At 38.9% G+C, this 72089-nt stretch overlaps 3 protein-coding genes across 3 annotated transcripts; 2 read left to right on the forward strand and 1 right to left on the reverse strand.

Annotated features, from left to right (window-relative positions):
• Positions 1–6892: 6892 nt before the first annotated feature.
• Positions 6893–11079, forward strand: LOC127659276 (E3 ubiquitin-protein ligase RNF126-like). Its single transcript, XM_052149054.1, has 4 exons — positions 6893–6961; positions 8049–8173; positions 9538–9650; positions 10221–11079. Exons 2-4 carry the CDS (start codon positions 8056–8058, stop codon positions 10245–10247), a joined length of 258 nt encoding a protein of 85 aa, XP_052005014.1. The 5' UTR covers positions 6893–6961; positions 8049–8055; the 3' UTR covers positions 10248–11079.
• Positions 11080–24170: 13091 nt separating this feature from the next.
• On the reverse strand, positions 24171–55650 carry nsmaf (neutral sphingomyelinase (N-SMase) activation associated factor). The gene is made up of 31 exons (XM_052146103.1): positions 55585–55650; positions 53844–53933; positions 53496–53574; positions 53322–53386; positions 53144–53180; positions 52992–53042; positions 52465–52536; positions 52342–52389; positions 52198–52250; positions 51877–52006; positions 51716–51787; positions 51475–51583; positions 48772–48948; positions 48377–48456; positions 48132–48222; positions 46234–46297; positions 46103–46154; positions 45794–45914; positions 43182–43313; positions 42856–42898; positions 42564–42724; positions 42119–42227; positions 41956–42014; positions 33508–33572; positions 33336–33403; positions 33110–33233; positions 30124–30207; positions 29780–29930; positions 29580–29682; positions 26477–26586; positions 24171–25753 (listed from the first exon to the last, which is right to left on the reverse strand). Exons 1-31 carry the CDS (start codon positions 55620–55622, stop codon positions 25659–25661), a joined length of 2733 nt encoding a protein of 910 aa, XP_052002063.1. The 5' UTR covers positions 55623–55650; the 3' UTR covers positions 24171–25658.
• Positions 55651–61334: 5684 nt separating this feature from the next.
• Positions 61335–72009, forward strand: ggh (gamma-glutamyl hydrolase (conjugase, folylpolygammaglutamyl hydrolase)). Its single transcript, XM_052147949.1, has 9 exons — positions 61335–61497; positions 61624–61732; positions 67386–67436; positions 67519–67603; positions 68209–68347; positions 69418–69524; positions 70654–70744; positions 70870–71004; positions 71871–72009. The coding sequence occupies exons 1-9, from the start codon at positions 61401–61403 to the stop codon at positions 71990–71992; spliced, it is 936 nt and encodes a 311-aa protein (XP_052003909.1). The 5' UTR covers positions 61335–61400; the 3' UTR covers positions 71993–72009.
• The last annotated feature ends 80 nt before the right edge of the window (positions 72010–72089 follow it).

Here is a 72089-nt window from a genome sequence, read left to right on the forward strand (position 1 = left end):
AGAGAGAGAGAGAGAGAGAGAGAGAGAGATTTTGCTTCGGTCTAAATTGTGAGGACAGAATTTCCCAAAAGAATAGTAAAACCTCAAATCATCTACATTGGGAAAAGCACCCAATGGTCCACGTGAGATAAATGGCTTAAATTCACACTAAACAATGTTTTAAATAATTTATAAAAATGCAAAAACACTTCTGTGAGAGTTACAATAGGTTTAGAGGAAGGAATAGGAAATATATATATATATATATAAATTTTTTTTTTATTATTTATTTTTTAAATAAATAAATAAATACACGCATTAAAAAAAAAATAATAAAAAAAAATATATATATATATATATTATACACACACACACACCATATTTGTAAGATTTATGCATTTCAAATTAATAACAAAACTCCATCAAATTGAATGGAGTAATATTTAATATATTTAAATGATTACAATGTAATAATTAATAATTTTATTAAAGATTACTCAATTAATTTTGATGGAATTTTGTTATTAATTTGAAATGTGTAAATCTTAAAAATAAGCTAAAAATTTGTTTTGTGTTCAATAATAATTTGACCAGCCAGCACTATGACAGAAAAACACGTGTTTTTGTATTTGTGCCACAAGAGGGCAGCACTGCTTTATCTAGCATATATCGAAGGTATTACAAATGTGTTGTGATCTTGTTCAGAGATAAGCAGCTCGTTTAAGACATTTGGTGAAATTGATGGCACACGTTTTTGGGAAATGAGAATCGTCACATTAAATTCAATAGATTCAAACTGTTTTCTTGAACAGTGTACAAATAAACAAGTCAAAATCACATTGATGAGCCAGTAGAGAAAGGGTAGCAGATGTATAACATAAGGAGGTTGAATATAATCATTTCGGCTGCAGCATTCAGAATGAACTTTGATTTTACTCTCTTAATTCTTTCCACTATTCAGTTCATATATTTGCACATCTTGGTCTATTATAACAGCCCTAGTGATCCAGTAATACTGATGCCTCCATTTGGTATCCTGCCAACAATGACATAAACGTATTATATCATCTTAACTCACTATAGATGCATGACAGCACTGACCAAAAGGACACGGACAAACCATGAAACTCAAATTGAAGCTCCATTAACATCCATATCCAGTATCAGGCAGGATGGTCCTTCAATATGCAGGATGTAGACAAGTGGATTATGGTGGCAACTGAACGCCTATGATGTTCACATAAGAATCACACATCTTATGCCCACATGTTCAAATATTCTCTGGCATCTCCTTTTGCATTCTGTTAAAGGAATAAAGGTTATAAAGGTCATACAGGTTTGGGACAACATGTGGGCCAACTATCCCTTTAATTTACATCCAAGCAGAGCTGGACTGCCAACCTGGCATACCGGACATTTTCCCGGTGGGCCGACACACTCTGGGGCTGATCAGGGGAGGACTGGCCAGCAGGTGAACCGAGCGAACAACTTTTGGGCCAGTTGCCCTGTAAAATCCTGGGCCGATTTCTCTTCCCAGTCCAGCCCCGCCTCCAAGAGGCACATTTGGAATATCTATGCTTCCTTCTACCCATCAGGGTGTTGGGATCGGCTCAACTTAATGCTTGCCATATACATTTGGAGTGCCAGATGTCCTACAGATTCCTGGCATGCATTGGCAGCTAAAACTGACAGCACTTCATGAACCTGTATCTAACATGCGAATGTGCATGTGTGCGCACGTGTGTGTGTGTGTGTGTGTGTGTGTGTGTGCAAGTGTGCATGTGTGCGCACGTGTGTGTGTGTGTGTGTGTGTGTGTGTGTGTGTGTGTGTGTGTGTGTGTGTGTGTGTGTGTGCAAGTGTGCATGTGTGTGCACGTGTGTGTTTGCGCACGTGTGGGTGAGTGTGTATGTGTGTGCACGTGTATGGAACGCCAGGCAGGTCAAATATACGCGAATTTTAACACGTAGACAACGCGTAGACAACACGTCAACAACACGTTGTTTGCACGTTGTCAACGTGTTGTCTACGCGTTGTCTACGTGTTAACTTTTCACGCGTTGTTTACGTGTTGTTAACGTGTTGTTTACGTGTTGTTAACGCGTCGACAACGTGTTGTTAACGCGTTGACAACGCGTTAACAACACGTAAACAACGTGTCGATTTCATGTGATTCTGAGCCATTTGGCCACTTGTCCAGTTTGAAGGGGTGAGTGTTGCACATTTCCATTGGCTGCTGAGTAGTAGGGTTAAACCATTTCTGTAAGCCTGGGGGGTTTGCCTGCCACTATTTAACATACTAAGGATCCTCTAATTTCTTGGTCCTTTTCTTCCTTTTGTGTGTAGCCTCTACAAATGTAATATTTGGATTGCAGTTTTAGGACTTAAAATAAATTATTATTATTATTTTCATCAAGATAAATTGCCACTTTTGCTCCTTTACTGCCTATTTTGTTAAACAAACACATTAGAGGGAATTCATGCTTTTTACACCATTCAGCAACTTTAGTTTTTTATCTTAAAAATCATTAACAGTTGTGCGGGGAAAAACTAACAGCAGTGGTACTCATTTAATGTTGGTGTAGGATACAGACCATTGTAATAAATACTGTATATGTCTTTTGAAAACAACATGAACCTTTTTCAGCATTTTAATTTAATGTAGGGCTTTGACCAGCAGAGTGCACAATGTGACTAATTATGGGGCTTGTTAAAACCTAAACGGACCTCTTTTTGTTTAGACCAGGGGTGACCAACCCTGGTCCTGGAGAGCTACCTTCCTGCAGAGTTTATATCCAACCCTAATCAAACACACCTGAACCAGTTTATCAAGGTCTTTAGGATTACTTGAAAATGACAGGCAGGTGTGTTGGAGCTAAACTCAGCAGGAAGGTAGCTTTCCAGGAGCAGGGTTGGTCTCCCTGGTTTAGATATTAAGCACTCAGACATATGTACACAGGTGATATTACCCATTTTGATGAAATGTACAGCCTTCCAAAGACTGTCAGGATTAGAATGAAAGTTTGTAATTAGGTCAGATAGTAACTGATTTGACTTTCCTGACAGCAGATGTACACTACTGTGCCAAACTCCTAGGTCATCCTTAAAATTCTTATTAAAGCCTAAAACCTTATTAAAGCCAGTTTATTATTCCCATATTTTAGTGGAGCTAAAATATTCTGTTTAGAACCTGCCTTAATGTTAGCCCTGCACCAGCTTGTTGCATAAGTTAGGACCTCTTCTATAGACAAAGAGGGAAGATCATTAAAATGCTGGGTATGCTAATGCTTATGCCGGATCAGAGGCCAAAATAGGCCAGTGTTTAAGAATAGTGTTCTGACAGAGTAATTTTTACCCTATTTGACACTTTTTTGTAAAAGATCAAACTAGAATTTAAATGCACCTTGGTAAGCCTCATCAACACACTGTAAAGAGGAGGCTCTGTCCCAAAAGCTTTATTTTTCATTGCAGCAGCTTTATCAATTAGTTCCTCATTAGAATGACATCTGAGCTCTTGGGTAAACCATATTCCAGAGCTCGATGAGCACTGCTGGCTAGGCAGATTGTAGTGTTATCTGTTTATGCCACTGCATAATTCGATTCACATATCCAAAAAAGACAAACGTTTATGATCATATTCAACTGAGAACGTAAGGTCAGGAGGTGTCTGTTAGTGTTAAAAACATAACTGTGTAAAATAGTTATTCTATGAAACGGCTGCCATTTGTGTCCATAGCGTTTGATGAGATGCATAAGGCACAAAAAATGTCCCAAAGTGTGTTTCCAAAGCTTAAAATTATTAAATGATGTGTTCTTGTTAACATGATATATGATAAAATACTATTCTTAAAGAGTAACATACTATTTTTAATCATTTTTCATTCGTACATGTCCAATTTCACATGTCCGTGTTGACCAACATGACATTTGCATCTAAAATATCACCAAATAAGTTATACATTTTTTTCAAACATTTATTATTTTCAGGATTTTATGTGTGTCCCTGTATATATAAGATATATTCAAAATAAATCGTATTTTTGGGTAAATATTTTATGATTTGTGTCCGTCCCTCAGTTTGACTTACCACCTGTCACACTAATTTGTTTTATCTATAAATAATGTACTGTTGCTTTAAATGACATCACAAAGTGGAAATTACATAATTTGAGCCTTATAGCCACCATGAACAAAAGCAGGCAAGTACTGACATTCTTTTACTTTGTTTATTTGTTGCTTTTTCATGTTAGGCAGGGTCCCTCAAGCTCAAACCAACCACCCCGTCATGCAAAATAGATAGGGAAAACTGTTTTTTATTACATTTTTTACATTATTAATGCAAAAGAAAATTATAATATTTCAGATTGAATGCATTTATTCTATGTGAGGAATTTGACCACATGTGAGATCTGCAGCCATTTTGGGATGAAATGTACCACCCCATCACATGTTTTATTGTGACGTGGTGGTAAGGGATGTGATGGGGTGGTTCTGCTTCCTGTCTTGGTTCACTCACTCACTTACTATCACTTACTATCTCTTTCAGTCACTCATCACTCACTCACTCACTCTCTCACTATATCTTTCAGTCAGTCAGTCAGTCAGTCACTCATCACTCACTATATCTTTCAGTCAGTCACTCACTCACTCACTCACTCACTATATCTTTCAGTCAGTCAGTCACTCACTCACTCACTCACTCACTCTCTCACTATATCTTTCAGTCAGTCAGTCAGTCACTCACTCACTCACTCTCTCACTCACTCACTATATCTTTCAGTCACTCAGTCACTCACTCACTCACTATATCTTTCAGTCAGTCAGTCAGTCACTTACTCACTCACTCACTCACTCACTCACTCATCCTCACTCATCACTCACTCACTATATCTTTCAGTCAGTCACTCACTCACTCACTCACTCACTATATATCTTTCAGTCACTCACTCACTCACTCACTCACTCACTATATCTTTCAGTCACTCTCTCACTCACTCACTCTCTCACTATCTCTTTCACTGACTCATCATTTATATTTTTTATTTATTGTACAACTTCCTTTTATACAGTTGAATGCAAAAAGTATTGTGATGTATATGAACAAAGTCTAGAAAATGTTCTTCATTATTACAAGGAATAAATTGTTCAAAAATTGTTTGTTCATAATTTTTTTGTAAAATGTTCAAAATATCATTGGTTCTAAAGTTTGCATCCCCATTTCTGAATGTAATAGCAATGTTCTCTAATAATATCTTTGTATCTTTATCCATCCAACCTCTTTGGGTACTCTTTGAGCAGCTTTTTTTGTAGTTTAGAGGGATGTGTGGATGCGACTCTCACATTCACCATTATGATGCTCTTTTCAGGTATTCAGAGCATGACCAACGTTTTCCATTACATCTCCAATTTTAATGTTTCCCATCCCCCAGTTTTATAAAGGTTAAAACCAGCAGTTCATATAGAGAAACACATTGTCCATACCACCCTGTAACAGTGAACCACCCCGCCACATCAGTTACCGCCCCGTCACAGGGGCATTTTGTTAAAATTTTATGGAAAGGAAATGAAATGTTACAGAAATGAATGTTGAATGATGTTCTTGTTGTGTGGACTAATCAGATAAATGTAACTTTATTTGTATTTTTTAAGTGAATTTGTTTTTCAGTACAAACAATGAGGCCATTGAAGTGTCAAATTCATATTTTAAGATTAAAAATCTAAGAATACATTTTTTTTATTAAATTACAGACTTTCTATTGATGGTTTCCAAAAAGGACATTTTACTATTAGGAAAACATTAGATTTTAAAAATCTATTTCTTGTATTACTACTCTAACGGGGTGGTACAAGAAAGGCTCCCTTGCCTGAATAAAAAGGATAATATTAATAAGGATTTTGTGCCTGAGGTGGAAAAATATTTGTTTTTTGGAGGATTAACATATCTTTCAACTTGTAGGTTTAAAAAAAAATTTGTTCTTCATGAAAAATTAGTGGAAATGGCACCCGTTTGGTAAAAACAAAAACATATAAATTATCATATTCCAGTGCAAAAGTAGAACCCATTAATGTTCCTTTACATTGTAGGAAGAAAACTTAAATGAAGGAGAAGTAGTTCAGTTTAAGGACCAAATCAGCTCACAAATAAAGGTACAGGGTTGTAGTGCTTCCTCAGTGCAGTCTTAAATAATACTCAAGAGCCTCAAGACCTCTTACAAGGAAGATATTTGTGTAGAGGCTTTCCACATCTAAGGTGGCCAGAATAACATCATTGGGTAACTTTTTTAATGTTGATATCTTGTTGAATAAATCAATCTTTAATATATGATGGAAGCCTCTGAACAGATGGTTTAAGAAAATGATCAAAATAGTTAATTAATAGATAATGTCTCTAGTAGACAATCATTGATGGCTACAATAGGCTGGCCTTTGGGTTTAACCAACCAAGTAGAGCAACTGTTGCAGGCAGCATGATATAATTGTTAAACTGTGGCCTATCACTCATTGCCTAGATTATATCTGCTCATATTTGGCTGCTTCAACTCAGTTTTGATTATACTGAATTCTCAGTAAATTATTATAATTACACAATTTGTGATTATGTCTTACATTTAACTAACTGTGCATCAGGACACTTATTATAAATTAGGTAGCCTATATTCCAATTATTTTTAACTACCTAAAATCAGTGCATATAACCTTAAACATTTGGAGCTTCTGGTTTCTAGTGTTGTAATACAAGTGCAAGTGTTACAGGCTGCTTAATTGCTTGTTAAGCTGCAGCCAATCACAACACTGCCTCCCTCCTCCACTCATTTGCAGCCTCTTTGATCTGTGCGTGAGACCTGCGCGGCTTGCTTCAGTCCGGTTGTTTGGATGCGGACGGTGCAGTATGCTGAATCGCGAAGATTACGTGAGTAACAGATATAATTGAACGAATTCAGAACAGACAGGAGCAGCCGAGTTCTTCTGAGAGTCTTGTAGAAAGGTGAGTACTTTGAATTAGCTGGGAAATATCTGTAAAGGACCCCAATTCACCGTGTTTCAAAATGTTTAACGTGAAGTTTGCGTTCCTCATGCAACTTTATTAATGTTATTGGAGTCTCCTCTTAACCATAATAAACATTTGACGGAGTAATTTAAGTAAAGTAATGTAATGTTAAAGTGGTGTTAATAATATATTCTGCGTCTCGGTGAATTTCATTGGGGTTGAAGTGTGTGTTGTAGTGTTTGCCAACATTAGCCTAACTACGTAGCAAGCTAACTTAGCAAAAATGCAATGCGTGGAAATGGCACCTTTTGATAGAAACATTACTGCAGTTAAAGGTTTTAATAAATGGAGGACTGCACTAACGCCGAATGTTTCAGCAGCTCAGTTTAAAATATTTATTGATGGCAGTGGAATTATGGTCTGTCAGTAACGTTATCTAACTTTCATCCTGCCTTCGAGTAACATGTCATATTATTGATTGTTTAATCTTTGAATGTAGCATTCTTTGTCAAGTGAACGCAAGATCTCTGTATAAGACATGACACCTTGTTGACATCACCATTTCCATGCTTTGGGAAAGGATCGCCCCCCTGGCCAGGCCCCCAACTGTGAACAGGTCGGTGTGACTGTAGCTGTATGGTGGTCATTCTGTCGTTTGTCACCCATCAGTTGTAGTAGATCTATTTGGTCTATTTGGTCAAATTTGTGTGTTGCAATCATGTTTAGATGTCAGTTGACTGGTTTAGTTATCCTTTGTCAGGCAGCCATTTGTGGGGCAAGGAGCTGGATTTTCCATATACATCAGATTTATGAGATGCTTTACATGGCTTTTGTATTCAGCCAAAATTCTGCCTCACTGCATACAAGCGCCATCTAAGTTTAACATAGTACATCTTATGATTAAAGCAGCCGAGGATGTCCTAAAATGACCACTTTGCGTGTATAATATTTAATAGGCCTATTTTAACATCAACTAACCACTTGCCATTAGTTATGGATATGTTATGTATGTTTTTCTGGACATTGTCTATATAGGCTTTTGGCTTTGCATTTCCCGGTCTCACATTTTCTGTCACTTTTTCAGGCTGAGGATGTTCAGACAAAATACTCCCATTAGAGGACCAAAGCGACGGGGGCAAACAAGACTTGCAACTTTCAGAGTTGGTCTCTTCCTCCATCCTGCTATGGAAACATTCCACCCACATAAAGGTATGTTTAATTACGTATGCATTGTAGTGTTTCGCTGTGGCACATAGATGGGAACCACAAGCTCATCAGGTATATGCAGATGATAAATTAGTTCCAGTGCGACTAAACACTCAACTAACAGAATAATTAACAGGGCTCTACGGTGCAAGCATTTCATTCACTTTTATGAGTGAATATTCTGCATGCAAATATGAATTTGTTTTTGCCGTACAGGTGTGCATGACTTGTGGATCTGATTAAGTATGATGACATCAGTATAAACAAGCACAGATCCTGAACAGATGCATGTTGTTGGGACACAAGTTAATATTAAGGTTTTTTGTAAAGTTTTTCCTAGTCTATTGAACTGTCAACAGGTTTTTATAAATTGAGGTGTCCTTTTGTTATGTTACTTAATTCCGAGATGTTTTCTGTGTGTCTGTTTTGTATTATAATATTTGATGCACTGACGTTACATTAGTGTTTCCCATACATTGATTTATTTGTGGCGGTCCGCCACAATATCGTGTGTTGCGCGCAGTGCATATATTCGCTCAGCACCTCTATGGAACGCTCGCTAACCCCCCCCCCCCCCATCTCACACAAACACATTGACAACTGACCCGTCTGTAAACGGCCCCTCTTTGTGCAGTCTGAATCAAAACATGATCATGCACTGGAGGAAGGATTTTTGCCGGCTTTTCCGCGCAGAGAAGATTAGTGAATCACTCCGAAGTTGAATGGTTAACGTTAGTATCATGAACACCGCTGCGCAAATCTGTTCAACACAATGCTGTCAATTTCTGAGACCCACTTTCAATTAAATTAGTAAGCATGTACGGAGCCTAGTTAATAAGGATAGATATGTTAAGAATAGCCTACAGCTGGGTGGCCGAGGTTAGCACTATGTACATAGCTACTAGTCAATATCAATTGCCACCTACCCCCGGGCCGTGCGCCACAGTTAGCCATTTTGTTTAAAACACTGCATTACGTACAAAATTGCACATATGTGTAATGAATGTTACCGTGCTCACACGGTGTGCGAGTGAAAATCATTAGTTGCTTTTATATACAGTCTGTTTGTTGCACTTGATAATGATAACCCTGTGAAATTTTTGTAGAGGCAGTCATAATTCAGGAGCAGCGACGTGCCGAATAGGGGAACACTGGTTTATGTGCACACCACCAACTGTCTGGCGCTGCACTTCCAAGTTCTGCCTCTTTTGTTCTGTCGACATTAAGTTACCAATTAACATTTAGGGAATCCATTCGGAATCCTCCACTTCCGCATCGCAATGCATCAAAGTATTGATTTATTTACTTATTTCCCCCACCCCTTCTAACCACAGTGGTATTGATAAACATTTATTTTTCTCCTGTAGACTGCTGTATGGAATGTCCAGTGCATAGAGAGAACTTCGCAGTGGGAGAGCCAGTCAGACAGCTACCCTGTAACCACTTTCATTCAGAATGTATTGTACCATGGCTGGAAATGGTGAGTCGTCATAACAAAGAGAGTTGTGCTTTTGTAAAATAAACAAACAAAACAGATCCTTAATGACATTTAGTACTTTATATGATATTCACACTGCTCAATTCAGGTATTAGGACCTAAAGGAATTTAGAACATGCTTTGGCTACCTGGTAGAAACATTTATATGGGGTCGACTCAAACATTTCCTATTGTTTATTGTAATGAAGGAACAGAGTGTTGCCCAGTGCAAATATGTGGCTAATTAATGTGTTAATAGTTTGGAGAGGAATGGAGGTTAATGGCACAGAACAATAAGCTCTTATATAGAATTTTGCCAGCTTTACCTTTAGAATTGCCTTAAAGGAATGTCAAATTACAATCAACTATACATTATTAGATGCTAAATTAATCACCAATGCTGAAGTTGCCCTACTATACCAGTCATTTAACATTAGCAGTGGAGGATTTTGCTGAGGTATATTTGACTTGCCAGACAATGGTCAAAGAACAGCATGAGCATTGTGTGAAATAGGACTAAAATAAAACTGCCCAAATCTAATGTAAACTATATTCTGTTCTATGGCCACACAGCATGTCCAGTGTGCAGGAAGAGTTTAAACGGAGAAGACGGCAGCAGCCAGACCCCATCAGAATATCTGCCCTCTCCATGGATGCCGCAAACAGGAGAGATTGTCCTTCTGAGACACCAGTCATCCCTCGGTTCTCCTCGCCTACATCAAACACGCCGAGAAGACAAAGCGCTTGTCACGTTCTCTTTGCTATCTGTTGCAGTCATAATCATCTCAGTCTGATATTCCTTTGTATTTCTTTGTATTTGTTTAATTTATTTAATGCCTTTCTGCACCATGTAAACTGTTACCAATACAGGCTTCCTAACAGTCGGTTGAGTTCAAGCCCATGTCTTCACCTCTCAAGCAACTCCATCTTTCTTGACATGCACTGCGGCAATATGCTATTATGGGGAAATGCCAGACTTTATATCATACCATGTCCTCTTTACACATCAGCAAATTTGCTAATCCTGCAACTTGAGCACTACATTTACATTTATGCATTTGGCAGACGCTTTTGTCCAAAGCGACTTAGAGTGCACTTATTACAGGGACAATCCCCCAGAGCAACCTGGAGTTAAGTGCCTTACTCAAGGACACAATGGTGGTGACTGGGGCTCGAACCAGTGATCTTCTGATTACCAGTTTACCAGTTATGTGGTGTAGACCGAACAATATGAACACAATATTGCCCTGAAATAAATGATATGTTTGTGAAGGATATAATATATTTTTGAGATTTTGTCAGGAAGATCTTGATTGATCTCTGGTTACTTATTCTGGTGGTGTTTTATTGGATTGCATTATAAAACCATGGGCCAATGACTGGGTGATGGGCAATCGATGGGGTATCTTTAAAATGTTATGTTTGTGAAATAAAAAAAAACCTTTCTCATGATTGTCTAGCTCTGTGGGTGTTTTTGATGGAGTCAGATGCAGATTGTAACCTTTTCTGTCTATGAAATGAAGTAGGCATCTTCAGCAGTATTCACACTGTGCTTGCTTGATATATAAATTAAGACTTGTCATCTTAAATGTGTTAACAGTGTTTCCCACCCAAAGCACCTGGTTAAATCATGTCATGACATTGTCATTATTTTACCATTTCATCGGGATATAAGGTTATGCCCCCCTCCATGGGTCATAACCTACATTCTATAAAAATGTTCAAAGATTAAAGTTACATGTTTTCCAAATACATATTTATTACAATGGACTGTATCCTAAACCAACATTTAATGAGTACCACTGTTGTAACTTTGCAGCCACACAATTGTTGATGTAATGAGAAAACTAAAGATTGATGAATGGTGTAAAAAGCATGAATTCCCTCTAATGGGTTTGTTTACCAAAATAGGCAGTATTGGAGCAAAAGGAGGCAAATTATCTTTTTGAAAATGGGTTTATAACTTTACAATTTATTTTAAGTCTTAACTGCAATCCAAATATTAAATTTTTATAGGCTACACACAAAAGAAAAGGACCAAGAAATTAGAGGATCCTTAGTATGTTAAATAGTGGCAGGCAAACCCCCAGGCTTACAGAAATGGTTTAACCCTACTACTCAGCAGCCAATGGAAATGTGCAACACTCACCCCTTCAAACTGGACAAGTGGCCAAATGGCTCAGAATCACATGAAATCGACACGTTATTTACGTGTTGTTAACGCGTTGACTACGCGTTAACAACACGTTGTCAACACGTAAACAACACGTTAACAACACGTAAACAACGCGTGAAAAGTTAACACGTAGACAACGCGTAGACAACACGTTGACAACGTGCAAACAACGTGTTGTTGACGTGTTGTCTACGCGTTGTCTACGTGTTAAAATTCGCGTATATTTGAACTGCCTGGCGTTCCATACACGTGTGTATGTGTGTGTGTGAGCGCACGAGTGGGTGAATGTGTGCGTGTGTGTGTGTACGCACTTGTGTGTGTGTGCGGATGAGTGTGTTTGTGCGGATGTGTGTGTGTGTATTTGTGCGCAAGTCTTTACTACACGTCATTAGCTGAGTTCAAAATGAGTGTGTTCATGTTTCGTTGCTGAAAAGGAATTTAGTCCAAAGGCTTGCCTGACCCGAATAAGAGCGCCACACACATACACAAATAAACATTAGAATTATACACAAGCGTCATTTGAACTCCAGCTACACCTGAACACAAATTCTGTCATGCTAAAATCCTTTCCAGAACAACAAAGGCGTTCATCTTTACTTACAGAAAATATCTGAGTTCTGGAAACGACCATATGTTGCTCTCATAACATTTGTGTTGTCATTCTAGAATCAGGGTATTTGAGAATCATTTAGCCAAGCAGATATTTGTCTAGTGTCTCATTTTTTACGCATTAGAAAAACTATGCGCCAGTGAACGTCTGTTTCTAATAATCCTGAATATGACGTCCATTCAGTGATCCGAACAAGAATTACAAAGAATTTCAAAATAAATAAACATTCAACAAGACACAGTAAGAAAAATCATATCCGCGCAGTTCATATTCTGACGCTCATACTCCTGGACATCTAGGCTGATTATGTCTTAAGAAATGGAGAGAGACAGAGCAAAGATTTGACAGATATGAAAGAAAAGTGTGTGTGTGTGTGTGTGTGTGTGTGTGTGTGTGTGTGTGTGTGTGTGTGTGCGCGTGTGTGCGCGTGTAATGAACACATGGTTTTCATTTTCTAATTCTTCGAAGGTGGAAAAACTTCTCTGAAAATCTCTGCATGCTGAAATAATGATGTTATGCTTTCATAGTTTGGCAACACCACTGGACTAGAAAGTGATCTTTAGACGATGTACTGAATGAAACTGAATAACAAGTGAACAACAACTCTTTCATGGACACAATTCCAATGTCTTATAAAAGCATCTACATATGTATTAATCATTCATTTGTAACAAATCAAACATCAAGCATAGAGCTGGATAAGAAAGTGATCTTTAAACGATGTACTGAATGAAACTGAATCAGGTTAGGAGTGAACAACAACTCTTTCATGGACACAATTCCAATGTCTTATAAAAGCACCTACAAATGTATTAATCATTAATTTGTAACAAATCAAGCATCAAGCATAGAGCTGGACCAGTATTGGCCATTGGAAGAAATGGTGGGTCGGCCGCGAAATGTGCCGAATGGGCCACGACAAGCAAAAATGAGCCGCCACGTTATGCAGAATGGACCAAATGCCAACTTTTGGATTGCCTGCCATTGGGAGCAACTTGGGGTTCAGTGTATTGCCCAAGGACACTTCGGCATGTGGAGTCGTGTGGGCCGGGAATTAGTGGTCGTGTGGACCACTAATCGCCAACCCTGCAATTAGTGGCTGACCCGCTCTACCACCTGTGCCACAGCCGCCCACTTTACAGAGTCAAGATGACCATTTTCATTGACAGTGTCTCACCAGAGTGTGTAGATAACATGACGCGATGGTCCGAGGTGAATTACATTCTCCGTTAATTACAACTGTCAGGTATCTCTGCCCCTACCCCTAGATAGGAAAGGCCACGACCGCTAAGTACATGAAGTGTCCAACATTCCACACTCTGTTATTTCGGCTAAAGCAGTTCATCATCCGGGTACATGTAGCACACTTCTGTTCGTTGCATTTTCAGTGTGCACATACTACACGCACAACTTACACTGAAAAGTGTGTGCGATTTGGGATGCACCTATAGACAGGCTGATGAATAGGCAGACCGACGGTGTTTCTGACACAAGATTGGCTACATTTTTAAAGGACCACCAAAATGACTCGACATAGGAGGATATGGGAAATGCAGAAAGATGGGAGGCAAAACAACATCCTGCATTCAACCTTGACAAAGTGAATGAATGAATGGTGACTGCTGGAATTCCTGTAGGGCAGCAGATAAGAGCCTCTTAAATTAGCCACTTCCCTTTAACAATCATACTAGGACTGTCTGCTGTAAACAAACAGGACTATGAAAAAGATAACTATGGCCCTAATAAAGTGCCTAACGTGGTCTTCTGCTGTTGTAACCCATCTCCTTCAAGTTTCGACATTATTGTGCATTCTGAGATGCTTTTCTGCTCACTACAATTGTACAGAGTGGTTATCTGAGTTACCGTAAACTTTCTGTCAGCTCAAACCAGTCTGGACATTCTTGGTTGACCTCTCTCATCAACAAGACATTTCCATCTGCAGAACTGTCGCTCATTGGATGTGTTTTTGTTTTTGGCACCATTCTGAGTAAACTCTAGAGACTGTTGTGCATGAAAATCACAGGAGATCAGCAGTTACAGAAATACTCAAACCAGCCCGTCTGGCACCAACAATCATCCCACAGTCGAAATCACTGAGGTCAGGTTTTTTCCCCATTCTGATGGTTGATGTGAACATTAACCGAAGCTCCTGACTTGTATCTGCATGATTTTATGAATTGCACGATTGGCTGATTAGATAACTGCATGAATAAAAGATACACAGGAGTTTCTAATAAAGTGTTAAACAATTTAACCCTCCTGTTGTCTAAAGAAACTGCACCCTCATTTGTCCTTTGGGTTATTTTTGACCCGTATTGAAATCCATTCAAAATGCATAAACTCTTGATTATTGTACAATGTCACTAAAGACTCCTCTTTACACTTCATTGTGGTCCCGAAGTGAATATTAATGGAGTAACATAATTTTTCAAGGTTCAAAAACCTGGCAAACATTGGCCAATGATGTCTCAATTATCGAGTATTTCAATCACTTTTGGCATGTTATAATATCTCAACTATATTACAACATTTTATGACTGACATTTATATTTATGCATTTGGCAGACGCTTTTATCCAAAGCGACTTACAGAGCACTTATTACAGGGACAATCCCCCCGGAGCAACCTGGAGTTAAGTGCCTTGCTCAAGGACACAATGGTGGTGGCTGTGGGGATCAAACCAGCAACCTTCTGATTACCAGTTATGGTAGTCCTTACCATAATATAATAGTCCTTAATGCCATTTTGCAAGAAAGATGCAGTACCCAGTGGAGCAGATGGGGGAGCTAGAGAACAGTATGGGGCTAAATTTGAGAATTGTAAATATTTGTAGGTCAAATATGATTCATATATTTTCAAAAAACGATATGAAGCTGTAAAACATCCAGAAAGTCCAAAGTCCAAACGTCTCAACTGCTGCTTCCCATATGGGTTAAAATTGACCCATTAAAGCTGCGTTCACTCTGCATGTCACCAGTGGCTGGCGGTTAGGTCACTAGTGGTGTGTATGGAGAGTCTAAACAGCACTGTTTCTTTACTATTAATATTATTATTAAAATATTAGGATCACGTGAGCTCTACCATCTTCTCTAATAGTGGCTGTCGCTCCGAAAAGTCACTCTTCATTCGCATAAAGTTAAACATTTCTCAAATTTGTCGCATCGCTGGACACGGCCACATCCGGTCGCCAATGGTCGCTGTCGCTCATGTTGGTGGAAGTTGCCAGCTCTCATTGAAAACTAATGAGATGAGGTCGTTTTGTCGCTGCGTGTCGCTGGCAGTGTGAGCGCAGCTTAAGACAGTGGAAGACAGACACATTTTGTTTAAAATGATGCAGTATTGTTTTTATATATTCTTTACCTGTCCCGGGTCTAAAAATATCCCAAAGACAATAGGAGGGGTTTAGGACTATATGTGTACCCAAAGATATTGTACATGAAAAAACACTTTTTATATCAAGTGCACATGAATGAATCCCAACATGTGTCATTGGTTTCTATTAATTCTATTGTAAATTGAAACTAGATTTGCATTTCCTGGAGGAAATACCACCACAATATGCTTGTAAGCCAGCAAGAGACAAGGAAAGCCACATCAGAGCCACTTTGCCGCTGTCATGTTACTCTGCATGGCTTGTTGAGTTTCAGTTCAAAAAAACGAAATGGGTCATGCAAACCAGCTAAATCATGACCCCTTGGGTTAAAGGGACAGTTCACACAAAAATGAAAATTCTCTCACCATTTACTCACCCTCACACCATCCAAGACGTATATGACTTTCTGTCTTCCACTAAACACAAACGAAGATATTAAGAAGAATATCTCAGCTCTGTTGGTCCATACAATGCAAGTGAATGGTGACCAGAACTTAGAAGGTCCAAAAAGGACATAAAGGCATCTTATAGTAATCCATATGACTCCAGTGGTTTAATCCATGCCTTCAGAAGTGATCCCATTGGTTTTAGGTGGGAAAAGTCCAAAACGCAATTCAGTATACAAACACTACAATGACGCCACTGCTGTCAATATTCTCTTAAGCATCTTGTGAGTTCATAATTACGGCAAGACGTCATGATGGTCTGAAGTGATTCAGCAGAATCAGAGGTGCCAGGAGGAACGGATGCCCTGTGAGATGCTTTCACAGTGATGAAGACAAGACTGCGTCTTTGTTTTCCGGAGAGAAATGACAAGGAGCCATTCACACACACCGAACAATAATGCTCACTTCTAAGACAACACAGTCCGTCTGTGAACTTTACACGTGGGCTGTGAACAATCATGTGAACAAATTACAGGGTCCTCAGAGGGGTGGCTGAAATATCTGCCTGGATTCCAAACTGGCCTACTGCACGTCCCACTTCATGGTAAAGCATTTGCCAATCTAGATGCTAATCAAAGCAGGCAGCGTTGAACTGCAGGTCTCGCACTAAACGACGATTCTGTCAACATTTAATTGCCGTTTCAAACACGTAATATGACTTTCTATCTTCTGTGGGAAACAAAAGCACAGTAGATGTTTAACAGACTGTTTACGTTGCTCTTTCCCACATAGTGAAAGAGAACAGCCAATAAAAGTGCCATAAAAGTATCATAACAGTAGTCGAGTAACAAGTGCTTTTTTTGGTCATTTTGGAGGTTGATAGCGTCCGACAGCGCTGGACTGGGAAGAGAAATCGGCATGGGATTTCCCATGGCAACTGGCCCAACTGGGGGGGTTGCTGTCCTTCCGTTTATTGCTGCTTATCGCGGCCCATTTCACACGTTTCGCGCCAGAACGCTCGGTTCTCCCGATGGCCATTGCTCAACTGATCGGCCCAAAAGTGCGTCGGCCCACCGGGAAAATGCCCTGTATGCCAGATTACCAGCCCTGCCGTCCGACCACACTCACTTTCATTGTATGGAAAAGAGCATTCTGTTAAATAACTCCTATTGTAACAACACGAGGATGGGTAAATGGTGCATAAATGTAATTTTTGGGATAACTATCCCTTTAAACTTAGATTTAACGATATTTGACTTTGATTTACAGTAAATAAGAGGTTACATTTTGGTCTGTTCTCACCCAAACCCAACTGGATCACTTCTGAAGACATGGATTAAACCACTGGAGTCTTATGGATTACTTTTATGCTGCCTTTATATGCTTTTTGGAGCTTCAAAATTCTGGTCACCATTCACTTGCATTGTATGGACCGACAGAGCTGAGATATTCTTCTAAAAATCTTAATTTGTGTTCAGCAGAAGAGAGAACGTCCTACTCATCTGGGATGGCACGAGGGTGAGTAAATGATTCGAGTATTTTTATTTTTGGGTGAACTGCCCCTTTAAATTGCACTGGGACAGATAGTTAGTGAGGTTAGAGAGATTGTTAGGAAGATGTTCACAGAACAAAAAGATCTGGAGATGAACTGTTTTTTAAAACTGTAGTGGACTCTCTCAAAAGAAAGAAAAATGACAAACAACATCTCTTTAATATCTACAGTAGTTGTTTCTGCTAGACAGCAATGAAATTAAATGGAGGTGAAATGGAGACTTTTAGCCCCTCAGATGTTTCTCACGCGTGTTTCATCGACGAAGAAATCTTTCAAAGCGTGCTCAGATTTGCCAAGATATCAAAAATCACAACTCACAACAAAACTAAATTATCTCAGCTCTGCTATCCACATTCATAGTCTTTCTGTATGTCAACATTATATCATTTGTGGCCATTTTGACTTCTAAGCAATTTTAGGAGAAACATCTGAAACAAAATTAATACTTCTGAAACTGAGATATTCAACATGTCTCCTGAGCTTTGAAAGAGCAACCTCTGAGCAATACAATCTTCCTATATGGACCTTGTTAACAGGGCTGGACTGGTAACCTGGCATACCGGGCATTTTCCCAGTGGGCCGACGCACTTTGGGGCCGGACTGGCCATCGGGAGAACCGGACGGGCCGGAGGGTCGGCCGCGAAACAGAGATAAGCTAAAATGAGCCGCCACCTTATGCAGAACGGACCACAAAACGGTGCAGAAATATGCAGAAAAGGAGAGCGAACGCTACATAAAATCATGCAGATACGGGTCAGGAGCTTCAGTTAATGTTCACATCAACCATCAGAATGGGGAAAAATGTGATCTCAGTGATTTTGACCATGGCATGATTGTTGGTACCAGATGAGCTGGCTTGAGTATTTCTGTATCTGCAGATCTCACTAGATTTGTTTTTATTTTTTTTTATTCACAACACATGAAGCTCTGCGACTATCTGCATTGATTTTTGCTGATAACTGCTAGTTCTAAAAAGCAACTATTGGCACCGATTAATCAGTAAAACTGATATTTTGGTCTACCTCTAGAGTGCACATAAACATAGACGACTCACAAATGTTGTCAGCGGCACATTTAAATGAATAAAAACACATATTTATATGTACACTGCTTTTGAGCATTATAAGAGCTATTATAAAGCACTGCAGCAATTGTTTGTTTTTATAATGTACAGTAGGGTCGTGTGCCTCTGACAGACAGCCGTGCCAAACAATCTGCCACCATGGATTGAGCACAGACTCCTGAGGAGACTTATGGGCTGTGCCATTACCCGCTGAAAGCCAAATGACTCACCGAACAGCACAAACACACAGGAGCAGTGGAGGCAACAATAACAATGCTGTTGCAATACACAGACAATAGCACAAAGGAATATTCCAGGGTCAATACAAATGAAGCCTAATCGACTTTGACTATATATATAAATATATATGACTGCAGTGGTTAAATCCATGTCTTCTGAAGTGATATGATAGGTGTGAGTGAGAAACTGGTCTCCTCCCCGCCCAGTTAGTGGTGATATGCACAAAGAATGCAAATCGCAAAAAACAAAAGAAGAAGAATGTGAAAGTGGAGATTTATAGTAAAAATCATATCACTTCAGAAGACATGGATTCAACCACTGGAGTCTTATGGGTTACTTTTATGCTGCCTTTATGTGCTTTTGGAGCTTCAAAGTTCTGGTCACCATTCACTTGCATTGTATGGACCAACAGAGCTGAGATATTCTACTGAAAATCATAATCTGTGTTCTGCTGAAGAAAGAAAGTCACACACATCTGGGATGGCATGAGGGTCTGCTAGTAAGGGTACCATAACAAAAGTATAACTTTATCCAGGAATAATCGCCAAAAGAAGAAACGAGTGACAATGTGCAACATCCACACACTTGACATCAGCGTGCGCATTGTTTCAATGTACATGCAGCATGCTCGTGTTTCTACCTGTCGAGGGTGGTCGTGTGCTGTTGGAGAGGGGGTCTGTATTCCGGACGATGCTGAAGGTGAAGCCATGTTCCTCCCTACGGGATCTTTGTGCACCTTCAACAGCAGGACACGTCGCTGCTGTGTCCTCTCCCGAACCGTAGAAGGACTTTCAGACCGGCCCTAAAATACGGCAACTATATCCCTCCCATCTGTTCATCGGACACAAGCAGTGACCTCGAAATATGTTACCGTACTTTGACAGTGAGCGCTCGCCACAAATATTCATCATCAGTCGCCGTTGTCGGTTTTGGTTTGTTATTCAGTGTGCGCGCGCGTCCTGCACCCTCCGTGCAACAGTTTGTCCTAGACTGACAGCACACGCACGCACGCGCAGGCATGCACAAAGCTATGGTGAGATTGCTTTGAGACAGTTGACAGCCATTGCATTCAATGTCATGTTATTAAGTTATTGCATTAGGGGGCGTTCAGAGTGAAAGAGTTCTTGTGCTAAAAAAACAAACAAACAAACAAACAAAAAAAAAAAAAAACAGCTAGACGCAAGGAAACGATTAGAACAGGACACCGGTGTCTCAATACTCAAGTTATTTAAATTTTTTGGCTTGCGTTACAAAAAAGACGCAACAGAGAAGATCGCAGAATGCAGGAACATCTTCGAAGTTCTTTTAAGGGGCCGTTCACACCGAATGCGTTCTTATTAAGAACAGAGCGCTGGTGTCTCGAGACGCGTTTTGTACAGGTGAAGTTCTTTTAAGGGGTCGTTTGCATCGAACACGTCAATTTCGCTCAAAAATTGTTTTTTAATTAAAAACAGCTAGACGCAACGTAACGAATAACAGAATGCCGGCGTCTCAAGATGCGTTTTTAACAACAGAAGTCATTTTAAGTTCTTGACTTGCGCAACAAAAAAATTAGCAACAGACTGTTACGCTTTTTTTTCTTTACAGTTTAAGTTCTATTTAGGGGCCGTTCACATCGAACACGTTATTGTTTAGAACAGAACGCGTGTGTCTCGAGACGCTTTTAACAGTTTAAGTTATTTTAAGGGGCCGTTCACATCGAACACGCGCTTGTGCTTAAGACGCAATGGATAGAACAGAAAGCGCGTGTCTCGAGACGTGTTTTTTTTCACAGATGAAGTTATTTTAAGGGGCCGTTCACAATGAACGTGTTCTTGTTTAGAACAGAACGCTCGTGTCTTGAGACGCGTTTTTAACAGTTTAATTTACAAGTTCTTGGCTTGCGCAAAAAAAAAAAAAAAAAAAGACGCAACAAACCAGAGCTGAACGCAGGAGTGTCGTGACGCGTTTTGTACAGGTGAAGTTCTTTTAGGGGACGTGTTTTTGGGGCCGTTCACATCGAACGTGTTCTTGTGTAAAAACAAGACGCAATGAATTGATCGCAGGTTTCTCGCGATGCTTTTTTTTTTTTTTTTAAGTTGAAGTTGTTATTATTGGGGGTGGGGGGCTTTTACTTTTTACTTTGCCTTACTGAAGCTTCCTGATGCAGTGATGATCAGCCCAAGGTAAGTGTACTGCATAGTGTGCTCTAGTGCGGTGCTGCCTAGAGAGAACTGGTGTCTGTGTTCCTGACATCTGGGCTTTTTCTGAAAGATCATAATGTTTGTCTTCTTCAGGTTGACTGCCAGGGCCCAGTTCTGGCAGTAGTTCTCCAGTAGGTCCAGATGTTGCTGTAGTCCCTGTGGAGTGGGTGACAGCAGCACCAGATCATCTGCATAGAGCAAAAACTTGATGTCTTTGTCTTGCAGAGTGAGTCCAGGGCCTGTAGACTGTTCCAACTGCACTGAATGTTGGACTCAAGACCTGTCCTCTCTTCTGGGTGAAGAATTCTGTTTGTTTGTTGCCAATTCTTATTGCACATTTGTTGTCCGAATACATCGATTTAATGATGTCATAAACTTTACCCCCTACACCACTTTGTAATAATATAGTCCGTCATGCCAAATAGAATCAAATGCTTTTTTGAAATCAACAAAGCATGCAAATATTGTCCCTTGTTTGGTCTGTGTACGTGTTTATCGATTAGGGTGTAAATGTGGTCCGTAGTTCTATAATTTAGACTCTTACTCCGGACATTGTGTTCATATACATGAATTTCATTAAATCATCTGTCCATCCATCCATCTATCTATCTATCTGTCTGTCTGTCTATCTGTCTGTCTGTTCTATCTGTCTGTCTGATCTATCTGTCTGTCTGTCTATCTGTCTGTCTGTTCTATCTGTCTGTCTGATCTATCTGTCTGATCTATCTATCTATCTGTCTGTCTGTTCTATCTGTCTGTCTGATCTATCTGTCTGATCTATCTGTTCTATCTGTCTGTCTGATCTATCTATCTGATCTATCTGTCTGTCTGATCTATCTATCTATCTATCTATCTGTCTGTCTGTCTATCTGTCTGTCTGTTCTATCTGTCTGTCTGATCTATCTGTCTGATCTATCTATCTATCTGTCTGTCTGTTCTATCTGTCTGTCTGATCTATCTGTCTGATCTATCTATCTATCTATCTGTCTGTCTGATCTATCTATCTGATCCATCTGTCTATCTATCTATCTATCTATCTATCTATCTATCTATCTGTCTGTCTGTTCTATCTGTCTGTCTGATCTATCTGTCTGATCTATCTATCTATCTGTCTGTCTGTTCTATCTGTCTGTCTGATCTATCTGTCTGATCTATCTGTTCTATCTGTCTGTCTGATCTATCTATCTGATCCATCTATCTATCTGATCTATCTATCTATCTATCTGTCTGTCTGATCTATCTATCTGTCTGTCTGATCTATCTGTCTGTCTGATCCATCCATCTATCTATCTGTATCCATCTATCTATCATCGTCTGTCTATCTATCAGACAGACAGACAGATCAGATAGATAGATAGACAGACAGATAGATCAGACAGACAGACAGATAGACAGACAGACGATGATAGATAAGATACATACAGATAGATGGATCGATAGATCAGACAGACAGATAGATAAGACATACAGATAGATCAGACAGATAGATCAATCTATCTATCATCGTCTGTCTGACTGTCAATCTATCTATCTATCTGTATCTATCTATCATCGTCTGTCTATCTATCTATCATCTGTCTGTCTGTCTATCTATCTATCTATCTATCTGTATCTATCTATCATCGTCTGTCTATCTATCTATCATCTGTCTGTCTGTCTATCTATCTATCTGTATGTCTCTATCTATCGTTCTATCTGTCCATCCGTCCATCTATCATCGTCTGTCTGTCTCTCTCTCTGTCTGTCTGTCTATCTATTTATCTGTCTGTCTATCTATCTATCTATCTATCGATCATCATCTGTCTGTCTGTCTGTCTCTATAAACCACATATAGCAGGTGTGTGGACCAGAGTCCTCATATTTGTATTTTATTTTATTTTGCATGTGTGAGCCACATGGCCCGTCCCATCATGTCCCCTGTGTTTAACTGTACCAATGGTGGAATAATGTGACTGAGGCAGGTTGAGCAGTCAATCAAACCTCTGCACCTTCCTTCAGGAGGACAGTTTAAAGTCAAAGCACATTTCAGATGTGTAGATGGAGCAATAGAAACATGAACATATTTGTAATGTGTTTATGGTTTGCATTAGTTTGACTTTCTTTACATGTATTTATTTATCAGGCACTTTTATCCAGAGCGACTTGAGAGGAATACATCAAAAACCTTTCAAAGTTAACACTCAAATATCCTGTATTATGTTATATCAGATATTTGGTCTTTATTGTAGTACTGTATGAGATTTTCTAGGATGTTGAATATATTCTGCCTTGTAAATAAATGCTAGCTCAAGCTGACAGTAAAACGAATAGCATTGATTCTCACATTGAACCAGTGGAATTGATTAAATATACATTTAAATATAAATGTTATGTATAAGCCGTACATTACCGGTTTCTTAGCATTTAACGGTGTTGCATTACGATATGAAATGTCTGTTTACAAGAACTTTGACAGCTATAGTGAGCTTGAGAAAGCACACAATAATAAACAGACATGCGATGAAACCCTTTACATTCATGCACAATGCTGCTATGGCAAACAATGCTTTTAAAAATAGCTGCAACTTCTTAAATTTGAGGTAATGCAATTATCATTTTATAAAAATATATATATACATATACATACAAATAAACACACACACACACATACATATATATATATATATGTATATGTATGTGTGTGCGTGCGTGTCTGTATATGTGTATATATATGTATATATATGTGACACTGAGCATGTAGTGCACGTGGCAGAGGTTGAAGGGGTGGGGGGGGTCAGCCTGTCAGTGCTCAGACCATACACCGCACATATATATATATGTGTGTGTGTGTGTGTGTATACACACATAAAAACACCTTGTTAGAAATGGCAAAAATAGTGTGAGTGTTCATGTAATTGTATAAAACAGAAAAAAGAACACAAACAGATGTTTTAAAGGAAATTATTGTAAGTATAACCTACAGGTAAAGAACAACAGTGCATTGCAAACTTGGAATTCCAGCATTTTCCCATTGAGGAAAAATAAAAATAGATTGAAACTGATATGCAAATATGGAGAATAAATTACAAATTATCAAAACCCCAAAAACATACAGAATGGATCATATTTCTATATTAGTAATACACATTGAAACATTCCTTAAGACTGGCGTACCAAATGTACAAAACGAAACTTTTTCATGTAGTCACTATTTAATATGCTTTTGAGGGATTACAGAATAGTGCATAACTTGCGAGATTGACTTATTTGAACATTTTAATGAATAATACATAGCACACAAAACGCTCTTCACTGAAGAACACTTTTTCTAGTCATTCTGTTTTAAATAATAGTGCATGAATATAAAATGATTTTTATATACAGAAAGGCATCCATAACCATGTAGTTTTATAACTTCTTATGTTACAGAATGTTTCACTCTAACCTTCATTTTACTATGTTCCAATACATAACATTTCATATTTGTTTCGTATCATTGCAGAAGATATGAGCATATTTAAGAAGAGGGTGTTAAAAGTAATGCTCAAAAGGTCAAATGATTAAAAACTAAGGCACATTAAAAACTTCCATGGCTCAAAAACTGTAGAGTGGCATGATTTCAGCAAACCTGAAGGACATCAAATCTTAACGAAGCAATAACTTAACCAAGTAAATACCCCCAAATTGCAATCAAATGCATGGGGCAAAACAAATCTTTGACCCAGTTTACAACAGATAACTTGGCATGTTTTACATGGGCGGAGCAGAAAGACTGCAGTATTATTTCTGTGTTGACAATGTGCGAACATAAGTGATATTATTATACAGTATTGAAATAAATGGATTGTGATTATATATATCCTTTAATACTTCCAACACCTGTAATAAGGGATCCACGGGTCGATCTCTGAATTTTGTGTAAACTTTGAGCGCCATCCGTTACGATTTGGAATGTATTATTTTATTCAGTTATTATATTTATCACAAACATTATAATAATAGTGACGTGATTGCCTTTAGACCATTGCATTTATAGTTGTTGTTGTTGTTGTTGTTTAAACCTGTCAAAGTTTTCAACTATTATTCATTTTATAGAGATGTAATTATACTGATGGATTTTTTTTGTTTTTTTTTAAAACATCCAAAACATTCCAATTTTTAAAACTGGTAAAAATGGTAAAATAATAATATAAAACGACATCATACAATGTAGTTATTTTACGGCAATGGTGGTAACTGTTTAAAACTGTTATCGGTGTCATAAACCTTCCAATAAAACGTTGACCAAATAAATGAAGGGCGCTACAGAGATCTGGTTTTCCTGCTTTTCAGCATTGCTCAAAATTGACCCATGAAACCATATGGTGAAAATAGACTTGTGATAAATTGCATTTACAGAACCTGACTGACAAGTGTGTGTGTGTGTGTGTGTAAGCGTGTGCGTGTGTGTTAATACTGGGGTTTCCACAGAATAATCTGTTTGTCCTCGCCGCCTGTAATGACAGTGCTGCACTGCTCGTTCATCCACATACAAGAAACTGCACCTGCATTAAAAAAACAATCAGGTGAAGATACTCCGTTACCAAAACAGCTTCATAGGTGCTCCTGAAACGAGTGCCATTGCACATATTAGGCAGCTAATGTACAGTGCCACATATACAGGACTAATATAGTGTGATGGTTCGTTTTGAAGACGGGTGCCAGACTGGCCATAGCCAGATACATTTCTGTCAGTTAGTCAGGTATTCTCGAAACCAGAGAATCAATCCGTCAAAGAACGGCCATTAGACACACGTCCCCATGAACAAACGCTCCATTTAAATCAAGAGGAGGCTAGCGGCGCAACCGCTAAAACGTCACCTGCGAGTTTGTCAGGTTGAAGCATGTGTAACGCTGGTGTGTCTCCTGGAACTGAAGGTAATATTTCCTCCTGCTATGGAAATGACGTCACATTCCAGGGATGCTGGCAATAATTTAAAGATTTCTTTTAGCTGAGATCGTCACAATAGGCATGTGCAAACCTACATAATTAATCTGTGGGATTCCAGAACAGCTAGCGAGTCTCAAGGAAGCCCCGTATATTTAAGCTAGTTTTGGTCCTCAGTGCATTTCCTATGGGGGGGGGCGGAATTTAACATTTTTTACAACTACGGAGCGCCGAAATGCAATGGTGTCAAGATGCATTTTTCAAAGCAGGACTATTTTTTTATCTCGGCACGCCGTCTTAAAAACGCAATGCATAGACCAAAGTGTGAGAGTGTGTTTACCTGAGTGAGCAGGTATCTTATGGATAACTTTACTGCTGAGGAGGTTCAACACACTGAGTTCTCCGGACAGCCCTCCAGATAACACGGTGCTGCCGTCCCAACACATGCACCTACAACAAGTCCTTATGAGTAAATGCCATACTTTACACTTAACGTGTGCATTAGTGTTAGTGAAGCTACCTTTTTGATTTGTATCTAGTAGCCCCTAATAAACATGCAAATACTGTATACAGGATGTGTATATATGTAGAGTGTATACAGTATGTGTATATATGTAGAGTGTATACAGTATGTGTATATATGTAGAGTGTATACAGTATGTGTATATATGTAGAGTGTAAACAGGATGTGTATATATGTAGAGTGTATACAGGATGTGTATATATGTAGAGTGTATACAGGATGTGTATATATGTAGAGTGTATACAGTATGTGTATATATGTAGAGTGTAAACAGGATGTGTATATATGTAGAGTGTATACAGTATGTGTATATATGTAGAGTGTATACAGGATGTGTATATATGTAGAGTGTATACAGGATGTGTATATATGTAGAGTGTATACAGGATGTGTATATATGTAGAGTGTATACAGGATGTGTATATATGTAGAGTGTAAACAGGATGTGTATATATGTAGAGTGTAAACAGGATGTGTATATATGTAGAGTGTAAACAGGATGTGTATATATGTAGAGTGTAAACAGGATGTGTATATATGTAGAGTGTATACAGTATGTGTATATATGTAGAGTGTAAACAGGATGTGTATATATGTAGAGTGTAAACAGTATGTGTATATATGTAGAGTGTAAACAGGATGTGTATATATGTAGAGTGTATACAGTATGTGTATATATGTAGAGTGTATACAGGATGTGTATATGTAGAGTGTATACAGTATGTGTATATATGTAGAGTGTATACAGGATGTGTATATATGTAGAGTGTATACAGGATGTGTATATATGTAGAGTGTATACAGTATGTGTATATATGTAGAGTGTATACAGGATGTGTATATATGTAGAGTGTATACAGGATGTGTATATATGTAGAGTGTATACAGTATGTGTATATATGTAGAGTGTAAACAGGATGTGTATATATGTAGAGTGTATACAGGATGTGTATATATGTAGAGTGTAAACAGGATGTGTATATATGTAGAGTGTATACAGGATGTGTATATATGTAGAGTGTAAACAGGATGTGTATATATGTAGAGTGTATACAGTATGTGTATATATGTAGAGTGTATACAGGATGTGTATATATGTAGAGTGTATACAGGATGTGTATATATGTAGAGTGTAAACAGTATGTGTATATATGTAGAGTGTATACAGTATGTGTATATATGTAGAGTGTATACAGGATGTGTATATATGTAGAGTGTATACAGTATGTGTATATATGTAGAGTGTATACGGGATGTGTATATATGTAGAGTGTATACGGGATGTGTATATATGTAGAGTGTATACAGTATGTGTATATATGTAGAGTGTATACAGGATGTGTATATATGTAGAGTGTAAACAGGATGTGTATATATGTAGAGTGTATACAGGATGTGTATATATGTAGAGTGTATACAGGATGTGTATATATGTAGAGTGTATACAGGATGTGTATATATGTAGAGTGTATACAGGATGTGTATATATGTAGAGTGTATACAGGATGTGTATATATGTAGAGTGTATACAGGATGTGTATATATGTAGAGTGTATACAGGATGTGTATATATGTAGAGTGTATACAGTATGTGTATATATGTAGAGTGTATACAGGATGTGTATATATGTAGAGTGTAAACAGGATGTGTATATATGTAGAGTGTATACAGGATGTGTATATATGTAGAGTGTATACAGTATGTGTATATATGTAGAGTGTATACAGGATGTGTATATATGTAGAGTGTAAACAATATGTGTATATATGTAGAGTGTATACAGTATGTGTATATATGTAGAGTGTATACAGGATGTGTATATATGTAGAGTGTAAACAGGATGTGTATATATGTAGAGTGTATACAGTATGTGTATATATGTAGAGTGTATACGGGATGTGTATATATGTAGAGTGTATACGGGATGTGTATATATGTAGAGTGTATACAGTATGTGTATATATGTAGAGTGTATACAGTATGTGTATATATGTAGAGTGTAAACAGGATGTGTATATATGTAGAGTGTAAACAGGATGTGTATATATGTAGAGTGTATACGGGATGTGTATATATGTAGAGTGTATACGGGATGTGTATATATGTAGAGTGTATACGGGATGTGTATATATGTAGAGTGTATACGGGATGTGTATATATGTAGAGTGTAAACAGGATGTGTATATATGTAGAGTGTAAACAGGATGTGTATATATGTAGAGTGTATACAGTATGTGTATATATGTAGAGTGTATACAGGATGTGTATATATGTAGAGTGTATACAGGATGTGTATATATGTAGAGTGTATACAGGATGTGTATATATGTAGAGTGTATACAGGATGTGTATATATGTAGAGTGTATACAGGATGTGTATATATGTAGAGTGTATACAGGATGTGTATATATGTAGAGTGTATACAGGATGTGTATATATGTAGAGTGTATACAGTATGTGTATATATGTAGAGTGTATACAGTATGTGTATATATGTAGAGTGTAAACAGGATGTGTATATATGTAGAGTGTAAACAGGATGTGTATATATGTAGAGTGTAAACAGGATGTGTATATATGTAGAGTGTATACGGGATGTGTATATATGTAGAGTGTATACGGGATGTGTATATATGTAGAGTGTATACAGTATGTGTATATATGTAGAGTGTATACAGGATGTGTATATATGTAGAGTGTATACAGGATGTGTATATATGTAGAGTGTATACAGTATGTGTATATATGTAGAGTGTAAACAGGATGTGTATATATGTAGAGTGTAAACAGGATGTGTATATATGTAGAGTGTAAACAGGATGTGTATATATGTAGAGTGTAAACAGGATGTGTATATATGTAGAGTGTATACAGGATGTGTATATATGTAGAGTGTATACAGGATGTGTTCTGCTCACCTCTGTTCTTCCTCTGTATGCACAGTAGAAATGAGCATGCCTGTCTGCACATCTGTAACTGCCAAACACGAGTCCTCACCAACACTTAGAATATGTCTGCTGTCTGAACGCACAAACACATGCACGGATTTATCAAACACATTGACCAAACCGCACAGCTGCTGATAAACGCTTTATAAGTAAACACGCATCACACACACCAGGACTGAAGGCCACCTGATGGATCTTTCCAGAATGGCAGGTGAGCTGATTGAGTGGCAGAGGGCTGGTGATGTCCCAGACAGTCAGAGTTCCTTCCTTAGTGCCCGTTGCCAAGAGTGTGCCAGCTGGACTGAGATCTAAAGTATTAACCTGCATATGTGCACACAAACGCATTTTCACTTTGTCGATAACGAAATGGCGCAAAAGATAGATGGAAACTAGGCTACTGATGCTGTATAAAAAAATGTGACCTAATTTTAAAAGTGCTTGTTTGTGCCCTATTTGTGCCAAAAATAAAACACAATTGATTATATATCAATTTAGAAAATGTGTCAATACGAACCCCGGACTCGTGCTCAAATTCAGCAACCAGATCAAACGGAGTCCTTTTATTATTTGATATTTCAGCTGCTACACACTCCCAAATCTGAAAGAGACACAGAGAAAGGCAGACATGTTTGAGGAAGCATCTCTCATTATTAAAACCATATAAAAGGAAATGCAATTTGTTTGAATATACCACTGCATTACGGCATCACTTATATCACTTTAAGTCTTATAATGTATTCTTTTCTTTCCTTCTTACTCACTTAAATCCATTTTTGTATTTTAAGTTTTATCCATTTATTTATTTCATTTGATTCTTTGTAGGTGTACTCAGGGCTCGATTTGAGGGGGGATACGAGGGGATGGCACCACCCCCTTGTTGCCAGAAATATCAAAAAGCGTCCCCTTTAGATCAATTGTGTCATGCATTACTTACAACTAATCGTGCAAGTAAAATACAGAATTTTCTACATTTGATAAATAACAGACTTTAAATAGGGGCAGATTTTATTTCGATGCGTGAGGTTGCCAGATTATAGGTGAAATCCCCCAATTAGGTCTTGACGCTTGTACAGTTTGGGAATATTCTGGCATGGCGACGCTTTAGTCACGCAATCTGGTAGCCTTGAGTGCGCAATCTGGTAGCCTTGAGCGCGCAATCTGGTAGCCTTGAGCGCGCAATCTGGTAGCCTTGAGCGCGCAATCTGGTAGCCTTGAGCGCGCAAGCTCTCTCCACTGCGAAGAGATGCCAGTTTTCTGAAAACACCGCAAACAGGTATGTCGGAGTTTAGCGATTCGTCAACGTGCTCTTCCTAGTGGTCACATGAAACTTACGCCACTGACGGTAATGCACGATTTCAAAAGTTTCGTGGACTTTCTCGAAGAACAATTCAAGAAAATATTTCCTCTTTTATTAACAAAAAGATAACCGAAGGCAAGATATTGCTATGACACGTGTACGCAACATGTACATGTTTTTAATTCATAACATTTTCAGGGTTTTGCCCCTAAAACGCTTTTGTGAGTGGAACAACTTTTAAGCATCCTTCACAGAAACAGCCCAAACTTCATTTAGTTTGGTTACTGGAGTAGAAAAATACATGTCTGTGTTGTGTTTCATGTTCATAACATGGATTCTTTTCACAACATTCATCAGAAAGTACAATAACAGGTGCCCATTATGGGATATTAAGGGTTAATGCTTATTTTTGTCTAGATCTATTAAATTAAAAATTCATACAAAATGCAATTCACACGACCTTTAAAGTCATATTGATATATTTTCTGGGAATAAATGTTGGCATAACTTTTGAGGAATAATCATTTATTGTTATTTATTGAAAAATTGTATTTAAAATAAGCAGTGAAACAATTTAAAAATGCTTTAGTCCACCAAATAAAAGTCATTGGGTGTAACCAACATGTAGGTTTATGTTGACCATAAAACAGAGCGGACACTTTTAGACCCTCAAGACTGAGCGTAAAAAGTAAAAAAAAACATCTGATATTTATTTTGACATTTTTATGAAAAAGGCACATTTTGTTTAAGTCATGTGGTGTAACTGAGAAAACTTCTTGATATTTTTGACTCAAAAATTCAGAATATATATATATATATATATATATATTTTTTTTTAATAAAACACATTTACTTCGAAAACTGTTTTTGAAAACTTTTTTGAAACGATTTAGTTGTTTATTCTCGGATGTATTCAAGGTGCAAATAATGTATTATAATCTTGATGGTTCACCACATGAACATTTTAAAGTTTAAATTTGTTTTGTAGAAAATACTAAAAGGTTTTTAAAAAACAAATTGGAAACAAAGATTACATTTCTGAGAACATGACAGAACATCAAGTTCTCATTTTACCATCTTGGACAACCGTATTTGCATTTATCCAAAGTGATTACAGATTACAAAGTGATTACAGATTACAAAGTGATTACAGATTACAAAGTGACTACAGTGGACTTATTACAGAGACAATCCCCCTTGAGAAACCTGGAGTTATGTTTGAAGAGTGAAAACAAATGTATATATATTTTGAAGAGAAAATTATGTTGTTGTTTTTTTGAAGAGTGAAATTTTTTCATTTTTTAAAGGGTTAAAAGACTTGGGCTCAGGAACAAACTGAGACACTTTTTTTTTTTTTTTTTTTAAGAGTGAAAAAAATTTTTTGGGGGGGGGAGAGAAATAAAAATGTATTTAAGAGAGAAAACATTTTTTTGAAGAGAGAATAAAATGTAAGACTTGGGCTCAGGAACGCAAATTTTTTTTTTCACCTTGCGGTTCAGGGCTTCTGTAATATTTTATATAAATAAATAAAAATAGACCACCATTCCCCTACAAATGTTTTTTACAAATAGACCACTGGGTATACTTATCCAATATAGATATGTATGTATGTATGTGCAAATGTATACTCTTTATTTTTTATTTACTTCTGAGTACATTTATGTTTCTTTTATTATTATTATTATTATTATTATTATTATTATTATTATATTTAATTTAATTGGTTTTAAATACTTATTTTAACACTCGCTTCTTTTGACTTAATTTGTAATAAGTGAAGCATTTTGATCTGCACTTTAGGTATGAAAGGTGTAGTACTTAGTCAAAGTACATTTTTTAGCATTCTTAATAGATTATAAAATGGCCTTTAATGCATTTCTATTTCTCTTTTCATGCCTACTGTATGTAAAGCACTTTGAATTATTACGGTGTATGAAATTTGTTATATAAATAAACTTGCATGGCCTTTAGCAGTTTTATTTGAGCCACTTACTGGAAATTAAACAAGATATCCTTGAGCCAAACCGTATATTCTGCTTTGCTCTCAGTACCCCCAAACATGACTTAAAATACCAAACTGATTGGTTGTGAACACATTATTCAGACGGCTCAACACTGTACAAATAGTTGGTTCATGGCCAGAATTAGCTGCAATGTGGACCAGATTTTACGCACATACAAAAGTCCGTCTACATGAACATACCTTCACAGTGGAATCCCAGGATGCTGTGTAAAGTCTGTCATCCCTCCAGCAAATATGACTGACTGCATCATCGTGACCCATCAACGTGTCCTGTCGTCTTCCATATGCTACGGAGTAAAAATACCTACAGGAGGCAAGTGAGGGGTCAAAGAAAGACCTGTGGTAAGTTTTGGAGGTAAAATATTGATGGTGACAGAATGAAGATGGTTATCGTATGAACACTTACACGTTATTGTCCCATGAAGAACACACAACAATCTTATCTTCAGGCAGAATCAGACAGGACGAGAGTGCCTTAAAAGCCAAAGATTCAAATTAAAGCCTGAGTGTTTTAGTTGGATGTAAAACAAGCCTTTATGTACTGTTATGTTCCTTCTTTATATGAATGAACAGATTACCATGTTGGAGAAGGATGTGCTTCTTTGCAGGGCACCATCTTTTGAGAACATCTTCAATGTAGAGTCTACATGAGGACCAACAACAAATTCATAGGCATAAATATAAGAGTTAATGGTTACATTCATGGACATATTTAATTATGCATTTATTTATTTAACATGTTTGATTGCATCCATGCATATATGGCAATAATCCTTATATTTATATAATGAACATTTTCAGATAATAAAGTTTGTGCTAAGAAAAAAATATTTGTTACTCAGACCTTCTCTACCTTTAAATTTCTCAATTATACTATAAATTTGCATGTGCAAATAAGCAACTTTGTTAATTTCACTCCAGTAAATACCTACAAACCTATACGTTGAAATGTGAAAACGTGTTTTAGGTAGAGGTTGGAAAAAATATATTGCTACATTGACCTTAAACACAGAAAAAGGGTGCCATTATGGTCTTATATGCTTATTGAATTGTATTGTATTGCATTGCAATATATAACATTTTTGAATCACATTGCACAAAAAAACAAACGCAATATCATATCGTGACCTAAATATTGATATTATATTGTATTGCCAGTTACAGTGCATTCATAAAGTATTCAGACACATTTTGTTATGTTGCAGTCTTATGCTAAAATGCTTTAAATAATTCGTTTTTCACACCAATCTACACTCCATAATGACAAAGCAAAAACAAGACTTTTGATAACTTTGCAAATTTATTAAAAAGAAAAAACTGAAATATCACATAAGTATTCAGACCCTTAACTCAGTACTTTGTTGAAGCACCATTGACAGCGATTACAGCCTCAAGTGTTTTTGGTGGTGATGCAACAAGCTTTGCACACCTGGATTTGAGGATTTTATGCCTTCTCTGCAGATCCTCTCAAGCATTTCAGGTTGGATGGGGGCCATCAGAGGACAGCCATTTTCAGGACTCTCCAGAGATGTTTGACTGGGTTCAAGTCTGGGATCTGGCTGGGCCACTCGAGGACATTCACAGATTTGTCCCTAAGCCACTCTTGTGTTGTCTTGGCTGTGTGCTTGGGGTCATTGTCCTGTTGGAAGGGGAACCTTCAGCCTAGTCTGAGGTCCTGAGCACTCTGGACCAGGTTTTCATTAAGGATATCTCTGTATTTTGCGTTTAGCTTTCCTTCAATCCTGACCAGTCCCCCATTCCCTACCACTGAAAAACACCCCCACAGCATGATGCTACCACCACCATGCTTCACCACTGGGATATTATTGTGCAGGTGATGAGCGGTGCCTAGTTTCCTCCACACATGATGCTTGGAATTGAGGCCAAACAGTTCAATCTTCATTAGACCAGAGAATCTTGTTTCTCACAGTCTTAAGAGTATTTTAGGTGCTTTATTATGTGTCTTGTACTGAGGCGAGTCTTCCATCTGGTCACTCTGCCATTATGCTCAGATCAGTGGAGTGTTGCAGTGATGGTCGTCCTTCTGCAAGTTTCTTCCATCTCCACACATGAACTCTGAAGACCAGAGTAACCATCGGTCACCTCTCTTACCAAGGCCCTTCTCCCTCGATTGCTCAGTTTGGCCGGGTGGCCAGGTTGTTCCAAACTTCTTCCATTTAAGTATTATGGAGGCCACTGTGCTCTGTGCTGCCAAATTTGTTTTGTAGCCTTCCCCAGATCTGTGCCTCGACACAATCCTGTCTCTGAGCTCTGCAGGCAGTTCCTTTGACCTCATGGCTTGGTTTTTACTCTGATATGCATTTTCAGCTGCGAGACCTTATATAGACAGCTCTGTGCCTTTCCAAATAATGTCCAATCAATTGAATTTGCCACAAATTAGATTTGCCTCCAAGTATAGAAACATCTCAATGATCCAGAGAAATGGGACGCACCTGAGCTAAAAGTCAAGTGTCATAGCAAAGGATCTGAATACTTGTGTCAATGTGATATTTCAGAATTTTTATACATTTGCAAAGTTATCAAAAATCTGGTTTTGATTTGTCATTATGAGGTATGGAGTGTAGACTGATGTGAATTTATTTTAAGCCTTTTAGCATAAGGCAGCAACATATTAAAATATAAGATGGCGCAGCGCATGGCAGCCTCAGTGTGGAGCTCTCCAATTCCTTTGTTTTTGTTTGTTTGTCCACAAAGGGACAAACTGTTGAACATTCGGCAGCACATACCAGAAAATCTTTCGTTTTGCTGGACATTTTAGTCAGAGACACAGCTGTTTTGTTCAAGTGTGCTACAAGACGCAAGCGAGGGAAGCGAGCCGGCGCGCAGGTCAAGCTCCGTCAGCGCAGCTTTCGAACAGCGATGCAGAGTATTCATCTAGCGAATCTCTGCTCTCTTCCTAACAAAACGGACGAACAACATCTCACCCATACAAACAAGGACTTTTCCAACTCTGCTGCCTTGCGCTTCACAGAAACCTGGCTGAGTGAAGCCATTCCAGACAGTGCGGTACATCTGCCGGGTTTCCAGCTGTTCAGAGCGGATCGAATTGCGAACTTAATGGGGGAAACGAGAGCTATAAATTAAGTTGGTGTACAGATGTAACAATGTTATTTGCTGAAGCACCCCCAGATCATCACCGATCCACCACAGGGTCATCTAATGGTTAGACAGAGACCTGGAGAGGCCTTCAAGCCACAGTGTCTCTCACCCACTGTGAAATTTGATGATCTGGGGGTGCTTCAGCAAGGCTCGAATCGGGCAGATTCGTCTTTGTAAAGGATGCATGAATCAAGCCACGCACAAGGTTATCCTGGAAGAAAACTTGCTTCCTTCTGCTCTGACAATGTTCACCAACTATGAGGATTGTTTTTTCCAGCAGGACAATGCTCCATGCCACACAGCCATGTCAATCAAGGTGTGGATGGAGGACCACCGGATCAAGACTCTGTCATGGCCAGCCCAATCTCCAGACCTGAACCCCATTGAAAACATCTGGAATGTGATCAAGAGGAAGATGGATGCCCACAAGCCATCAAACAAAGCCGAGCTGCTTGAACTGTTGTGCCAGGAGTGACATAATGTCACCCAACAGCAATGTGAAAGACTGGTGGAGAACATGCCAAGACACATGAAAGCTGTGATTGAAAATGAGGGTTATTTCTCCAAACACTGATTTTATGAACTCTTCCAAAGTTAAAACATTAGTATTGTGGTGTTTAAAAAGGAATATGAACTTGTTGTCTTTGCATTAATGGAGGTCTGAAAACATATTGTTTTGTTATTTTGACCAGTTGTCATTTTCTGCAAATAAATGCTCTAAATGACAATATTTTTTATTTGGGATAAATGTTGTCAGTACTTCATAGAATAAAACAAAAATGTTAATTTTACTCAAAAACATACCTAGAAATAGGGATAGAAGGGGCTCGATTTGAGACTTTGAAGAAGATTTGACTTCTACGATTGTAACAATTTAAAATCTCTAAAATTGTATTTTACAGTCGATTTTGAAGCGTTGCATTCTTCTAATACGCAAATATTTTCTAGCAAAGGAAAACTGTGTTGAGCGCCCACTGTTGGCCATTTTATTTAAGTTGTTCAGTGTCTCACTTTTCTCACAACTGTGAGCTTGTTTTATGCAACAGGCTTTCTATGGGGTATTTAGCTAATCAGACTAATTGTTAGACAAAGTTTTAATTGAATGGCTATGTTTATGCAACCGGCCCCAGGACTATTATTCGCTGTGATTTTAACAAAGCCAGCCTCACCAGTGAACTGCCAAAATACAGACAGCACATTACATGCCCCACCAGAGACAGAAATATATTGGATCACTGCTACACAACATTAAAGGATGCATATCGCTCTGTCCCTAGAGCAGCTTTGGCACTCTCTGATCACTGTCTGGTTCATCTTCTTCTGACCAACAGGCAGAAAATATAATCAGCTAAACCTGTAGCAAGGACTTTAAAGAGCTGCACCAATGAAGCAAAGCTGGAACTACAAGCCTGTTTTGACTGCATTGATGGACTGATTTTGAAGCTGCAGAAACACCAATCTGGATGAGCTCACAGATGCTGTGACATCATAAATCATTTTCTGTGAGGATATGTGCATTCCTACTAGGACTTATTTAATGTTCAACAATGACAAATCATGGTTTACAGCAAAACTCAGGCAGCTTCGTTAGGCCAAAGAGGATGCTTACAGAAGTGGAGATATAATTTTTTACAATCTGGCCAGAAACACACAGACAAAAGAGATTAGAGTGGCTAAAAGAAGCTACTCTGAGAATCTGAGAAACAAGTTTTCAGCTAATGACCCTGCATCAGTGTGGAGAGGCCTGAAAGACATTACTAACTACATGACATCATCCCCCAACACTGTAGGGAATCAACAACTGGCCGATGACCTGAATGTGTTTTACTCTAGATTTGAAAAGCCCAGTCTCACATCCCACACCTTATCTGGCCTTCACTTCATACAAACATCAACACCTCCTGCAACCACCCTCCTCCCCTCTCCTGCTACTCAACCTGCACTTAAGATCTGTGAAGAGGATGTGTGCCGGGTCTTCCAGAAACAAAAGACAAGGAAAGCACAGGGCCCAGAGGATGTTTAACCCATTTGTCCAAAATCCTTTGCTGACCAGCTGGCCCCCATCTTCAAACAGATCTTCAACAGATCACTGGAGCAGTGTGAAGTTCCCTGCTGCTTCAAAAGCTCCACCATCATCCCTACCCCAAAGAAACCCAAAAATCACAGGACTTAATGACTACAGACCTGACGCGCTTACGTCTGTGGTCAAGAAGTAATGTGTGAGACTGGTGTTGGCCCACCTGAAGGATATCATTGGACCCTTTCTGGATACCCTTCAATTTGCTTATCAAGAAAACAGATACAAAAAGTATCCTTTTTGTGGACTTCAGTTCGGCTTTCAACACCATCATCCCAGCTTTTCTCTGGACTAAATTAAACCAACTCTCTGTCCCCACCTCTATCTGTCAGTGGATCACCAGCTTTCTGACAGATAGGCAGCAGTTAGTGAGACTGGGGAAATTCACTTGCAGCACCTGTGCGATATGCACTGGTGCCCCACAGGGATGTGTGCTCTTCTCACTACTCTTCTCCCTGTACACAATTGACTGCACTGCCAAGTACTGTTCTATCAAGCACCTGAAGTTTGCAGACAACACTACAGTCATTGGCCTAATCCAGGTTGATGATGAGTCTACACACAGAAAGAAGGTTGAACAGCTGGCCATCTGGTGCAGTCAAAACAACCTGGAGCTGAACACGATCAAAATGAAATGATGGCGGACTTTAGGAGGAACATCCCAAAATTGACCTCACTCACCTTTCTGAACTGCACTGTGTCAGCAGTGGAGTCATTCAGGTTCCTGGGCTCTACCATCTCACTGGAGCTGAAGTGGGAGACCCACATTGACTCCATTGTGAAAAAGGCCCAGCATAGGTTGTACTTCCTTCGCCAGTTGAGAAAGTTTAACCTGCAACAGGCGCTGCAGATCCAGCTCTACTCAGCAGTCATTGAGTCGGTCCTCTGCACTTCAATAACTGTCTGGTTTGGTTCAGCTACAAAATCAGACATCAGAAGACTACAAAGGAGAGTTTGGACTGCTGAGCGGATTATTGGTTGGCCCCTTCAAAAACTGTACACCTCCAGAGTGAGGAAAAGGGCTAGAAAAACCACTCTGGACCCGACTAACCCAGACCACTACCTCTTTGAACTGTTACTTTCAGGCAGGCGCTACAGAGCACTGAACACCAGAACTGTCGGCCACAAGAACAGTTTTTTCCCTCATGCTATCCATCTCATGAACGGTTTAAACTGCCCCATTGAGAAATAATTATGTGCAATACACAGCTTAGTCTGTTTATATCCATCAAACATATCCAACCTCATCTGAAATTACATTCCCTTGCACTACCTGTAAATAACAGATTTGTACATATACATATATATATATATATATATTTATATTGTGTATTTCTATATACAGTGCCCTCCACAATTATTGGCACCCCTGTTTAAGATGTGGTCGAGGACTTCTAAAAATTCTCCTTTTTTTTTAAACAACAAAGAACCCAAATGCAAAAAAAGAGAAAAATCCAACATTTTATTTAAGTACATTACTTTGGTGGTAAAAAAAAAAAAAAAAAAACATTTAAAAAAAAAAAAAAAAACTTGAAATCATGTGTCCCACAATTATTGGCACCCCTAACAATTCCGCTGAAAAATTTCATTGATTTTGAACTTTTAATTAGTAATTCATGACTTCCTGTTTCCCTGGGGTATAAATATGACGTGACACAGAGGCCTAATTCGCTTACCCATTTGTCAACATGGCAAAGACAAGAGAACACACCATTCAAGTAAGGCAGATGTGTGTCGACCTTCATAAGTCAGGCGATGGCTACAAGAAAATAGCCACTCGCCTTAACTTGCCCGTATCTACAGTCAGAGGGATCATTAAGAAGTTTAAAACAACTGGAACAGTGACAAACAAGGCTGGAAGAGGTCCCAAGTTTATCTTGCCACAATGCACAGTGAGGAGGATGGTAAGAGAAGTAAAAAAAAGTCCTAAGCTCACTGTCACAGAATTGCATCAAAGAGTGGCATCTTGGGGTCACAAAGTCTCCAAAACAACCATCAGACGCTCTCTACATGCCAACAAGCTGTTTGGGAGGCATGCAAGGAAAAAGCCTTTTCTCACTAACACTCACAAACATAAACGTCTGGAGTTTGCTAAGCGGCACTGGGACTTCAACTGGGATCGTGTGCTTTGGTCAGATGAGACTAAGATTGAGCTTTTTGGCAACAGACACTCTAAGTGGGTCTGGCGTAAAACAAAACATGAGTATGCCGAAAAGCACCTCATGCCCACCATGAAGTATGGTGGAGGATCTGTGATGCTGTGGGCCCGTTTCTCTTCCAAAGGCCCTGGGAACTTTGTTAGGGTGCATGGCATTATGAACGCTTTGAACTACCAGGACATTTTAAATAAAAACCTGATGGCCTCTGCCAGAAAGCTGAAGATGGGTCGTCATTGGGTCTTTCAGTAGGATAATGATCCAAAACATGTGGTAAAATCTACACAAAAATGGTTCAGCAGTCACAAACTCAAGGTCCTCCCATGGCCATCTCAGTCCCCAGACCTCAACCCAATCGAAAACCTGTGGGGCGAGCTAAAGAGGAGAGTGCATAAGAGACGACCCAGGACACTGGATGATCTAGAAAGATTGTGCAAAGAAGAATGGTCAAAGATCCCTCTCTCTGTGTTCTCCAATCTTGTGAAATGTTATAGGAGGAGATTAAGTGCTGTCTTGTTGGCAAAAGTGGGTTGTACAAAGTATTAACATCAGGGGTGCCAATAATTGTGGGACACATGATTTCAAGTTTTTTTTTTTCTAAATGTGTGATATTTTTTTTACCACCCAAGTAATTTACTTAAATGAAAGGTTGGATTTTTCTCTTTTTTTGCATTTGGGTTCAATGTTGTTTAAAAAAAAAAGGAGGAATTTTTAGAAGTCCTCGACCACATCTTAAACAGGGGTGCCAATAATTGTGGAGGGCACTGTATACTTATTTTCTATTCACTTACATATTACACAATAATTATTCTAGACAAATTCTTGTATGTGTCAGCATACTTGGCAATAAAGCTCATTCTGATTCTGAAAATGTTATAAAATGAGGGGGTCCAAATACTTCATGAATACACTGTACCTTGTGATTCCCACCCCTAGTTTTAGGGGCAGATTACTGCCATCTAGTGCAGTGACTTGAAAATCATGTCATGACAAAAATAACAATTAAATGGCTGCAGAGATCCACTAATTAATTTATGGTTGTAACAACATTATTTGTGAATATGTGTGTGTGTTTTCTGTATTGTGGATGCATTACAGTCTCACCCATTCATTTTCTATGGACGGTCAAGTTTTTTTTATACAGCCTAAACTCATTAGAATCCAGTCCAATTTTTTATGAAGTATATAATTTTTATTAAAGAAACAAAAATGACCGAACAGTGCAAGGTTAACAGTGAGCGGCATATTTCAGCGCAGATTGAGGCTGTTAATGGGGCATTAAAAATAGAAATTGAACCCGACAGCAAATGCCCAACCCCTACCAAGCTTGGTCACTCATTTTGCATGCAAAAGTTATCTAATCATAGGACTATTACTTGTTTGTATAGAAGTCTTAGAATTAAACAGGTAATTTTTTTTGCTGCTGTGTCTCTAAGGGTTAAAGAAAGGATGGAAATCTGTCATGAAAAACAAAATGATGAGTTTTTGAGGCAAAAAAACTTTGCCAACGTTATAAGTGGACCTCAGGGAATGATGGAAAATTATATTAAAAAAATATATAAAAATCCGATACCATCCCTTTAAAAGGTCTGAGAAATCAATCTTAGCAGCTTGGGAATTACTTATGGGAATTTGTCAGTGAAAGAAAGAAACTAATGGATGGACTTATTTACCTTGAGATGTTGAGAAGATGAAGTCTCCACTGAGGGTCACAGCAATGTCTGTTACTACTCTGAATACCCAAAACAACATACATCGTAAGGATCAAAAGCACATCGCAATACATATTCTATGACTCTCATGCGCAGACATATATTTATACAAACAGATACTCACTCCTTGTGTAGTTTGTGGCAGGACTGCAGTGTGAGTTTGTTCATGTTGCTCCAGGCCATTTTCTTACTCTCCTCTGTGAGGTCTTCAAATGACTCCATACTGGGAGAAACTGACCAGAAAACACAATCCTGCATCAAAATCGGTCATAGGCACAAGAGTACTCATGAACACCCAGCTGGAAAAACCAGGTCAGACCGTTTATAGAGGTAAAGTTTTTTTTTTGGAAGGTTGTAGCTGGTTTGCTACTGGTCCCAGGTGGACTGCCATGCTGATTTCAGCATTACCAGCCAGAAGCTCCGCTAACTAACCATTTAAAATAGCTAATAACCCATGTGGACCAGCTAGAAACCATGTAAAACAGCTGCTATCATCAAAGCGGCTTTTAGCTGGACTTTCCAGCAGTGCATCCTCATTTTGCACACAGCTAATATATACAGTGTCATACCTGGCGAGAAGTCGCTGCTGCTGAGGCTGGGTGTTGCGGACAGGTTGTTGAAGCGTGGAGTGATTCTCTGAGGATGAGGAGTGGTGAAAAGCTGCCGTGGCGTTTGACCAAACTCCAAAATCTGAGTCAGCATGGCTATTTTCTGGTCAGGGTCCTCAATACTGCAGAAACACACATATACACACTGACAAATGTACACTGACATAAAATGAAACACACACAAAAACTGCATCAAAAATAGATTCAATGATCTAAACATGAAAAGAGAGAGATATTTGAATTAGAGGTTTACCTATCACAGTCCACTCCTCCCTCATATGTTAATGGGTGGAAAACTGTAACATAGCAGACATTATAGTTATTCGCTATAATGCAATACGTTCTCATGATATTTCTCAGTATGTTCTCATCATTTTATTTCGACAGAAGTCGTGAAATATGGTGCACAAGTTGTACATGCATTGTCATTTTTTTGGAGCTTTATAGCACCAGTTCCTATTGAATTTCATTGAAACATGTAAGTATTAAGCATTCGTTATACAAGCGACATTTTAGTGTGAACTTTCACTATTCCCTTCAAATGATTAGTGGTACTTTGCAAGTGTGCATTCATTTTACCATTATGGGCAGCCACAGCTTCACTTCCTCTCTGTTTGAATCCAAAGATTAGATCAATCCACTCATGCAGATGTTCAGACACATACTGACTCTCCAGAGCTGAACGCATTTTCTGTAAGAACTCATCTGCATCTGCGCATACACACACACAAAAAAATCTTTTAAAGAGTTGGAGAAAGTCTCTGTAGGTTCATACAATGCAAGTGAATTGTGATCAGACCTTTGTAGCCCCAAAAATCACATAAAGAAAACATGAAGGTAACCCATACGACTCTTCTGAAGCTATATGAAAGGTGTGGGTGAGAAAGAGATCAAAATGTAATTCCTTTTTTACTCTAAATCTCCACTTTCACTTTCAGATGTGAAAGTGAAACTAAACAGGCAACTAGGGCGGTCATGATTATGAAATTTGGCTGACGATTAATTGTCAAACAAATAATTGTGATTATGTCGACTGTCTCTTTTAGGGCTTTCACGATTGTCAAATAAACTGTCAAAGATATTTTTAAATATTTATATTAAATTATGCAATAGTAAATATTTCTGTCTTCATTTCTTCACTTTCACACGTTTAATGCTCTTATACCCACAAGCCCTTATTTCTCATGAAGCAAAACCTTTGAGATTTTATTTCATCTTTTTATCACTCCACAGAAAGATTGCAAGCATGCGTCTCCTCCTCGGAACCTGTAACATAAAATAGAAATCTAGGGGTAACCAAGCTAAATTTCACAGACCACATCTCAAAGACTGCAAGCTCATGTAGATTTACACTCTACAATATCAGGAAAATAAGACTCTTCCTCTCTGTACATGTCACACAACTGCTCGTTCAGTCACTTCTCATAACTAGACTGGACTACTGTAATGCTCTCATTGCAGGCCTTCCTGCATGTGCAATTAGACTTCTGCAAATGATCCAGAATGCAGCAGCACGTCTGGTCTTTAATGAGCCAAAGAGAGCGCATGTTACACAACTCCTCGTCTTTCTCCACTGGCTGCCGGTTGATGCATGTATTAAATTCAAGGCCCTGATGTTGGCATACAAAACAGTCACTGGGTCTGCTCCAGCATACCTAAAATAATTTATGCAGAGCTACACGCCCACCAGAAACCTGCGGTCGGCTAAGGAACGTCGCCTTGTTGTACCAACAAAAAGAGGCACCAAAACACTTTCCCGGACTCTCAGTTTCATCATACCACATTGGTGGAATGACCTTCCCAACTCCATCCGTGTAGCAGACTCACTCTCTGTCTTTAAAAAAATGACTAAAAACATCTTTTCCATGAGCACTTAAACAGCCAAAAAAATGTATAAAAATTATTCATTCTTGTTGCACTTAAATCTGTTTTGAATGCTATTCTGATGCTAGTGAAACTTTGTAGTATGGCACTTTTGTACCACTGTCTCCTTAAGATGATCCGCTTATGTGATATGTGCTTTGGATAAAAGCGTCTGCCAAATGAATAAATGTAAATGTAACATTTGTCATTACACAATCGATAAAGTGCAGTCGACTATCAAAGATTATATTTGTTTGCTTATATTTTCGCAGGACTGCTAACGGCGTGCACGAGAGAGAAGCGGTTCTCGTGCTCTTCCGGACAGGAGCTGCAGGTTGAGCTCAGTGACGCTCGGAGTTCAACTGAACAACACACAAACGTGCCATTCATGGCACTTGTACAGTATATTCGCTTAAAATTCCCTTATTTGGGCATTAAAATGTGATTGCAATTTGAAGTGCACAATTAGACAATTGTTTAATAATCACGACAGGCTTACGGGCACCACATGTGACTTTCAGATGTGAAAGTGGAGATTTAGAGTATAAAAAAAAAGACTTACATTTTTCTGTTTCTCCCCCACACCTATTATATTGCTTCTTAGGGCATGGATTTAACCACTTGAGTCTTATGGATTACTTTTATGTGATATTTGGAGCTTGAAATGTCTGATCACCATCCACTTCCATTGTATGGACCTACAGAGCTGAGATAGTCTACTAAAAACCTTCGTTTGTGTTTTGCTGAAGAAAGAAAGTCACACACATCTGAGATGCCATGAGACTGAGTAAATTATGAGAGAATGTTCATTTTTGGGTGAACTGTCCCTTTAAATGTAGGAGCTAAAATACAATATAAATCTAAAACCTAATAAACAAGGCATGTTTTGCATAAACAGTTTTTTCTCTAAACACAAGAAAGAATGACAGTGAATCATATTACTTATATGTACCGTTGCACTGATTCACCGAAACAGACAGTCGGAAAGAACAAATTTGCAGAACTTCCCAACACTAATTTTGATTGGGAGTGCAAGCCAATGGAGACTGAAAAGAACCAACTCCTCCCAAAACTTTGCTACTTCCACAGTTTCATGGGTCATGAGTTAAGGAGTGAGTGGAAATTAACCTATTGGTACAATATTTAATGAAATTTAACTTGAAGTCTGCCATTTTCCTTTCCTTTTATTTCAGCAACACAATCATCAAGAATATATTGTAAATATTCGATGGACTGCCAATCCTGATATTAAAGAGAAATTTTAAAAAAGGACGAAACAGAAAATGAAAGATAGTGGAAATGAGACAGACATAAAAACAGATGTTCACCTGATGACCATGGAGGAAGCTCAACATTTTCAACTGTCCCGCCTCCCTGCCTCCTGCCCAGATCCAAATGCTGCAGATTCTTCAGAAAGCTGCCGTCATTCCCGTAGAACTCAGGAATCAGCTGATAAACACACACACACACACACACACACACACACACCCCAAGGACTTTGGATCTACATGCAAATGACTCATTGCAATATTGAACCTTTAATAATTCTGTGAAATGAAGCCTAGACATGACATATGATCAAAAAAAGGCATGACTTTACCAAATGTAAGATGTAAACCAAATGCATTGTTCCTCACCTCTTTGAAGTCAGTACCGCCCTCTAAACAGTTCTTCCATGTCTCTCCAACACTGTATGCACAAATATATCTATGTGACGTCTGTTGAAATGTTTGATTAAGTGTGTGTGCTGGTGTGTTAGTGCAAATACCTGTTAAACATTCTGTCCGCATGATCGAAGCGTCCATTCTGCAGGCACAGCATGTGTTCTGGAGCTGCAGGAAGGCAAAGGATGCTTCAGCAAATGCTGCATGGAACTGCAGGCAGTGCCCAAAATTTACATTCATCAAGTACCAAATGAAAATACAGTTGAAGTCAGAAGTTTATATCCACATCAGCCAAATACATTTAAACTCAGTTATTCTCAATTCCTGACATTTAATAGTAGAAAACATTCCCTGTATTAGGTCAGTTCAGAATCAGCACTTTATTTTAAGAATGTGAAATGTCAGAATAATCGTAGAGAGAATTATTTATTTCAGCTTTTATTTCTTTCATCACATTCCCAGTGAGTCAGAAGTTTACACACATTTTGTTAGTATTTGGGAGCATTGCCTTTAAACTTGTTCAAATATTTTGGGTTTCCTTCCACAAGCTTCTCACAATGAGATGCTGGAATTTTGGACCCATTCCTCCAGACAGAACTGGTGTAACTGAGTCAGGTTTGTAGTCCTCCATCCACACACGCTTATTCAGTTCTGCCCACAAATCTTCGGATTGAGGTTACGGCTTTGTGATGGCCACTCCAATATCTTGACTTTGTTCCCTTTAAGCCATTTTGCCAAAACTTTGGAGGTGTGCTTGGGGTCATTGTCCATTTGGAAGACACATTTGTGACAGAGCTTTAACTTCCTGGCTGATGTCTTGAGATGTTGCTTCAATATATCCACATAATGTTCCTTCCTCATGATGTCATCTATTTAGTGAAGTGCACCAGTCTCTCCTGCACAAAGCACCCCACAACATGATGCTGCACCCCCATGCTTCACAGTTGGGATGGTGTTCTTCGGCTTGCAAGCCTCACCCTTTTCCTCCAAACATAGCGATGGTCATTATGGCCAACCAGTTCCATTTTATTTAATCAGACTAGAGGACATTTCTCCAGAAAGTAAGATCTTTGACCCCATGTGCACTTGTAAACTGTAGTTTGGCTTTTTTATGGTGGTTTTGGAACAGCAGCTTCTTCCTTGCTGAGCAGCCCTTCAGGTTATGTCACTATAGGACTAGTTTTGCTGTGGATATAGATACTTGTCTACCTGTTTCCTCCAGCATCTTCACAAGGTGCTTTGCTGTTGTTCAGGGATTGATTTGCACTTTTCACACCAAACTACGTTCATCTCTAGGAGTCAGAATGCGTCTCCTTCCTGAGCAGTATGATGCTGCATTGTCCCATGGCATTTATACTTGTGTACTATTTGTGTACTGATGAATGTTGTACCTTCAGGTGTTTGGAAATTGCTCCCAAGGATGAACCAAACTTGTGGAGGTCTACAGTTTTTTTCTGAGGTCTTGGCTGATTTTCTCATGATGTCAAGGAATGAGGCACTGATTTAGAAGGTAGGCCTTAAAATACATCCATAGCTACACCTCCTATCAGAAGCTAATTGGCTAATTGTCTAAAGGCTTGACAACATTTTCTGGAATTTTCCAAGCTGCTTAAAGGCACAGTTAACTTAGTGTATGTAAACTTCTGACCCACTGGAATTGTGATATAGTCAATTAAAAGTGAAACAATCGGTCTGTAAACAATTGTTGGAAAAATGACTCATGTCATGCACAAAGTAGATGTCCTAAACAACTTGCCAAAGCTATAGTTTGCTAATATTAAATCTGTGGAGTGGTTAAAAAAATGAGTTTTATTGACTTCAACCTAAATGTATTGCAAATACATTTGCATAAAAAACAGTTTAAGAAAAGAACTGGGAATGGAAAAATTATTATAATAAATAAAACATTTAATTAAATAAAAATAAATATAATAAATAAATAAAAAAGGCCAAGCTAAAACAAAACACACAACAATTTTTTTTACAAAAATTAAGCACTTACCAACTCTGACGAGGTAGAAAAGCACATATCCAGGTGATGAGTAATGACTGCCGTACATAAAACGAGGTTCGGGCATATCTCTGTAACGTTCCTGTAGAGCACACACACACACACACACACACACACACACACACACACACACAAAACTTAAGCCAAAAACAAATCGTATACATCCAGAATCTTTATAAGACAATCAAAAGATCTGAACATATTGAGCATGTCTTTGTGTACATTTGATTTCTCACCAGTAATCTCTCCAGTCTTTCTGTATTCAAAGCTCCAATTGGTTTACTGAGATCTCGAAATGTAGCAGGATTCAACAAGTCTGGGATAAAAATAAATGTTTTTTTGTTTTTTTTAAAATCACACATATATTTCAGACTTGGGCCCAAAAAAGTATTTTGACACTTAAATCACACATAAAATATCATTTAGATAACATAATATCAAACTGCCTCTGCACTTAAATGCTGCTAGAGCTTTTCACAAAATCAACATGTTTGTTCTATCTTATTTTCTATCACTTATTTTTTATATTTTGTTATATTATGCAACAATTATTCAATAAGTGTTATTAAAGTGGTTTTTGAGGCCACTGCATGTGTGCACCAATTGAAGTGTGTGTTATAAAGAGACTGACCTAATTGTGCACTGCTATAGTCACTTATGACCCAGGGGAACACAGGATACTGTGAAAGATCATTTACACTGCGGTCTGCCAGATTGTTGAGATGTAGCAGGTACTGATAGTTGGAGATGTGTCCTCTCTGCCACTGCAGCATGTAGCTCTCTGCTGTGTGTTCAGTCATATGATTCTCTACATCACAAATACAACACATCAATGTTGTGTTTACTTCTCCAAATTCAGTTATTTTGTTCTAGACCAACTGGAAAAAAATGTCATACCAAGTTGGTTAAGCTGTGTTTTGGAAAATGGTTGAAGATGGCTGGTTTTACATGGGTTCTAGCTGTTCCCAGGTGGTTAAGATGCAGCACTACAACAAGCTTGTGAAGTTAATGTCAACCATCAAATGTCAAGCTGGTTTATTGTTGGTAAAATGTGGTCTACTGCACCAGTTCTAACCCGCTTGAACAAAGAGTTCTACCAGCTTTAATCAGCCCGACTCAGATGGTTTACCAACTCCAACATGCTTGACAAGTTGATCTACCAGCTCCAACCAGCCTGACCAAGTTGGTCTACCAGCTCCAGCCAACCTGACCAAGTTGGTCTACCAGCTCCAACCAGCCTGACCAAGTTGGTCTAGTCTCCAATCAACTTGACCAAGCTGGTCTTCCAGCACCAACCAGCTTAACCATGTTGGTCTACCAGCTCCAACCAGTTTGACCAAGTTTGTCTTCCAGCTCCAACAAGCCTGACAAAGTTGGTTTACCAGCTCGACCAAGTTGGTCTACCAGCACCAACAAGCCTGACCAATTTGGTCTACCAGCCTGACCAAGTTGGTTTACCAGCTCCAACCAGCTTGACCAAGTTGGTCTACCAGCTCCAACCAGCTTGACCAAGTTGGTCTACCAGCTCCAACCAGCCTGACCAATATGGTCTACCAGCTCCAACCAGCCTGACCAATTTGGTCTACCAGCTCCAACCAGCTTGAACAAGTTGGTCTACCAGCTCCAACAAGCCTGACCAATTTGGTCTACCAGCTCCAACCAGCCTGACCAATTTGGTCTACCAGCTCCAACCAGCCTGACCAATTTGGTCTACCAGCTCCAACCAGCTTGACCAAGTTGGTCCACTAGTTCCGACCAGCTTGAACAAGTTGGTCTACCAGCTCTAAACAGCTTGACTAAGTTGGTCTACCAGCTCCAACCAGCTTAACCATGTTGGTCTACCAGCTCCAACCAGTTTGAACAAGTTGGTCTACCAGCTCCAACCAGCTTGAACAAGTTGGTCTACCAGCTCCAACCAGCTTGAACAAGTTGGTCTACCAGCTCCAACCAGCTTGAACAAGTTGGTTTACCAGCTCGACCAAGTTGGTCTACCAGCACCAACAAGCCTGACCAATTTGGTCTACCAGCCTGACCAAGTTGGTTTACCAGCTCCAACCAGCTTGAACAAGTTGGTCTACCAGCTCCAACCAGCTTGACCAAGTTGGTCTACCAGCTCCAACCAGCTTGACCAAGTTGGTCTACCAGCTCCAACAAGCCTGACCAAGTTGGTCTACCAGCTCCAACCAGCTTGACCAAGTTGGTCCACTAGTTCCGACCAGCTTGAACAAGTTGGTCTACCAGCTCTAAACAGCTTGACTAAGTTGGTTTACCAACTCCAACATGCTTGACAAGTTGATCTACCAGCTCCAACCAGCCTGACCAAGTTGGTCTACCAGCTCCAGCCAACCTGACCAAGTTGGTCTACCAGCTCCAACCAGCCTGACCAAGTTGGTCTAGTCTCCAATCAACTTGACCAAGCTGGTCTTCCAGCACCAACCAGCTTAACCATGTTGGTCTACCAGCTCCAACCAGTTTGACCAAGTTTGTCTTCCAGCTCCAACAAGCCTGACCAAGTTGGTTTACCAGCTCGACCAAGTTGGTCTACCAGCACCAACAAGCCTGACCAATTTGGTCTACCAGCCTGACCAAGTTGGTTTACCAGCTCCAACCAGCTTGAACAAGTTGGTCTACCAGCTCCAACCAGCTTGACCAAGTTGGTCTACCAGCTCCAGCCAGCTTGACCAAGTTGGTCTACCAGCTCCAACCAGCCTGACCAAGTTGGTCTACCAGCTCCAACCAGCCTGACCAATATGGTCTACCAGCTCCAACCAGCCTGACCAATTTGGTCTACCAGCTCCAACAAGCCTGACCAATTTGGTCTACCAGCTCCAACCAGCCTGACCAATTTGGTCCACTAGTTCCGACCAGCTTGAACAAGTTGGTCTACCAGCTCTAAACAGCTTGACTAAGTTGATCTACCAGCTCCAACCAGCTTGAACAAGTTGGTCTACCAGCTCCAACAAGCCTGACCAAGTTGGTCTACCAGCTCTAACAAGCCTGACCAAGTTGGTCTACCAGCTCTAACCAAGTTGGTCTACCAGCTTGACCAAGTTGGTCTACCAGCTTGACCAAGTTGGTCTACCAGCTCCAACCAGCCTGACCAATTTGGTCTACCAGCTCCAACCAGCTTGACCAAGTTGGTGTACCAGCTCTAACCATCTTGAACAAGTTGATCGACCAGCTCAAACAGCTCTATCGAGATGGTCTACCAGGTCAACCTTGAATATACCTAGTAGTCCATCAAGACAACCATGTCAGTAGCTGGTTTAAATTAGACTTTCCAGCAGAGTATAATGTACCTTCATCTTAGGATACATAAAAAAATTAAACCTACCAAGGAAAGTTGCGATGTAGTAGTAAAGCTCATCTCTGTCTTTAGTATTGTAGAACTTCAGGTAGATATCGGAGCACAAATCATTCTCTGTGCAAAACACCTCAAGACCCTAAACACACACAGTACATTAAAATATATCATAAAAACACAAAAGAATGCATCTCTGCTAACAGATAAACCATTCACGCATACATACCAGATATACAATATCCACACATTCAATACACACACACACACTCACCAAAGGTCTCAGTCCATGTCTTCGTTTGTAGATCCATCTAACGCTGTGTAACCCAATCCGCACTACAGCATCCTTTCAGAAACACATATTTAAAGCAATGAAGGTGCTGCATACTCAGTAGAGAACAATGTCTTAAAGAAAACTCAAAGAAAGCAACCTACAGGATAACCATTCATAGGCTGGAAATATAGATTGAGGTCAGTGATGCAAACGTGACCAGCGTTCGTCACCAAAGGAGAAACCATCTCTGCCTCACATTCCATGTGTGGCCGCTCGAATACATTCTCAAAACTAGACAAACACACACAATAAATAATGCATAAACACATAAGCATCCATTAAATTCATCTTTCTGCCAAACCACAATGCTGAAACAGCAAGTGATTGGGTTTTAACAGCTAGATTAAGAGATTAATCTCAAAGAAAACTCTGAAATGTCCAGAACAAGCAAGCTAAATAAATGAATGTGACACTGATGTTACCTGTTCTTATCAAAAGAGGTTCTTGCCAACCTGGACTGCAAGATAGCTGCAATCTACCGAAGAAACACAGATATTCAGACATGCAACCATCACTGCTCATAACAACTAATTTGCTAGTGTGCGTATTTGTTTAATTTGACTAACCATAGCTGTCTGGTCACCCAGCTTATCAAGACAGGTTGCTCTGTGTAACTATAAAAAAAGCAATATTACTAACCAAACAATGTGAAACTCTGAATGAACATTATTTAAAATCAAAAGACAAACCTGTAGTAATATCTGAACAACATCCTCTGTTTTTCTGGACTCATCCAGTTGGAATATGAATTTTCTTTCTCCCTAACATGTAAAAAGAAACCATTAATTTCACAAACATCTACAACGACAATACTAGAGCGGAAAAGGTTAAGTTAAGTGACTAAATACCATACAGGCAAAGGTTGTTGTGTGTCTACTGAAGTGTTTTCTTCACTGTATAGACGGGTGCATTGCTCATACAGCTGAAGTTTCACTTACTGCCCTCTGGAGTGAATAGGTGGAACTACAAGCTTGCATTTCTCAGGACTCTTCCTTATTACAGTCCAGGGTCATTGCGATTAATTGCGTTATTTAATTAACGCATTAAATCAACAGCCCTAATATATAAGTGGGTGTGTGTTTTCTGGACATGGCATCATTTGAAATTCCATCTAAATCCCTTGGTACATGCACAGGGTAATCATTCAGTGCCACAGTATACATTAAAGTACCATGAGTGTACCATGGTACTGCCACAGGCACAAAAATAAACTCACCCTTTCATATTTATATGGAGCAACCACGTTTCCTTCTTTAATTAGATAGACCTGTCACAAAGCAAAAAGACGTGGTTAAAAAACACTATCAGTTGAAACCTTGCAAGAGGTCAACTATAACCAAAAGAAGTGGAAAGGTAAGACGAACTCACCAGCTTGGTTTCAATGAGAATACAGGCAGGTTTACTTCTGCAAACGCACATGAAAAGGAAATGAAACCGGGACAGGAAAACTTCACAAAACCAGCAACAACATCCATTACTATTGGCATAAGTTACTGAATATCAATAAACAATGCATTCATGTGAACAGTAATTATAAAACTGTTACTCTATAAATAGGTTGCTCTCATTTTCCTCCACTGCCTCTATTCCTCTGCAGTCTTTTAGAGGAATCTATATGAAAGACAATAAGATTGCATTTTCTCATTGTAATATCATAGCAAATACAGAATCAGCTGACCAGTTCACATTAAGTTTAGTGATAAAAAAAAGATGGTGATACCTTTAAAACAGGCCCTGGTGTGCCATCAGGCTCAAAAATGACAGATTTGGAACATATCTTTAGTGAGCCACTGGTCCGTCTGCATATATAGAGAAACATAAACATTGATCAGATGCGTTCAGCAGTATTCATCCATGCAGTGAACATCTGGATATATGCATGGATGTAATCCATTATGGATGTGTGTAAGAATCAAATAAGATCCCACTGGATAAACAAACAAAAAAACACCTGAAAATTGGTATTTGTTCATCCATTTGGGTGTTATTTCAAGCTGGGACTGCTGTGTTCTATATCACGACCCTCTCGCATTTCCCTCATCATTTATTCAAGGTCATTTCAGCTCACCTGTTTGCCTCTGTACCTCTGATGGTCAGATTATATGCTGTGTGCTGTTCAAAATAATGTTCCTCCAGGTCCAACAACAACAGTGAAAATCTGTGAGACACAGGAGAGATTACGAGTACAGACAGTGAGTTGCGACAGGACAGCTAGAAGAGGAAAACAATATAACGATACCACAGATGTGAGAAAACAAAGAAGTGAGGAATTTTACAAATGAACTGAACAGCTCTCCACTCTAGTCAAACAGTCCAGTGGGAATCCCATCACATTTAAACACGCTAAATACTGCATATATTTATAACATGATATAAGGATCTTAATGGGTTCAAATTAAAATCCTCTAAGAGCCAAATTAGATTCTACTTGATACTGAAATTTCTACAGGATTGTCATTTGATTCTTAAACACAACTTTTACACACTCAAAATAATAATAATAATAATATTTTTAAGATTAATTGGAATTTTTTGCAACAAAATTCCAACAAATTCAATTGAGTAATCTTGAATAAAATACCTAAATATTTTAAGCTTAATTGTTTATATTGGTTTAAACATTACACAATAAAAAAATGTACAATTGAAATTTAAATGTGTATATCTTAGGCTAAAATATATGTTTATATATTTATCTAAAATATATGTTTATATATTTTAGCATTTTATGCAACTGAAATTATAATTCCAGTCTTATATTAGTCTTTTGGGGAAATATGTGTTATTAACAGGAATAGTTTCTACTTTGTTTCTTCTGCAGAACACAAATGAAGATTTCTAGAAGAATCATTGAGCTCTGTAGGCCCTCACAATGCAAGTGAATGGGTGCCAACATTTGAAGCTCCAAATCGCACTTAAAGGCAGCATAAAGGTAATCCATACGTCCCCAGCGGTTTTAATTTGTATCTTCAGAAGAAATCTAATCAGTTTTGGATGAGAACAGACCGAAATATAAATCCTTTTTCACTGTAAATCTTGACATCAGCCATTTGCTTCCTTTGCGCCATCTGCATCAAGTACTAGGAAGTGTAATCAAGCTTGAAAACATGATCATGCCAGGAGACTGCAATGGCAAGATGTACAGTGAAAAAGGAGTAATATTTCAGTCTGTTCTCACCCAAAATTAATTATATCACTTAAGAAGACTTGAATAAACCACTGGAGTCTTATGGATTACGCTGACTTTGTGCTTTTTGAAGCTTCAACGCTTTGGTCACCATTACCATACATTATAAGGACCTACAGAGCTGAAATATTCTTCTAAAAGAAAGAAAGGCATACACATCTTTTATGGCATGAGGGTGAGCAAATGATGAGATAATTTTCACTTTTGTGTGAACTATCCCTTTAAATATGCATTTCATACATTCCAATGTTATTTTCAAAACATCAATTAGCAACTTTGAGTTTTTGAGTATGGTATGTACAAAGACGGTGCATAGGGAAAGGTTTATGTTAAAAGATCAAAACATCTTTAATCCAGCAGATAGACCTGCGTCATGTATGGCAGGGAAACAGGACGCTTTGTAAGACTGTAAAATGTGTTTTGTTGTGCTAAAACAACACTGGCCTACGAAGCGGATAATTCAGCGAGCTAAAGTGCAACACTGCGCCTGAAGTCAGAGTGCTGTGGCCCGGGCCGACATGAGGGAGCACACCCTTGACCACCTCCAGACCCTTTCGAGCTACAGGTATGAACATATTCGAATATGAAAGCGCAATGCGATGGAGTGACTGCAGTGAAATACCTTTCTTTGACGCGATCATTCTGCCTGATGAAAGCCATGAGGACCCGCAGCCGCTGTCGCGAGAGATGTAAACACGGAAATCCTTTGAGAGGGGAGGCACCAGCTGATCACCGTCATTCTTGCGCTCGTGTTAAAATAACAACTACAAACGTGATCCGATTTAACCATTGTGCGTCAATTTATATCATTTAAAGTTATTCAGAGGACCTTAGAGGACAAAAAAACTGCCATAATAATATTATATGTTAATATTATTTTCCACTTTCAATGAGTTAATGTTTTAACCAACATAAGTCCTGATCATAACTACTAAATATTCAATCATTTTCAAGATTTTAACCCTTAAAATGCCAGTTTGTTTACATAATGCCACTGATGTTTTTCACACATACACACACACACACACACACACACACACACACACACACACACACACACACACACACACACTCATGTTGTGTTTCCATGTTTTATGGGGACTTTCCATAGACATAATGGTTTTTATACTGTACAAACTTTATATTCTATCCCCTAACCCTAACCCTACCCCTAAACCTAACCCTCACAGAAAACATTCTGCATTTTTACATTTTCAAAAAACATAATTTAGTGTGATTTATAAGCTGTTTTCCTCATGGGGACCGACAAAATGTCCCCACAAGGTCAAAAATTTCGGGTTTTACTATCCTTATGGGGACATTTGGTCCCCACAAAGTGATAAATACACGCTCACACACACACACACACACACACGCACGCACACACACACACACACATTTCTCAATATACACACACAAAACACACTCTGACATCCATACCAACACACCCACACAATTTTAGCCTGCATCATTTATTAAATTGGCCTGCAGTGCTTTATAATACATCAAACAGAAAATAGGTAAAAAGCTTGTATTTGCTCCATAAGCTAAAGTAAAATGGCACCATCTGGTGGAAAATATCAAAATGTTTAATTTTGAAGCCAAGGGCTCTGGAATGAAAACATAATATCATATAATTCATGATTTTATGCTTCAATGGGTACAAATATTGCCATTTTAATGGGTTTCAATGGGGATATTTTTGACCTGAAGGTCCCGAGTGTTACTATTTTGTGTACACAGTGTATTTGCCAAAAATACACACCTTTGGCAAAATATATGCAGTTGGAATTAACACAGCCAAAATGAAAAATAAATAAATATAAAACTTGTCCCAAAGGTCCCACAAGGTTTAGGTTATTGTTAATGTTTTTCATTCACAATTTTACATTAAGCTTTATGATAAAAGTTAACCTAAAATGAAATAAAATAAATACAATTATATTAAATTAGGCTGTGTCATTTATTATGTTGGCTTCACATCCACCAAACTTAACACATAACTCCACACTGTTCTGACTCGTGTTGCTATGACTTTACTAACTGATCAGAATTATGGTTTTCGCACAGCAGGCAATCAAACACTCCCAAAATTCCATAGACTTACATTAACGGAATGTTCAAATCTTAAGGAATCGTAAGGAATTTTAGACCATTCTTCCTTACAGAGCTGCTTCAGCTCAGCCATATTCTTAGGATGTCTGGTGTGAATGGCTCTCCTGAGGTCATTCCACAGTATCTCTATTGGGTTCAGGTCTGGGCTCTGACTGGGCCGCTCCACAAGTTGGATTTTCCTTTTTTGAAGCCATTCTGTGATGGATTTACTTTGATGTTTAGGGTCATTGTCCTGCTGCTTCACTCAACTTCTGTTGAGCTTCAGTTGGCACAAAGTCACCCTGATATTATCCAGTAGGATATCTTGATAAACTTGGAAATTCATTTTCCCCTTGATGTTAGCAAGCGGTCCAGGTCCCGAAGCAGCAAAGCAGCCCCAACTCATGATGCTTCTTCCACCGTACTTCGCTGTTGGATGATGTTTTCAGGAATACGGTGCCTTTTTTTTTTTTGTGCAAGCTTTTCTTTATTTATTTGTTATGTGGTTTTCAGTTTTTTACAGTCCTCTTATCCTCAACATTCCTTCTGTTTTAGTTCAATGTGTCCCACATCACATGGGTGAGACTAGATAAAGCTGTTGCCCATCAAATAAAGAAATACAAGGAAATACAAAGCTGGCACTACTAGACACCTTTTAATCAAAAATGAAGCTTAAAATGTCACAGCCGGAAAAGTTAAACAGACAGTACAGATGGGAATGAGTAGGCTTACTTTTATTTTTGATCTTAATAAGTGGGGTGAACAGTTGGACCAGATGACATTCCAGGAGCCAGATTATGCCAGAGCCCCTCCCTAACTGTCAAGGCAAAGAAGAGTGGCTCCATTTTGATTGGATCGTGGCAGGACCAACACAAATAAATGCCAAGCGCAGCCATCAGATAAGCTGCTCAGACAACTACCAGACACCTCGCACAAGGCAGGAAGGACCTTCCAACATGCTGGAAAAGACTTCTCATTGGTCCATGAGTGGTTTCTTAGCAACCTCTCAAACCCCCATCCTAAGGTTTGAACTAAGACCAGAGGTGAGAAGGACCATACAATTCTTCAACACTGTGTGGGACCCCTCCAATGTCACCAGCCAATCATAACTCTGAAACAAGAAGCGCCAAACTGAAAACAACTTCTCATCATCAGGAAGGTATAAAACTATCCTCTGGATGACCACACCTTTGTTCTGAGTTCCCGACTGTTTGAGTTCGGGAGCAATAACAGAATAATAATCCACTTTCTGAATCTCCGGCCTGAGTGGTAGGAGATGTAAGGGTGTGTTCACAATTGTAGTTCGGTTCTCTTGGTCCGGACCAAAAAGGAAAATGATACATAGTGGGACTCGGTCTGCTTCCAAACGAACTCTGGTGCTGTTCGATTGCTTTATGAACGCAGTATGGACCAAAGTCGTCTAAACGGACCAAAAACAGGAAGTAATTTGCCTAATACTGACCTCAAGCATACCTGGTTCTTCTAATCATAGGAGCTACGTATGTTGCCCATTACGGTTCGGTACAGGCGTCGGAACCGCTGTCAGCCATCCTTGCAGCGTATCTTCATTTGAGTGTGTAACGGAGGAATTCCTGGCACTGTTTTGACTCCTTTACACATTTTATTAGCTCTTTGTTTGTTCTCAGCTGGTAAAATACCACCATATATACTGATATAAATATAACAAGCGCATTTTGTTAGACAGACTTTGACAAATGGGAAACAATGCGGGGAACACTAACTGGGGAAACATAAGGGGTTGTGTCGAAGTCTGTTACCCCTATGTTTCCCATTTGTCAAAGTCTGTTACCCCTTTATCAAAGTCTGTTTCCCCTTTGTCAAAGTCTATTTCCCCTTTGTCAAAGTCTATTTCCCCTTTGTCAAAGTCTATTACCCCTATGTTTCCCCTTTGTCAAAGTCTGTTACCCCTTTATCAAAGTCTGTTTCCCCTTTGTCAAAGTCTGTTTCCCCTTTGTCAAAGTCTATTTCCCCTTTGTCAAAGTCTATTTCCCCTTTGTCAAAGTCTATTACCCCTATGTTTCCCCTTTGTCAAAGTCTATTTCCCCTTTGTCAAAGTCTATTACCCCTATGTTTCCCCTTTGTCAAAGTCTATTTCCCCTTTGTCAAAGTCTGTTTCCCCCTATGTTTCCCCTTTGTCAAAGTCTATTTCCCCTTTGTCAAAGTCTATTACCCCTATGGTTCCCCTTTGTCAAAGTCTGTTTCCCCTTTGTCAAAGTCTGTTTCCCCTTTGTCAAAGTCTATTTCCCCTTTGTCAAAGTCTATTACCCCTATGGTTCCCCTTTGTCAAAGTCTGTTTCCCCTTTGTCAAAGTCTGTTTCCCCTTTGTCAAAGTCTATTACCCCTATGTTTCCCCTTTGTCAAAGTCTGTTTCCCCTTTGTCAAAGTCTATTTCCCCATTGTCAAAGTCTATTTCCCCCTAAGTTTCCCCTTTGTCAAAGTCTATTTCCCCTTTGTCAAAGTCTATTTCCCCATTGTCAAATTCTGTTACCCCTTTGTCAAAGTCTATTTCCCCTTTGTCAAAGTCTATTTCCCCTTTGTCAAAGTCTATTACCCCTATGTTTCCCCTTTGTCAAAGTCTGTTACCCCTTTATCAAAGTCTGTTTCCCCTTTGTCAAAGTCTATTTCCCCTTTGTCAAAGTCTATTTCCCCTTTGTCAAAGTCTATTACCCCTATGTTTCCCCTTTGTCAAAGTCTATTTCCCCTTTGTCAAAGTCTATTTCCCCTTTGTCAAAGTCTATTACCCCTATGTTTCCCCTTTGTCAAAGTCTATTTCCCCTTTGTCAAAGTCTATTTCCCCTTTGTCAAAGTCTATTACCCCTATGTTTCCCCTTTGTCAAAGTCTATTTCCCCTTTGTCAAAGTCTGTTTCCCCTTTGTCAAAGTCTATTACCCCTATGTTTCCCCTTTGTCAAAGTCTATTTCCCCTTTGTCAAAGTCTGTTTCCCCTTTGTCAAAGTCTATTTCCCCTTTGTCAAAGTCTATTTCCCCTTTGTCAAAGTCTGTTTCCCCCTATGTTTCCCCTTTGTCAAAGTCTATTTCCCCTTTGTCAAAGTCTATTACCCCTATGGTTCCCCTTTGTCAAAGTCTGTTTCCCCTTTGTCAAAGTCTATTTCCCCTTTGTAAAGTCTATTTCCCCCTAAGTTTCCCCATTGTCAAAGTCTGTTTCCCCTTTGTCAAAGTCTGTTTCCCCTTTGTCAAAGTCTATTTCCCCATTGTCAAAGTCTATTTCCCCCTAAGTTTCCCCTTTGTCAAAGTCTATTTCCCCTTTGTCAAAGTCTATTTCCCCCTAAGTTTCCCCATTGTCAAAGTCTGTTTCCCCTTTGTCAAAGTCTGTTTCCCCTTTGTCAAAGTCTATTTCCCCATTGTCAAAGTCTATTTCCCCCTAAGTTTCCCCATTGTCAAAGTCTGTTACCCCTTTATCAAAGTCTGTTTCCCCTTTGTCAAAGTCTATTTCCCCTTTGTCAAAGTCTATTACCCCTATGTTTCCCCTTTTTCAAAGTCTGTTACCCCTTTATCAAAGTCTGTTTCCCCTTTGTCAAAGTCTGTTTCCCCTTTGTCAAAGTCTATTTCCCCTTTGTCAAAGTCTATTTCCCCTTTGTCAAAGTCTATTACACCTATGTTTCCCCTTTGTCAAAGTCTATTTCCCCTTTGTCAAAGTCTGTTTCCCCCTATGTTTCCCCTTTGTCAAAGTCTATTTCCCCTTTGTCAAAGTCTGTTTCCCCATTGTCAAAGTCTGTTTCCCCTTTGTCAAAGTCTATTTCCCGCAGAAACACAAGCGGAACAGACTTCGACAATGGGGAAACATAGGGAAATAGACTTTGACAAAGGGGAAACATAGGGGGAAATAAACTTTGACAATGGGGAAACATAGGGAGAACAGACTTTGACACAACATCGTGACCGGGTGTCACGTTCAATGATCACTCATCAATGGCAATAAATAGGGAAACATTTAAATACATTTCATGCCTTCAAAAACAATCCGTCACTGGATGAATATGTGCTGCAATGTAATAAAATAATTTAAATTGAAATGTTTCTAAGAGAAAGTTTTTATTTCGTCATAAAACACGGCTACTTTTGAATGGCTGTCTATGGAGAAACATGCTTTTGTAATCGGGTGGTGTAGTTCCAGCATCTACCAGCAGGTGCTAACAGGGACCTGCTAACCAGACATTTCCTGACCACCTTGTTTGTCCTCCCGGTCCCTATATCACATACTTGAGCGGAGCGGCAGAGCACGTGACCACCTGACGTCACAAACGCGGAACACAAAAAGCGTTGTCCATTATGAGAGACACAACTAGTCGGACTCAACGAAAACATGGGTTACGTCAGCCTGTGCCTTTTAACAATTATCAGTAGCGTATTTTCAACTAATTTTGGAGCACAAATTAAAACAAATGAAAGACCTATAATTGGTGAGCTGCAAAACAGCATTACATATCGTGTTTACTGGAGTTTGAATGTATTCTCATTACATATTCAATGATCTAAAAGTGCGAATTACATATTCACTGATGTAACTGTGTGAATGTCTTGTGAAGGTGTTCTTGCGCAGGAGGTGTTTGATCCACAGCCCGGTAAAAATGCTTATATTGCGGCGTCTTACGTGAAGTTCCTGGAGTCAGCCGGTGCTCGTGTGGTGCCTCTGATGTGAGTTTAACTTACCTTTAAAATCTCACTTCATATTCATGATTATTACCATATAAGGAAGACCATAGAAACTATATAATTCCATTATATTACCATATGAATCCATTATAGCTAATACGGCGTGTTTCTTCCCATTTTATTTTCAGCGTCTTATTTTTGTTAAGGGCAAGGTTTATTTATATAGCACATTTCATACTCTGTAGTAATTAAAAGTGCTTACATAAAAATGACAAATAAAATGACCAATTAAAATCACTTAAGGCCCCAAGCACCATGGGACCATTTACACCCAGTGTGTAGTGGTGGCGGTCCCCAAACTAAATTTAAATTAATAATTTTAAATCAAATCCGTGTGCCAAACTGGGTTGGGCCAGTCAAAATTATTACTTTTGTCCCAGATAGCTCTCAAAGCCACCAGTTACAAAATAAATAAATGTAAATAAGTGCAATGTGTATATATATATATTTTAAATAAATTCACAACATTTTCAAAGCACAAGTATATTGTTCAATTAGCACAAGGAAAATGGTTAAAAAAAAGGCAAGGAGTCAAGACTCACAGAACAAAATACACAACAATAGTTATTAAAGTGTGTGTGTGTGTGTGTGTGAGAGAGAGAGTTCAGGGTAGGGTTGCACCAGCTGTGCGTTAGGTCTTACATAATTTGGGATGTAATGTTCACACTAAAGGCTTAGTAACTACTAGTTAGATTGTAACTGAGTCGGTGCTTAATTTGGTTGCACCACTTGTTCTTAAGACAAGACTTAACTAGTAGATTGTAAGTTCTCTGTAAAGTAATGCTTAGTCACATAATATGATGTTTACCTTTTATTGATCCTAGCCTTCAAATTTGAACACAGAAGTGTTAAACAGTCGTGAATTTCAGTTTGATCTTGTTGAAACTTGTTGGGTTCTCTATCCATCTGACATTTCTTACATCCCTTGACAAAACTCTTAATATCTTTCCACATGTTTGGCCAAAAGGGAACCTCACGGAGTCTCTTGTAAGTCTTGTAGTCTCCTAAATGGTCTCGCATGGTATTGGCATGATGGCATTGTAGGACCTGTGGAATGAGGCTACTAGGGTTGTGAATACGGTGTCTGTAAGCATCCGTTCGTGGGGGTTGGCGAGGGTACCCCTGAGAGTTGTTCTCCTGGTTGTAGCATGGTTGATGATGATCCCGTTGTGTAGTCAGAAAGGTAAGTTGAGGGGGAGAAATGCAATTCAGCAGGGAAAGGTTTAAGTTGGAATTCTTCATGCTGGTAAATTGCTGGGCATGTGGCTGTGTAGATGTAGGAGCTGAAGTAATGGGAGGTGAATTTCCAGGTGGGTGCTGATCAGACTTTAGTTGAGAGTTCAACAGTTTAGCAGCGACGTCTGTGATGTCCTACTGACACTGACCATAGCTGCATCACTAATATACACACTTCTGACAGAAAGGTAGCCTTAATTTCAAGTACTCCTGAAATCATGAATTTTTAGGGGCAGCTGTGGTTCAGGTGGTAGTGCAGATCGGCCACTAATCGTAGGGTTGGGGGTTTGATTCCCGGCCCACATGACTCCACATGCCGAAGTGTCCTTGGGCAAGACACTGAACTCCAAGTTGATCCCAGTGGCAGGCTAGCACCTTACATAGCAGCTCTGCCGTCATTGGTGTGTGAATGTGTGAATGGGTGAATGAGACACAGTGTAAAGTGCTTTGAATACCGCTAATATTAAAAAGGCGCTATATAAGTGCAGACCATTTACCACTTTCAGGAGTTAATCCATTTCTGATTTCAAAGTTAAAAGTATTCCACACAGTTTGTCAGCTGGGATAGAGTAAACTTTGGCTATTGACTGAGTAGGAGTGTGAAGGTAGTGGCCAGACTGAAGATGCAAAGTCTGGAGCTTCCGTCTTCACATCAGGTGTTTGTGGAGTTTGGAAATGAATGTTCAATGTTGTGTTTGTATAGGTCAAGGTGGTGTGTAAATGTGTTGTGCAAAATCTCAATAAATTAACACATTTCTTTGGGTGTCTGTATGTGATATCCAGAGAATATAACCAATAAAATGATCAAATATTCAACCCAAACAAATGTTCCCCCACAGAGCAGAATATTTCAGTTCCACAGCCTACAGGTTAAGTGAACAAGGGTTCAGATTAAGTTCACAGGTTACACTAGACGCATACCTTAAATGCATTGTTTTAAAAAAAGTCAAATCAAAAATCAAATGACAAAGGGTTTAAGTTGACAATAACAAATGAATGTCCAGAAGCTTCTCAAGTGTCCATATTCAAATTAAATTCAGGTTTGTTTGTTTTTTACTTTTTTCCCCCAAATGTTCAGTCCAAGTGTTTGGTTTCAACCAAGAACCACAAATTCCCACAAAAATCACAGTTCACAGATACTGGCAGTGCTACAGAGGCTGCATGCCCATATTAAAGGGGTGCTACAGAGCCCCTCCTACACGCCCATGCATGAACTTTTGCCCAATCCTAATGACCAACGACTCTAATGTCTGTGCAAAATTTCATGACATTTTAAGCATGCCAAGAGCCTCATAAACAACCAAATATAGGAATAAAGGAATAATGACAATGAATGCATTGCAATGGCAACACTATTTAAGATATCAACAATATCTTGACAATTTAACACCAGCAGTGTCTTGACATTATTCTAAAGCATTTTGAAGTAATTAATGTAAACATAAGAGGGCTATTTCAAAGTCTGTTTAAAGTGCCATACTTCCTGCTGCCAGTTGGTGCCACACACACACTCAAACACGGCCTATTTACACCCGTACAAATATCTTGTAGACGATGCTCTTGCATTCTGTATAGTCCTAATAACACTATGGGACAACCCAGTTGCATTCAAATTGAACCACTCATGGGCCAGGCCCACAGTACCAGGCGCTCTGGATAAGGATGGAAAATCTCCCCATGTGTCTGCGACAGCAGGTCTCTCTGCAGAGGAAGAGCCCACGCTTGTTCATACAGCATATGTGTGATCTCCGCCAGCCAATACTTCCCCGGCCAGCGTGGAGCTATTAATATAATTCTCAATTCCTTCTCACTCACTCTGGAGAGGGTTTGAGATATCTACGCTATTGGCGGGAACGCATAGAGGAATATATGAGGCCACTCATGCGCCAGCACATCTATTCCCAGTGGTGCGCTCTGATCCTTCAGAGAAAATAACTTTTGTTGGACTCTCACTCTGCATTCCCTTTGTTAACTTTGACTGGAAATGGTCAGCTTTGGATGGCAATGTTGGATTTGCAGCCGCCTTACACCTGGGGTGCAGATGCACTGCTACTAAAGGCTCCATTGAAGGCATATGGAGAAGACCCTCCTTTCTCCATCCCTTCCACGTTGAGTGCGAATCACCCCTGAATGGGCACTTTACTGGTAAAGGTTTATCCTTCCAGGTGACTGCAACCTCCTCCAGCAGCTCGGTGAATATAGGAAGAAGCTGTCTCTCTGCCCGTTTTTCGGCAGCCTTTTGCCCTCATAGTGAAACTTTGCAGCCTGTGCTACCACTGTCAGCCAGATCCGAGAATTGGAGAGAATTTTGACAAAGGGGAAATAGTTCACCCCATATCAGGGCTGCAATGGTGGGCAGCTCTACAGGAATGGACACATGTGGGGTGGTAGCCAAAGCAGGTCTAGCTGACACAAGCGTATCCTGCCCCGGCAAACTAGCTTGGCGTCCTAGTCTGTGCCGAAGGCTCTTCATGGTGAAGGCACTTCATGGTCTTGGGCATGTTTCAACAAGACATCCAGAGCAGACCTGGTGTGTCTCTCTGCATGAAATTGTATTCCCACAAGTGTAAAGTCGCGAAGAGTCCCCACGCTAGCCAAAGTTCTCTGCATTGAGCTGGAATGCTAAGGAATTCCTCAATGAGCTGTAGTGCAGATTGTTGGAATAAATCAAAAACGGCGTGGTGGCCTGTAAATCGACACAGAAACTCCATTCCAGGATGATCAATCAGCGATCGGTGTTGAGACCAGTCGACGTCTATCTGAACGGTACCAGGCTTCTGAAGTGAAGCGAGAATTGGTTTTGGATAATGACGCTGTGTTGCCCCTTTTATACTGGGGAAGCGAGGCCTCCTCCAGACATAATCATCACTTCTGCTAGCCAATAAGGGCTGGCATAATGTAATAGGGCTACTAGGAATACATTGAAGGGGCGTATCCCATAATGAGACACTGAAACGTATGCTTGAAAGAGAACTGTACCGAGCGTCCACTGTCGAACATTTTCTTTAAGCTGTTCAGTGTCTTTTCCCACAATGTAATTCAGATTACAGTGACTTACTAAAGACAACTGTGAGCTTGTTTTATGCAACAGGCTTTCTATGGCCTCTTTAGCTCGTCTAAGACTAAGTGTTAGGCAAAGTCTAGGTTAACGTCTGTTTATGCAACCGGCCCCTAAGGATAAATGAATAGTAAGAATGTTCACAAGCGAATTCCCTATCTTATCTCCGTTCTTAAGAAATGCTTTTGGGAATACAACATGTTCTTAGCTTTTAACTTTAGTTCGAAAATGGTAGATATAAGAATTTAATTATTAACGATGTTTCCCATTGTGACCGCTTGGCCCATAAAGAGCGGCAACATCATCCCGCCATAGCTGTAACGCTGCGTACACACTGCCAGTTACTTTGTCGCTGCAGGTCGCCAGTGGCTGGCGGTGAAGTCGCTGGTGGCCCTTCCCACTACTGGTTGCCTAGTAACGTTTATAAATGACATTCACGGATGTCATTCCATTGCTCTTGACAGGAAATCGCTTTTCTTGGCGCTAAAAGCAAACATTTTGGAGGGAAAAGACTAAATATAAATGAATCAGTACATAAAATGCTTTATATCAAAGATGAATGAGAAACAAGGCGTGCTGTTTGACATAGCGGCTGGTTATCTGCGGCGACAACGCAAACGGGTCAACAAAACCATTAAATCTCAGCTCGTCAGCATGGCGAGTACCACCGGCTGGTGCAAGAGCTGCAGCTGGATATACCATATCCATATCATAGAGCACTGGAAAATTGCTAACAGCAAGAATTAGCCTTTCATTCATCTTTCCGTTACTGCAGGAGCTGAGAGAGAGAGAGAGAGAGAGAGAGAGAGAGAAAGAGAGAGAGAGAGAGAAAAGAATCACGTGAGCTCTCCCGTCTTCTCTTCTATTGGCTGTCGCTTCCGTTAGTCGCTCTTCATTTGAATAAAGTTGAACTTGTCTCAACTTTGTTGCGTCGCTGAACACGCCCACATCTAGTCGCCAACGGTCGCGACAGCTCGTGTCGCCGGAAGTCGCTGTGCTCTCATTGAAAATGAATGGGATGGAGTCGATGTCGCTGGCAGTGTGAACGCAGCTTAAATGAACTGTAGCTTCTTCCTGGCCAATAACATTGGAAAGGTTTATTAACCGTTTTGTATAAGTGTCAAGGTTTTAAGGTACAATGTGCCTATTCAGAAAATGACTTTCAAAAATACCAGACCTACCCTAAGAAATATTTGCAAATTGTGACAACTAGTCCCGCTTTTCCCTAGTTATTGAAGACATGCCGGAGTTATATTCGTTGCTAAACTTATTGACTTAATGTAAAAACAAATTAATATAAGCATTCTCTTATACTTTCACTTATTGTTAAAATGTCTTTAGGATCAACAAGTCTGAAGAGGAGTACACACGGCTCTTTAAATCCATAAATGGGTGAGTGTTTCTTAGACTTATGTATATATATGAAACTGATCATAGTATAGGGTTGTGACATGTTTTCTCTCTCCCTCTGTAGAGTTCTGTTTCCTGGTGGTGGAGTCAGTTTAAAATCATCTGAATACTCCAAAGCAGCAGGCATTCTCTACAGACTTGCCCTTCAGGTTTGTGTACAAATGCTGTAAGTGCAGAATATGACATATATCAGCATGACTATACACTTTCGAATATTACGTAGCTCCTTTAATCATGTACTCTGTGGTGAGGTGATGGCATGCATTATATAGAATTCTACAATTCGATATAAATGAAGCGCACGTTAATCTTTAACAAATAGACTTTCTATTGAGCTCCAACACATTTCCAGTAATTAATAAAGTTGTAGATATGCCATGCCATTATTCTCAAATTGTTTACCTTAGAATAAACCTGTATTTCCTGTAAAGACGTTTCAAAATGTTTTTAAATTACAATATTACATATGGAGCAGCAAAGGTGACACATTATCGTTTATTGCCATTTTATGGGACGTCTGTGAGCTGTACAAGACGTCCTACTGAACCTGGACCCCTGAGCAATGGAAAAACTCATTATGAGTCATGAGGATTTTTTATTTTACACACTTGTGCATTATATTTTATTGTATAGCACTGTCTTTTATGTCTTCATTTCTGGTAAATAAATGTTGGTATAAAATGTATAGATTGCTTGATGTATACTCCCCAATGTAACTGTGTGTGTGTGTGTGTGTGTGTGTGTGTTTTAACAGGCCAACTCAAATGAAGATTATTTCCCCATATGGGGAACCTGTTTAGGATTCGAGCAGCTCACACTGTTAACAAGTGGAGAGTTGTTACTGTCCCACACAAACACCAGCGGTGTTGCCCTGCCATTAGACTTTACAGACGGTAACTCTTTTATAACACAGAACTATGGAATAAATGTCAATAGATGTTTACAGTGTTTAAATACAAATGCATTACCACCTCAGCACCAGTCGAAAATGACACTAACCCAAAAACACCCTGGTACTATAACACAGTGTAGTTTTTGTACCATGGCAATGTCTTCAGGATATTTTCCATGGTTGTACCATATTTTGTCAGTACATTCATTCAGAAGAAGGGATGTATAAAAATATTTGCCCATGCATCGCATTCTTCCTTTGAATGATCCCGATATCGATTATTAAATCCCAAGATTGATGCGAGTAAGTCACTTGCATAATGCAACCAAATATTGCCCTATTCAAATAAAAACGTCTGTGATTAGCAACTGGCCGGCAAATCACAGAATTCACCCACCCAGTGATGTTCAGCACCAATATCCCGTCACTGCATGTTGAGAGTAAAGGTTAGGTTTGTGCGTCCAAATGTGAGATCAACACAATCCATTCATCATTAAAACATTTCTCTTTACAAACCTTTTCTGTTCTTTACAGTGTGTAATCACACACACGGATGCGCTAAAGAAACCATGTGACTCCTCTCGTTAATGTACTTCAACCAAACCACTTCTTTAAGATGTTCGTTGAACTGCCGGTATTCTTAAAGAGACAGTACCATTTTAGCACTTGCTCTACAGGTCCGTGCAAGTACTTGGACATTTTGTTTTACTATTTACATGTAAACAATAGACATGTAGCGACTGTCAAATATATACAGTATGTGCAATATAATATGTGCAATTTCAAGACATCATTCTCATTAATGCAATACATGGAATTTGTACATTTTTCAAAAAAGTTCCAAAATGTGTGAAAAACAAAAAAATGCAATATTTTTATAATGATATAAGAAGGTCCCCTGTATAATTAGCAGCATTAGCTAAGTGATAACATTGTCACGTGTAATCAAAATAGAAATGTTAACTAAAACATACCCAAATGAATCAAACTGAAGTTTTCTGAAGTTCTCTATGCTTATTTAATCCTTGTCATCATTATAAATACTTAATTGTATTTTTCTTTGATATTTAGAAATCAAAGAGAGCAGACTGTTCAAAGACTTTCCTCAAGACCTCATGGACTCATTGGCAACAGAACCGCTCACGGAGAACTCTCACAAATGGAGTATTACTACAGAGGTACTGCAGCAGATACTGACATGTTTACTGTATTACTGCTCAACAAACATCATTTAACCTCTAGACACATATGAAAGGATTGTTGTATTTATTAACATTAGTTTACTGCATCCGTTAACACAAAACAAGGAAGATCAATACTTTTACAGCACTTATTAAACTTGGTTAATGTTAATTTCAACATGCATTTTAAAGATTAGAAGTTGTGCACATTAACACAATTCAGTGCATTATGAACAAACACAAACTGTCAACAAAAGTATTTCCCTCAATCAACAAAGATGAATAAATGCTGTAAATGAAAACGTTGTTAGTGATACCTAATGCATTAACTAATGTTTACAAATGGAACCTTTTTGAAGTGTTACCAATAATTCTACTTTATAACTACTTTATAACCGATCACTGAAGATAGAACTGGTTGTTACTAATGAATTCCAACAACATATTCTGTAATATCATTCCTGTTACAAAGACTTGCATAACCATTCAAATGTAACTGTTTAATTTAATAAATTCATTTATTTCATAATGACATTTTAATGTAATTTAATTATTAACGTAATGTATTTATTGTATTGTAAAACATTATATATACATATATTACTGTTATGCAATATATAACATTGTCTGTAGTGTTACGAAGGCTTACATAAAGTTAACTTCATAATTTAAATGTACATTTATTATTAATTTCATTGTATAAAATGATGTAATATTACAGTATATTAGTAACATCATTATTCAGTTATAAATGTATTAAATGTTTGTAGTGTAGTAACTGAATTAAAATGTTTTAATCTATTATCAATGTATAATATTCCCAGATATATACCTTAATAGAAAATTTCAATGCATAACCTGACTCACGGTGCACTGTAAACATGTTTAGGTGGTGACCGTAAATAAAGCTTTATTTCTTAAGAAACATTTTAACAGTGTATGTTAAATGCGTAATGTACAATACAAAGCAAATCACTGCCTAACATTTCACACTTAAAATAATCCTATTCAAAGTCTTATTTACTGTTCAAGTCATTTAGTCTGTATTGGGAATATTATATGACCTGAAAGTATTTCCCCCCCCATCCAATTGGTGAAAATGATCCATTTAAAAATGTTGTTTTAGAGGTTTTCTAAGAGTGACCGACTGAAGACGTTCTACAGAGTCTTGAGCACCAACACCGATGGACAATATGAGTTTGTGTCCACAATGGAAGGTCAGTGCCGACAACGATATCAGTGCAATTAAACTTATTATAATAACTAGACAGGCGGACACATTAACCAAAAATATTGTGGTATGTGCAACGATGTCATGTGTTATTTCTCTGCATGTACGCAGCGTATGACTTCCCCATCTACGCCACTCAGTGGCACCCAGAGAAGAACGCCTTTGAGTGGACTCGGCCATACATTCCCCACTCGCCTTCAGCCATTAAGACCACCTTCTACATGGCACACTTTTTTGTTAATGAAGGTATGGATAATAACAATGCTTTAAAACAGGTAGAACATACCTTAGCATTATTGTACCCTGCATTAAATATCTAGGTCACATTTCAATGAAATATGAATTGGTCGCAATGTCTTAATCTTTGACCTTTATAACAGTTGGCATTAATGTTGATTTGACATCTTAAAGGGACAGTTCACTCAATTTAAATTCTCATCATTTTCATACCCTCATGCCATCCCAGATGTGAATGAGGGTGAATGAGTGACACAAATAAAGATTTTTAGGAGAATATTTCAGCTCTGTAAGTTCAATGCAGGTGAATGGATACCGAAAGCTCCAAAATCAAATAAAAGCAGCATAAAAGTAATGCACTAGACCCCAGTGGTTTAATCCATGTCTCCAGAAGCGACATGTTAGGTGTGGACGGGAAACAGATCAATATATAAGTGTTTTTTTTTATATGTATTCTCCTCCCGGCCCAGTAGGTGGCGATATGCACGAAGAATTCGAATTGCCAAAAACAAAAGTGAAAGTAGAGATTTATAGTTTTAAAAAAAAGGACTTTAAAATGTATCTGTTTCTCACCCATATCTATCCTATCACTTCTGAAGACATGGATTAAACCACTGGAGTCTTATGGATTACTTTATGCTGCTTTAATGTGAGTTTGGAGCTTGAAATTTCTGGTCACCATTCACTTGCATTGTAAGGACCTACAGAGCTGAAACGTTCTTCTGAAAATCTTCATTTGTGTTCAGCTGAAGGAAGGGATGGCGTGAGGGTGAGTACATATTTTTTGTCTGTCCCTTTAATGAGATAAAAGCAAATAAACTCAGACCCTTCATAAGCTAATATTTTCCCCCTCGTTTATCTTTTTGGCTTTACAGCGAGGAAAAGTTTCCACCGCTTTGCCAGTACGGAGGACGAGCAGAAGGCGCTGATCTATAACTACAGTCCTGTGTACACTGGAACCAAAAGTGCATTCGAACAAATATACCTTTTTGATTAATTTCTTTAATACAAAAAAGGCTTTAATTTAAATGTAATTAATTGTATTTTATTATAAAGATGGCAAGATTTCAATGTGATACGTGATAAAATCAACA

The sequence above is a fragment of the Xyrauchen texanus genome, chromosome 1, assembly GCF_025860055.1.
Source record: "Xyrauchen texanus isolate HMW12.3.18 chromosome 1, RBS_HiC_50CHRs, whole genome shotgun sequence".
Classification (NCBI taxonomy): domain Eukaryota; kingdom Metazoa; phylum Chordata; class Actinopteri; order Cypriniformes; family Catostomidae; genus Xyrauchen; species Xyrauchen texanus.

What these genes read in the sequence shown, in the direction of transcription:
- nsmaf (XM_052146103.1), bottom strand. Translation starts at nt 55,622, where the DNA reads ATGGCTTTCATCAGGCAGAATGATCGCGTCAAAGAAAG. An exon ending in GAGAGCAACCTATTTATAGA is followed by an intron (nt 53,181 to 53,321) that starts GTAACAGTTTTA and finishes GTGCGTTTGCAG; the next exon opens with AAGTAAACCTGCCTGTATTC. An exon ending in TTGTTCAGATATTACTACAG is followed by an intron (nt 52,390 to 52,464) that starts GTTTGTCTTTTG and finishes CTTTTTTTATAG; the next exon opens with TTACACAGAGCAACCTGTCT.
- ggh (XM_052147949.1), top strand. Translation starts at nt 61,401, where the DNA reads ATGGGTTACGTCAGCCTGTGCCTTTTAACAATTATCAGTAGCGTATTT. An exon ending in GCTCGTGTGGTGCCTCTGAT is followed by an intron (nt 61,733 to 67,385) that starts GTGAGTTTAACT and finishes AAATGTCTTTAG; the next exon opens with GATCAACAAGTCTGAAGAGG. An exon ending in CTCTTTAAATCCATAAATGG is followed by an intron (nt 67,437 to 67,518) that starts GTGAGTGTTTCT and finishes CTCCCTCTGTAG; the next exon opens with AGTTCTGTTTCCTGGTGGTG.
- LOC127659276 (XM_052149054.1), top strand. Translation starts at nt 8,056, where the DNA reads ATGTTCAGACAAAATACTCCCATTAGAGGACCAAAGCGACGGGGGCAA. An exon ending in AACATTCCACCCACATAAAG is followed by an intron (nt 8,174 to 9,537) that starts GTATGTTTAATT and finishes TTTCTCCTGTAG; the next exon opens with ACTGCTGTATGGAATGTCCA. An exon ending in TTGTACCATGGCTGGAAATG is followed by an intron (nt 9,651 to 10,220) that starts GTGAGTCGTCAT and finishes ATGGCCACACAG; the next exon opens with CATGTCCAGTGTGCAGGAAG.